At 30.0% G+C, this 72,089-nt stretch overlaps 5 protein-coding genes across 7 annotated transcripts; all 5 read left to right on the top strand.

Moving 5' to 3' along the window:
• The first annotated feature begins 7,031 nt into the window (after positions 1–7,031).
• Positions 7,032–8,036, top strand: LOC120773557. Its single transcript, XM_040102521.1, has one exon. It carries the CDS (start codon positions 7,032–7,034, stop codon positions 8,034–8,036), a length of 1,005 nt encoding a protein of 334 aa, XP_039958455.1.
• Positions 8,037–9,396: 1,360 nt separating this feature from the next.
• On the top strand, positions 9,397–14,386 carry LOC120773554 (kelch-like protein 17). 3 transcript variants are annotated; one of them, XM_040102518.1, is made up of 9 exons: positions 9,397–9,446; positions 11,588–11,758; positions 11,830–12,187; positions 12,264–12,644; positions 12,718–12,775; positions 12,854–13,025; positions 13,377–13,584; positions 13,987–14,082; positions 14,149–14,386. In XM_040102518.1, the coding sequence occupies exons 2-9, from the start codon at positions 11,607–11,609 to the stop codon at positions 14,353–14,355; spliced, it is 1,632 nt and encodes a 543-aa protein (XP_039958452.1). In that variant the 5' UTR covers positions 9,397–9,446; positions 11,588–11,606; the 3' UTR covers positions 14,356–14,386. The 3 variants fall into 3 exon arrangements, with proteins under 3 accessions (XP_039958452.1, XP_039958450.1, XP_039958451.1); XM_040102516.1 differs by having other exon boundaries at positions 12,718–13,025; XM_040102517.1 differs by having other exon boundaries at positions 9,403–9,490; positions 12,718–13,025.
• Positions 14,387–18,219: 3,833 nt separating this feature from the next.
• Positions 18,220–21,660, top strand: LOC120773556 (kelch-like protein 28). Its single transcript, XM_040102520.1, has 8 exons — positions 18,220–18,311; positions 19,302–19,472; positions 19,544–19,901; positions 19,954–20,055; positions 20,129–20,436; positions 20,659–20,869; positions 21,254–21,337; positions 21,404–21,660. Exons 2-8 carry the CDS (start codon positions 19,321–19,323, stop codon positions 21,596–21,598), a joined length of 1,410 nt encoding a protein of 469 aa, XP_039958454.1. The 5' UTR covers positions 18,220–18,311; positions 19,302–19,320; the 3' UTR covers positions 21,599–21,660.
• Positions 21,661–24,934: 3,274 nt separating this feature from the next.
• LOC120773553 (kelch-like protein 3) lies at positions 24,935–28,471 on the top strand. Its single transcript, XM_040102515.1, has 8 exons — positions 24,935–25,178; positions 25,620–25,790; positions 25,862–26,219; positions 26,288–26,740; positions 26,814–27,121; positions 27,568–27,772; positions 28,048–28,131; positions 28,203–28,471. Exons 2-8 carry the CDS (start codon positions 25,639–25,641, stop codon positions 28,395–28,397), a joined length of 1,755 nt encoding a protein of 584 aa, XP_039958449.1. The 5' UTR covers positions 24,935–25,178; positions 25,620–25,638; the 3' UTR covers positions 28,398–28,471.
• A 15,889-nt stretch (positions 28,472–44,360) lies between these two features.
• Positions 44,361–70,596, top strand: LOC120774685 (putative uncharacterized protein DDB_G0271606). The gene is made up of 3 exons (XM_040104415.1): positions 44,361–44,390; positions 68,242–68,708; positions 68,769–70,596. Exons 1-3 carry the CDS (start codon positions 44,361–44,363, stop codon positions 70,408–70,410), a joined length of 2,139 nt encoding a protein of 712 aa, XP_039960349.1. The 3' UTR covers positions 70,411–70,596.
• The last annotated feature ends 1,493 nt before the right edge of the window (positions 70,597–72,089 follow it).

A 72,089-nucleotide genomic window follows, 5' to 3' on the forward strand; every position in this document is an offset into this window, starting at 1 on the left:
GTCTAAAAATTATGCATATACACAAAATATTTAAAATAAATAGATACGCAAGAAATTCAGCTCAATTCAGCGCTTTAATGGTGTTCATTTTATGGGAATTTTACAAAATATTGCGTTTCATTGCATGCTTTTTGTAGAGGCTATATTTTTTCTTGTTCTTCTTTGTATTCAGCGCAATTCAGCTAAGTAGTAGCGAATTCAGCGCTATTCAGCGCGTTTTAAAAACATTTTTTTTTTATTTAACTGTGCGAAAACATGCGCTTAAGCACAAGCTTTTTGAGCAATTGAGAATTTACTCTAATTACATTTTTTTGATACCAGTTTTATATTTCCTGTTTTGCAACTTTTATATTTAGCATATGTACTTAGGTGTTTGTATATAGTATACATATATCTATATACACATAAGTATACTTTTTGAAGTCTTGCCGACTAATCGACCATTACATACACATACGTTTGTATGTATGTGCATCAATTTAATATGTGTTACTAAACATTTCCTTGCGTCTTTCACTGCCATTGGCACCTGCCGCAAAAACATTTGTTCAGCATTTTATTCATGGTTTGTTTAGCGTATATATACCATAATTACAAAAGCAATAATATCTGGCGTACGCGTCAAATGGTACCACAGACTATAAAGGAAGTTTTTTGGCCAAAAAAATATTACGGCAATTTGTTGCAAATATCATTACGATTTGGCGAAAATTGTGATTTTGTGCAAAAGTTACATAATCTGCGAAATTCGTGAATATATCATGCAGCAAAGCGTAAAAAAATTGTGGTGTCTTTCAATTTAAAATAGGTCTGTACATGGAGTATGGGAAGTCTGATTTTCAAAATTCAATTAAAGAGTTAAAAAAACAAAAACGTGGGCGTGGCAAATTTAGACCAAAAGCAGACATGTCTCAAAATTCGGTCGTCTTTGATACGAAGATCTAAATCTAATCCGCATTGACCATCTTTGACACTATGACAATCATTCTCTCTTTTCAAGCCTCATCAGTTCAGACATCGCCTTTCAGCCCATCTTCAAGACAAAGCCTAAAAGTACATCTAAAGATTTCGCAGTAAGATTGAATGAAACCGCGCTGAAAAGTAAAGCGCAAAAATGCTGAGTTGAAAGATAATAGAGATTTTCTGATGATGATGAATAAGCGAAGCATACTTCATTAAGCAAGAAGTCTTTTTCAAGAGGGTCTGAAATAATCTCTAACATAACTATATCCAGATCTTCCACACTTGACGTAACCTTAAAACGCAAAGATATTATAGAAAAGTCAAACACAAACTACAAAAAGGAGTGCTTGAGATGTTGACAGACGAGAACGGAATCCAAAAAGGGATGCCCGCCGGGAAGAAAGTTTAGTTTAATGAAGTGGTGGACGACGAAACTGTGACCTATTTTGAAGTAAAGGTGATGGTATTGAAAAGTTGGACAGTCGCTATAATTACTTAAGGGAACTAACTATGTTGAATAAAAAAAGCGAATTTTGCCAATAAAATGGGTTTTACTATGGTAGGCCGGGGACTTTTCAATTAACTTGTTACATATGAATTGGGATTGTCTTTCCGAACTCGTTACTCGTTACACGATCAGGATCGGCTGGCAAGTGTTTTCTTATTTTCTTAATTGTTCTAATTAATAAAACGATGCACTCGCTAACAAATTAATAGCAAAGAAAGTGTTAAATGAATGACGTCATGCACAGCTGACCACTTCCGCCGTCTGTCATGTACAGTTCCACACACAACTAAACAGTGTAACCCGCTTCCTCAAAACAACGCGCGCAAAAACTGTGAAGACTGTGCAGAGACGACCTTACTGCGCGCTGCTGCCTTGCATCATTTCACTATACCGGCACTCAATTGCTTTCGAAAGTGAATGTCGGCTTTGTGGCATAAAATTTTTAAGGAGAATAACAAAACGAAATACAGAAAAAAATCATAATACGCAAAGCATAGCAAAACAAAACAAGTGGTTAACAAAGACACAAAAAAATTAAATAATACTCAAAACAAAAGAAAAAATAAATTAAAAATATACGCGAGTAAAATTGAAAACATAAAAACAACAACTCAAGTAAGGCATAAGCCAAAGCAGCGATAATAAAGTGACTTAAACGTAACAAAAGCCAACTTTACGTTACAGCTACAAATTACCATTTCAAAAAAGTGAAAAAGAAGAAAAATAAAAACAAAATGAAAACTCAAAAAATTGCTTTTAATGACAGTAGTTAAGCGTTTTTATTAGAGACAGTTTAATCTCATGCATCACCTAGCTGTGATCACTTTTATAGACCATTTGGAGTACCTACAGCAAAATCAGCAATTTGCCGCTTGTACTTATGGTAGATAAGTTGATTAAAAGCTTGTTTGGTGCCGTCAAGCGAGCGCTGTTGCATGACAGCTAGCGCATAACGTTATACGTTAGTCCTTACTGACTTGTTCAGCGGTGCTATTTTAAAAGCTTGAACTTTTGCTGCATATTTAGAAATAGAAGAATACTTTAAAAGCCAATAATCAGGCGCTAAGACAAATTCAGCATATTCAGCGCGAAATTGTAAGTACCCACAACATATTCAGTACACGAGTAGTTAAATTACCAGCAATTGTAGCTTATTCAGCGCCTATATTTTGTTAAAATTCTTCTTCATCATTGAAATTTATTATTTTTCATAGGTGGAAGTAACGGAAAAATCAAGAATTCATTTTTACAGCATACTCTTAACTAAAAAGGTATTATTAAAAGCTCGTAATTAAACTCTAACACAAATTCAGCACATTCAGCGCGAAATTGTAAGTAACCACAACATATTCAGTACACGAGTAGTTACATTACCAGCAATTGTAGTTTATTCAGCACCTATATTATCTTAAAATTCTTCTTCATCATTGAAATTTATTATTTTTCATAGGTGGAAGTAGCGGAAAAATCAAGAATTCATTTTTACAGCATACTTTTAACTAAAAAGGTATTATTAAAAGTTCGTAATTAAACTCTAACACAAATTCAGCACATTCAGCGCGAATTTTTGAGTGCCCAAAATGTGATCAATGGACAAACAGTTACATTACCAGCAATTGAGATTTTCGCTCAATATTTTCAGCTTTTAAGTTAATACAAATACAATAGAGCTATATTCAGCACATTTATTTTATGTTGCTTTGTATAAAACGTACCTTTTTACACAAGTACAGTTGAACTTCCATAACTCGAACTTCTATAACACAAAGTTCTGCCTACGCGAACTCTTGAACTGGCAATAGAAGTCAGATTTCATACAAATTTCTTTACATAACTCGAAGTCTTTCTAACTTTTTGTGGACTATGGCGATTCGCTTCTAAATTAGCTTAGCTTATTCAGCGCTTGCTTTTAGCTCAAATATGTGATTTATTTAATGTTTTTTTTTTAAGATTTACGCTAAATTCAGCGCCTTGGTTTGCTGTAAACGCTAACTCAGCACATTCTTTACATAGGCAGCAACACAAAATCCTTTATAGAAATTCTTCTTCTTTTAGCTATCAAAAAATTAAAAATTTTAAATGTAACGGCATACATTAAAAACTTCTTGCTTGGCTGTGTGCTTTAAGCTTTCTATGAACGTCTACTTTTAGGCGATTTTTTAATTTACCAAAGGGTACTCGCAAATTTTCACTCAGTTGTTTATCAATGTGGAACGGACATAACACACTTTCAAGCTAATGTACACTTGCGTGCAAAATTAAACAGTTGTGCAAACGGTTGCGAAAGCAAAAGTCGTCGCCATTGAACCAGTTAGACGACTTCAAACAAAACAGTTATTAAATAGTAATGCAACAAACAGCACGCTTATGATTAGTAAATACAATGCGGCGATGGATTGACTAAGCGAGTTAACTGTATATGCCGCTCGTCAAACCATTAGCCGGCACAGCCGATTGGCGTAGCATTGCATGACGAGCGTTGAACTCAAGTTATCTACGAAAATTAAACGGTCACCGATCGGGAAGCAGATAACTTTATATTTATATATAATAGCTTGCATAGAGAAATGTTGATTTTGATTTAACAAAATTCGGCTAACAAAAAATTGACTGACGCACCGAACTGCATTAATGAAAAGAGATAGCTTGATCATATACTCTATGTACGAGATCAAAGTTTTTGAACTGAAGCCACTTTAAAGAAAGCCTGTCCTGTGAGCATGTTTTCGTAGACAGAACGTCGAAAACCTCAGAAAACGGACTACCCCTCCTCTGGTCTACTTTTACTCAATTTAAGAGTACGCGTCTTGATAAAAATTGGTGTGCTACGTTTAGACGAAGTGAAATGAGCATCGCAGACCGTGAACCCAGTAGAGGCCCAAAAGAGGTCCACAAAGCAATTTTGGTTTTATATATTTTTTCGTACTACAAAAATGGTATCGAAAAGTTGCAGGATCGCTTCTCGGCTGTTGTCTTGTGAGCATGTGTATTTCTATTACGTCCTCCTTCCATAAGCAATTCGGGCCAAAAATATTCGGTTATCATTGTGTGGTAGCGATTTGCATTCACAGTAACGATCGTTTATCTTTCCATGATGAAATGGCAAACCTTACTGAAGAGAAATCTCAAAAAATGAGAGATAAAAATGACGTCTTTTGCTGTACCTAACGGTCTACATTAGTAGCGTCCGTATTGAAAAATCCGTTACCTAAAGATACTTTCCTGGCTTTATTCCTTGTAAGTTGCAAGTGTATGAAATTTGTGGTTATATTTAAAAAAAAAAAATAATAATTAAAAAAAAATTTAATTAAAATTAATTTAATTAAAAATAATTAAAAATAAAATTAAACTAAATTAAATTTTAAAAATTAAACTAAAATTTTAAAATTTAAATTAATAATTGTACATAATTAAATTATTTTTAATTAAAATTAAATTTTAAATTTTTATTAATTTAAATTAATTTTATTTTTAATTTTAATTTATTAATTATTTTTAATTTTATTATTAATTATTTTTAATTAAATTAAATTAAAATTTTAATTTAATTTTTAAAATTTAATTTTAATTTAATTTTTAAAATTAATTTAATTTTATTTTATTTAATTTTAATTTTATTATTAATTATTTTTAATTATATTAAAATTTTATTAATTTTTTTAATTTTTTTAATTTAAATTTAATTTTATTTTTAAATTGTTTTTAATTAAATTTAATTAAAATTTTAATTAAAACTAATTAATTTAAATAAAATTTTAATTGAAACTAATTTAATTTAATTACAATTTTTAATTAAATTTTTAATTTAAATATTAAAATTTTAATTTAATTTTTAATTTAACTTAATTAAAATTTTAAAAGTTAATTAATTTATTATAATACTAATTAAGGTGTTTTTTTAACTTAAATTAGAGATAAAATTCATTTTTCTGGTTTTTCAATTTTTTGTATTTTTTCTTTTTATTATTTTTTATAAGTCCTTAATATGTTACAAAACTATTTTTTAATATTTTTAATTTTATTGTTAATTTTTTAGTTTGTTGTTTCTATAACACAAATTTCTTTCTGTTTTTTAGACACACCACCAATTTGGAGGCTTCCTGAAATATTTCAGTCCATGCACAGCTGACATTGGCCATGAAATAAACCGGCTTTGCACAAACACACGCACACACAAGCATACAACTTGTTATGCATTTTTGCTGGCTTTTGTGGCAACCGCGCACACTCCAACAGTTCCAGTTGGTTTCAGCCCGAACGGGAAATGCAGAAAAGTGGAAAATTGGTGAAAATATATGAGGAATGGTTGTTGTAAACAAACATGTTACAGCACAAGTTGCAAATAAATACGGCATTTTGATTAAATTTATGGTTGGCTTATAAAAGCCACGCGGCTACAGACTTGCAATGTTAAATAAGCCATGAAGGCCGTCATGAGCGTTATTAAGCGATTGTCAGCGAAGAAAGTGCAGTGATATAAGGACGCTAAGAGCATACATATACCATATATAAACCAGAAAAAAAATATTACAAAAACTACAATTGTTAGTGGATAATCCGAAATGTAAGCCAAGACAACGAAGACCTTTCTATGTGCAATAAACGCAAAATTAATTTGAAAATAATTTACAAAAAAGTAAAAATGTTAATTTCGGTTGCAATAACCACACAATAACTTAATTTTGAGAGGTCTATAGGTAGTGTTTCGATTTGAATTTGTTCGGTACGGTTCGGTTTTTGGTATAAAAGAGTTTTCCATACAAGCACTTGAGCTTGATGGCGCCTATATTGGTCCGATTGCGTCCAAAAGAACAGCTTTTTGGAGTGCCAAGCACGTTAGCAAAGTTTCAGATCGATATCTCATAAACTGAGAGACTAGTGGCATGTTCGAGCAAGCAAATAACTGCACCAATATAACGATGTCTTGCTATACTGACGCAATGATTGAGACTCGAACATCGTCTAGTACGCGTATATACATACATACATACATACACACCGACGAACAGACGAACATGGCTAAATCGACTCAGCTCAAAGTATGGCAAAAAATTTTGGTCCACTGAATAAGCAAACGTTCGGGTCGGGTCAATCAAGAGCTTTAGTTATTCGGCTATGATAAAAGTCACTTGAAGTTTTTCTAGGTGTCTCGTAGTAATACTTCCGGAAGAGCAGACAGGCACTGCACTGTATTTCACGTTGTTGAGTTTTGCGAAAAATTAATTGAAACCAGTTGAAGGTCATCTCTTTCCCGGAAACCGAATGTCGTACGGCTTGAAAACTTACTTGACAAGCACTCAGCAGCTGTAATTGACCATCTCCAGCCCACTTTGGGGTATAACAGACATCAGAAGCATTTCTCACGAAGCAGCACTATAGTTTTGAAGTCCTTTCTCTGCTACTAAAGGTAGTAAACGCAACTATTAAACCCCCAACGATGCTTGGAAAACTTGTTTGCAGCTCTCACATGTATTTATAAGACTGCATTGACTTTTTTTATAATTATTTTAATAAAACCTAAACAAATTGTATAGAAGTAACCACTCACTTTCTCAATTAGATGCTGCTTGGCGTGCTCACCTTGGATAGATCCACATGGATCGCACAAAAAAGCCAGACACTACTATTCACGCTCTTAATATTCTACATGACAGCACGGTCAGATGCGAATCCTGTCTCCATACCGGAAATAAATGGCAAATCTGGTAAAAATATTGCCGTTTCATCTTCAAATCCCGCATTGCTGATCAAGCCGAGCCCACAGGACGCCCAATTGAACTCGTTAAATGCCTATGCCACCAACTACGGACACTTTGCTGCACAATTCTCTAACAATGTCGCGCAAGGTGGCAACACTAACGTGCACGCAGACGGCAGCACGACCAGCAGCACAAATACCAACCACTTTAAGGCATCTTTCAAATTGCCCGAGGTCGAGAATAATTTTACACCAATACAAACATATAATAACGGTAATAGCATGCCACATGCGGCGCCTTTAACCGCAATTGCCGCGTCGCCGAATGTCAACAGCATTGCCAACAATAACGCACCACAAGCCACACCCGTCCTAATGCAGTACCTGCCACACGTAATGCCGGAAACAGGCGTACAATATCTGCAATTGATACCGACGCGTCCGCTTATTGTGCCCGTAAGTCCGTACATAAACGGCAATGCGCCGCCCGCGGCAGCACAAAATGCCGTCAATGCTGCAGCGCATGCGCTACACCCACCATTGGCGGCCGCCATCAATGCTGCGCCAATGGACTATGGCGTCCGTTCACCGCCCATATTGGCAGCCGAGCCCATTAATAGTCAACAGCATGCTGCCGCGACTGCCGCTTTGATAGATATGTCGCAGCATGCAGCGCCGCCGCCGCCGCCGCCGCCATACGGTATACATACATACGCGAATGCCTTACAGCCGTATCGCAGCAGCTATCGCATAAATCGTGAAGTGAAGGGTAAGAATTTTCCCAGCACATTGTCACTCAATATGAACGAATACATACCGGGCCCCAATGAGACACTGCGACCGCTGTATATGCGCGGCAGACCGTGAATTTGTTGGATGTTGAATAACGATTATTTTTGTAAATTAAATAAGGAATATACATACATACATATATGTTTTAGGGTTAGTAATAAAAAAAAATTCTAAATCTATACATATACAACCACGTTTATGAATAAGCGGGATTTGGTTTTTAAGCTCTCTGCGTTATATGATGCTTACTTGTCTGATAGCTCTCAGACCGAACTGTCAGCTTACACATATTATATTTCTTGACAACCGACGGCTCAAAACGTCGAAAGAACATAACTCGAACTCAGACACATCGAGCGCGGTCAATCAAATAATTGAGTGTAAATTTAGCTTTGAAATCGGATAAACTGTTAGTTTTAGTGTTGGGTACGACTGAGATCTCCGAGAAAGTTCTTAAGCAATTCCCACAACAGCCGGTTCTATGCACCGGAATTGACCCGGATATTAACCGGCCAAGGGCTGTTATTTCGGTGAACTAACCCCGTTTAGATCCGTAAGTCTTAAAGGCTAGCCAGTCAAAAACGTAGAACGTACGCCCGACTCAGCTGATATGACCTAGCTTATGGGCGCGCAATGTAAGTGCACAGTGAAAAACGCTACACCCTTCACTCTTTGACGTAGGATGACGTGAGAATCCACGACATTTGTTTAAGAAGGTTCTTTAGATTGGATTCTGAGCAATTAAATGTACCTAACCACTAGCAAAAGTTGGTAATAACTTGAGAAAATGATATCGGACCTAAATTGGTCACTTTCAGAATTTCAGAAAAACTCATCACCACTTCTACCTTCGAGAAATTTGGATTTCCCGTAGAAACCAGTTAGCTGATAGACAGCAAAAGTGTATAAAACTCTTTTCTTACTCTCTCTTACTCTCTCGCTTGTCAGCTTGGCAGCGGACCCTGATCTGTTTTCTGAGCTGGCAACAAAACACAATAAGGGTGTCGTCAATCAGCAGTTAGTGAAAAAGGCGGTATGCTAGAAGAATAACGCTAAAACGAACTGCAAAAATTAGTGCGTTGTTGAAGTTCTGCAAAATTAGATGTCAGTAGTTTGTAAAATTATGAATGTATATGGGCCTACCACACTGGGCAACCAAGCACACAAAAATAATGTGGTTACCCAAAAGTTCTTTATAAAATGCCCAATGTAATATTTTTCAGCAGTGGCAGCTCTCTCTCTTTCTGAAACTAAAGAGTTTCATTTCATTTTATTTTTGCTTAATCTAAGTCATTATAATCTCTTTAAATCTCTCAACACAGAGATTGAGACAGAGAAATATTATTATTACAAGAGCGCAAAGAGATCGCTTCTCTAAGTTATCGCTGTACTTAGTAGCTCGGATGTCGAAAAATATTTTAGCTGCAGTATTGTGCGAATAGCAAAGTGAATCAGTTCAATTATCTTCAATTGCTGCTGTGACGAGTAAGTTTACATTCACACCATATACATACATCTACTAGATATCGGTATGTATTTACAAGAAAATAATAGAGATGTTGATAAGCATAAGTATTATTCATTTCGATTATTGTTTCTATACTTTATTGAAATAACGGGAATTACATCGACGTTTTGAATACGTCTTTGCAGTTTATGAAAGCAAGTAGAACAACAAAGAATATTTATTTTGCACATATATACATACATATGTACATACATACAACAGTTGAGAACGCTTCGTAATTGCAGCGCTCAGTGTGTCTAATTTCCAATATCTAGTATATTGGTAAAACCCCGAACTCCGTTTTGGACTCGAGAAGTCACTCAATAATCGAATCTTAACATTCGATTTTACAGTTATGTGACTAATATCACAGTACAACAGCTAATCTGGGGGGTGAGAAATTCCAAGTCAGGGTGATGGTACTAGGTCAGTATAGTAAAACCCTCAAAGGGTTTGGCGTTCGTATGTGTCAGTTTTTTTTTATAACCTTTTAAATTTTAAAATAATCCCAAAAATGTTCCACAGTGTATTGAAGCTCAATATGCGAGCACAACAAACCTCGCGATTAAATAGTATCCAGCTATAAATTTATTGATTATTTCTATTAAATTTGATTTCTTGGTGAATGCTTATTTAAAAAAAGTAAATAATGCATCTAATGCCCACTGTAACGGATGTGGAGAAAAACTGAAATATTAATACATATATTCAATATTCCACGATCACTGATAAGATTATCAATCTTATCTTATAGATTACTTATACAACGTTATCAGAAAGAGAGTAACACAGTAACTCACATATTGACCGAAATATACTAGGTCTGCCGCAAAAGAAACAGGACTGTTAAAAAAAAAATTAATATTTTTCAAAAGTTATATTTTTTAATCAAAGTAGTTTCCTTGTGCTTCGATACAGTGTTTAGCGCGCTCAATTAGCATTTCAAATGAGTGTTTAAGGTCATTTTTCGGAATGCTCTTGAGAATATCGGTCGTCGCCTTTTGGATAGCTGAAATGTCCTGAAACCAGTGTCCTCTCATAGGCAAATGTTTTCCAAAAGTTTTCCAAAAAAGGTAAAAATCACAGGGTGCCAGATCAGGTGAGTAGGGTGAGTGATTAATGGTTAATATGGACTTTTTTGTCAAAAAATCAGTGACAAGCGTCGACCGATGACACGGCGCATTATCGTGCAACAGGCGCCAGGACCCTGCCTCACGGTATTGTGGTCGAGCACGACGAATGCGTGACAAAAGACGCTTCATAACACCAAAGTAAAACGCAGCATTAATCGTTTGGTCAGGTAGGACGAACTCTCAGTGTACAATACCCTCGGAATCGTAAAAACAAATCAGCATTGTCTTTATTTTTGACTTCTGAAGGCGACTTTTTTTGGCCCGACTTCTGATCGTCACAGAGGCCCTCACGACCTTTTTGGAATCGCTTAAACCACTCATGCACATTACTGCGAGATAGGCATTGAGCACCACAAACTTTTTTCATCATTTGAAATCTTTCTGTAAACGTTTTCCCAAGTTTAAAACAAAATTTAATATTTGCTCTTTGTTCAAAATGCATTTTACGACCGATGACCAAAAGCTGTTGTCACTGTTTGATCGATAACATCGATTGTATTTATCCAATTGTCTTAAAATGTTTACGAAATGTCAACAAGAGATCACACTTTTTATTTCATATACCCACCAATAGGTGGCGCCATCAAAAACAGTAATATTTAAAATGTTCTGTTTCTTTTGCGACAGACCTTGTATGTATACAAACCGAAACGGTAATTCGAAAATGGGAATAGTGTTAGTATTGACTCAATATTATCTATTCTTAACGCAATTGCGCATTATTATAAGGAGGGCTGTTGCCTGAAATTCAACCTTATATCTCACAGATTGACCGTTATTTTCAGTAAACGGTAAAAAATGAGCCGTAAAAACTGGGCACTACGTATTCGGTATTTGAGAGTTTGCAAACTTGTAGTCCGATTTTAAAAAATATATTTCATGGTCTCAAGGTCCAGTCATTTCAAGTTTTTGCTTGAAAGCAAAGATCGACTTGAGTTTACTTATTTAAAGCATTTCATTTAAAATTGCAAATTTTATTACAAAAGGAAAATTCAGTAACTAATAATGGCCACGAGTTGTATTCAAAGACCTGCTCTTCAGAGCGATTCCAGTGCTCTGAACCGCTTCATGGAAAAATTAATGGCGAAAATATTTAGGTTCTACGATGAACAGTCTCTAATCGATGTGACATTTAAAGTTTCAAATCCAACGGCTCTGTAAGTATTACTTTGTCCTCAGCTTTCATAAAATGACTTAGATTAATATTTTTAATTTTTGGATTGCTCAGTGTACCCGCGCATCGTTTGATACTCGCAGCAGCGAGTCCTTACTTCGAGAATATTTTCAATAGCGATCAAGGCAATAATCCTATCATCGAGATAAATGATGTAGACAGCGATATTTTTGAACGTCTAACAACCTTTTGTTACACCGGCCAGGCGCTGATTACCGTTAACAATGTCGGTGCCATGCTGAAAGCGGCAATCCTATTACAATTGGACGATGCCATAACAAGGTGTGTGGAGTACCTTATGGCAAATATAAGTGAATACACATTACACGATGCTTATATGCTTGAGCGAGAAACCCGATGTCAGCTTCTTAAGCAGAAATTCATTGACTACGAAACAAGGAATTTCATGGAGGTGAGTCTAAATATACACGTAATGTTTCACAATAGCGGTACTTGTGTAATTGAAATTTTGTTTCTGATAATACTAGATCAGCCAAAGCGATGAGTTTCTGAATTTTGATGTTGAAAGATTTAAATATATTCTGGAATCTGACAATTTGAATATAACACGTGAGGAAGATGCTTTCGATGCCATAAACCGTTGGTTCAACTACGACGTTCCTGCGCGTGAAGAACAACTGCCGCTTTTAATAGCTTGTCTCCGGCTTACTCAATTCGATGCGGACTTTCTGTTGAGACGCATACGGCCGTTACCAGGCTGTGAGTTGCTGGCCTTCAAGGCGTTTTCGTGGATCAGTAAGCCGGAAGCACGAACAAACATAAACATGCGATTTACAGAACCACGTGGGGTCAGCGCAGCAAATTGTGGTGAGAAAACATTGCTCGCACTTTGTTGTGTGGAAACATGGGTAAACGCACACTGTGGCTTATATTCAAAAATGATATTCTTTAATTAATGTACGTCCAATATTTTTGGAATAGACGAATTCCAAGCTGCTGCAGTATAACAAAACTGAGGATAAGTTGCAGGAATATGCGAGTATAAATTTCAATTACCAATTTCATAGAACTATTTTAAAGGATGATAATATATTATTTACTGGCGGTGAAAACAAAGATGATGAAACAACATCCAACATCGTCCGCAGCTGGAATATACGGAATAAGACATGGCAATATTTGCCCGCCATGAAACAAGCAAGAAACTCGCACAGCGTTGTTGAATTAAATGGTAAAATATACGCAATTGGTGGTTTTGATGGGGAAAAGCTTCTGTCGTCGGTGGAAAGGTAAATACGTTTAAATCAGTAACAAATAACCTAACAATGGCGATTGTGAGCTTTAACAATTAAAGGTTAACTTTATGCTTAATGGTGAAAGCACTTTAGACTAGATGTGTTAGGGTGGTATGGATGGTGCACAAAATAAGGTACTTCTACATTTAAGAAGGCGGGAACTCAATGATATGTTATGATTGATTGACTCTGACTTTAGAAAACTCCAACTCTTTGACATTGTCAACGACTTCTTTAGAATAATTCTAGGTTTTTTAATAGACTACACAACGTTACGAAATGCCACTTTTGACGCTTCAGTTTAGAGATATTCATTCTTTTTTCATTGCTTTTGTTTATTTCCAGATATACGACTTCTGATGGTTGGGAGTTCGTGAGCAGCTTAAATGTTGGACGATATGGCGCCAGTACAGTGGCTTTGAATGGAAAAATCTACGTAATAGGCGGTGTAAAGGACTACTTTAGCTTATTAAAATCCGTCGAATGCTACAACCCGGATTCGAATACTTGGACTTCGTGCGCGAATATGAGAGAATATAAGCATTCACCTGGTGTAAGTTTGATTAATATATAATTATTAATATAAGTACAACGTTCATCAAGTCCTAATTTGGAAGAAAGAGGAAGAGTCGAAGAAATATACCCTTCTTTACCACGTCTTTACTTAAGTGTTTAAATATTAACATTCGATTCCTTGGATCTCTTTTACTACAGGAATTCATATCCTGTCAGAGTATTCCAATTTATTTGTGAATGAGATTACCGTTACAATAAGAGTCCATTTGATTTCACCGTTGCAAGTCTTCCCTAGAGTTTTCAAAACCAAGAAAAGTAGCTCCGCTTCAATAAAAATTACGAAAATTGTCTAATTGAAAACAGTGACTGATTTATTTAGTCGCCCTCTTAGCTCTATTAAAACTAAATACAACGTTAATTGTTACTTTTTATATTCCAGGTAGCTGCACATAAAGGTCACATTTATGTTGTTGGCTGTTTCCCTGCAAACGGTACAGTTGAACGGTACGACCCTCAACGGAACACATGGTCACAGGTATATTAAGTTGATTTTTGCCAATCGCTTGATCTTAAACTAAATATTCTTGACAAAATTTCACAGATTTGCTCTTTAAATGGTGGCCAAAGTATTACATCTTGCGTATCGCTAGAAAATAAACTATGGGCTATTTTCTCCTCCGGTAACAAAATATCTGTATCAGTCTATGACGAGGAAAATGACCGTTGGGAACAAAAGTGCGCATCACCCGGAACTAATGTTATTTCCTGTTTTGTTGTGCCAGTAGCCTTACTGACGTCGATTGAATAACCAATATTAATAAATATTTTTTTATAACAAATTCTCTTCTAAGAAATATCAAAAAATCTGATTTTCTCGCTTTGGAAAATGCGGCACGTATTTTGTATGCTACACAGGTTTTAGTTAATATACTCTTACAACTCGATGTCTACAGAATCAGGACAAGACATACACTTGCGTATACAGTTATTTGTAATTGATTGACGAGAAAATGCAAAGCACAGTCGTTTTAGGTTTTTTGCAATATGCCAACAAATATCAATAATACAAAAAATATTTTCGAAATTGTTGAATAAATTAAAATAATAGCTAATGAAAACAAGAAAAAACGTTAACTTCGATTGCACCGAAGCTAAATACCCTTCACAGGTGCATTTCTGTTAGTAACTATGTGTTCAGTTTGTATGGAAGCTATATGCTATAGTAATCCGTTCTAAACAATTTCTTCGGAGATTACATTGTTGCCTTGAACAATAACATATACCAAATTTCGTGAATATATCTTGTCAAATGTGAAAGTTTTCCATACAAGCATTTGATTCCGATCGTTCAGTTTGTATGGCAGCTATATGTTATAGTGGCCCGATATCGACCGTTCCGACAAATGAGCAGCTTCTTGAAGGGAAAATGACGTTTGCAAAATTTCAAAACGATATCTTAAAAACTGAGAGACTAGTTCGTATATATACAGACAGACGGACAGACAGACGGACATGGCTAAATCGACTCAGCTCGACATACTGATTATTTATATATATACTTTATAGGGTCTCCGACGATTCCTTTTGGGTGTTACAAACTTCGTGACAAACTTAATATACCCTGTTCAGGGTATAAATATTATTGTGTACGGCGTAAATGAAGCGTACAAGTTTTTGAGAATATACATATGAAAGGGTTTAACATAGAGTTGCTCGATTCGAGTTGCCCATGTTAAAGGAAAGGGAAACACCAAAAGCGAAGTTGCCGACAATGAGCAATAAAAGTTGTTAGTCTGAACTCAGACTGAGTAAACTCTTCTCTCTTTCTCTCTCGCTTTCTACTTCGCCTCATTTTATGAGCAATCGATCAGAAAACTTCTAATACAGATAATGAAAAGTTATTGCATTTGCAGTGGTTTTGAAAAAGGTGAGCGCATTTCACCACAATCAGTATCAGCGGACTTGAAAATATCACAATTGAGCGAAATAATATTGTATTACTCTCAATGCAAGTATTTAGTTAAGTTTTTAGATTCGCTTTCAAACAAAGAGCAAGCGCTTGCATATTTTATTTACAGACATCTCATCTTGCAACAACTGTTATACAGCGAATTCAATTTTTTTATAATGCCCCAGTGTATGGTTTGTAATGTTTGAAAGGTATACATATCTTTATGTTACGTATTCATTTATTTACATAGTTATGTAGTTATACCCTCCGTTCAAGTTGTTGCGTATACGACATGGTGGTCTTTGATCGAATTTCAATCTCGCTTCAATATTGAAGCAAAATGTTTTGCGTTTGGTTTAATCTGAAAGATAACTTAAGTAAATATGATAAACACAATGAACATAATTGTAGACGCATATAACTTTTCCAGGAATGTCTTTGGGAAAGAAAACAGACACACTGTTGGCGCTTTTACTGACACTGGGATTCTATCACATCCACCGTGTTTGAAGAAATATTTCCAGTTATAGCTCTAAAATCTTCGAACTAGGACTGGGGTACCAAATATTTACACAAACTTGAGTTCCGTTTTTCAAATTACTTATTTAGTGTTCAGTTGGTAAGGCTGAAATTCACGAGTAAAATTGTGTTGGTGATTTTGCTGAATCCACTGCAGGCGACAATGGAATTTGGAATGGAATTTGTGTGCATTTTATCACCGGAATAGGTTCTGCAGTAAATTAAGTTGGACATGAAGAAGTAATGCCATTTTGAAAAAATGCGTCAACTGATTCGTATCAAACAATGTTAAACTGAGAAAAATTCTGGTACTAAGTGATTTGCAATAAACCCTAATTAAGGAGAAAAGCTTAAAAATTGGGAATTGAAGATTATTTCTGTAAAAATTAATAAGTTTTTGAATTTGAAGCCCTTCATTTAAAGGTCAATTCTTTTAGCTATTTATTTGAAAAGACGGTTCTATTGTAGGTAAATATTGTACATTAAAGATGACATATAGTCCGGCCACTTTGGCATGAAGAAATAAATCTCAAAAACTGCGATTCTATTTAAACCTTTTCAACACAGATAAGTTTAGAAAATTTATTTTTATTTTTATTAATATTTTTTTTGAGAGAAAGGTGCTCTTTTTATACCTTTTTAAATAAATTTTCTTATGAGTAATACCATAAATATGTTTGATTTTCTCTTTTTGCAAGAAGCGGCAAACTCCTAAAGGTTTTATTTAACATTCCTTGCATCCTCGATGTTTACAGAACCACAAAAAAACATGCTATCAGTGGATTGTAGAGATTTGGCAAAAGCGCATCGAGGAAGACCTGAAAGGCATTCCTTCTCATTTTTCAATTCTTTCAACGATCGTTTCAAACGAGTATATAAAATATGTGAGAAAATTTAAAATTTATCACATAATTTTTATATGTGTTGTAATATCCAGAGATTCAAATTGATGTGATGCAGTCATTGAACTCATTTAAATTGTTAGCCAGCGGAATTCAATCTTGTAGTAATGACTGAGTTTATGGTTAATAATGTTTGGAATGGCAGACATATCTATATGTTACATATCCATTTATATAGTGACACGATTTTACCCTAAAAATATACTCTGTTCAAGTTGTTGCGTATACGCCATGGTGACTTTTGATTTAACTTTGCTCCCGCGTCGGTATTGTAGCAGCATGTTCTGCTATTGGTTTTAGAGCGTCGAAAGGCAAGCAAAAGTAACTAATTAATCTAAATGATATATATATATATGTATATTAGGGTGATTCAAAAAAAAAAAATTCGATTGGTACTCTGAAAAATAGGTTCCTAGACACCTCTAAGAAAGCCTCTCCAAATATGAGTTTTTAATTGTAACGGGAAGGTCCTCCTACATATAGTTTTCTACTTTTATTATTATCAGATAGAAAAATTTATATCTCGCTTCCAACTACTTGAAAAAATATCTTGATTCTTAGATTTTGTAGGAAATTGAATGCCCTAAAAAAAGTTTCCTATGATTTTTTCGTAAACCCAACCGTTTAAAAGATATTAACAGTTAAAGTTTGATTATTTTTGGGAAATTTTTTTATTTCTTATTAATTTTATAACTCAAATGACTCACATTATTTCATACTATTTTTCATGGAATTCTATCAGAAACCAAAACACTTGCGGTAATTTTAGTTTTCTCGTGTAAAAAATGATAATCAATATTGAATTCCCTGCCATTATGAGAGTTCTTCCGATATCTACCCCTGATGAAATGCCAGAGGTTGAAGGGGAGTTAGATGGGAGATTATAGGTCCTCTCAGCAAGCCCTTTTCCAATTGGTATTTTTGTTCGAAGATTTGTGTTTTACAGCAGGGTGATGGGTGTGTCAGTGACATTTATACATACATACATATGTATGTTAAATCAGTTTTGGGACATTAGAGAAGTGGGAAGGTTGTCTTTTAGAAATCTGAGTTTCACATAAGCAGACAGCAGACCATTGCCGAATTGGTAATGTCAAATGATCTTAATGAAATACTAGACTTATCATATAGGCTGGCTACTCTCAGAGCAGAACTATGTAACACTGTTCTGTTAACATACTTTAGACCTCATCAACACAGAGACATAAATGTTATATTTGTGAGAGGGTGAAGTGGTCTCTTCTCTGTGTTATCGTTGCACTTAGTTCGGATGTAGAAAAATATTTTAGCTGCAGTATTGCGCGAATAGCAAAGTGAACCAGTTTAGTCTTCTTAAATTTGTGCTGTGACGAGTGAGTTTACATTCACACCAAATACATCTACTAGATATCCGTAAGTATTTACAACAAATTAATTAAGATATTGATAAGCATAAGTGTTAGTCATTTCGGTTATTGTTTTTGCACTTTATTGTAATAACGGGAAATACATCAACGTTTTGAATAACTTCGTAGTTTGTGAAAGCAAGTAGAACAACAAAGAATATTCATTTTTCACATACATACATACTATGCATTCTGTGCCGAGATCTTATCCGGTCCGACGCAAAGTATGAGTCAACAGTTGAGAGCGATTAATAATTGCAGCGCTCAGTGTGTCTAATTTACAATATTTAGTATATTGGTAAACCCCCGGATTCGGTGTTATGTTAACTTATAGTTTCCGGCCGCTTACATAAGAGCGTTTTTAAGACGATTGCATTTGAAGTTCAACATTTTCAAAAATAATAAATGCGATTTATCTAAGTTAAACTCATTTTACATAGATACATACATATTTTAAGTAGTATAACTGCAAGGAAGCAGTGCACACTGAAAGATGTCGAAATGGTATTTTCATTGTTCGGTTCGAGGGAATGGTAGTAAGCAAGGATTCGATTCTACTTGAGTAACAAGTTTACTTGAAAAATAATCGATTTTTGAGACTCGACCTTTATTTTCAGAAGTCGATCACGAATCGAGTCGGAGAAATAACAGTTAGATAATCTTTATTTCAGTTATTTATGGGGATTTGGAGGAGTATTGATTCAATTTTACCCTTATATAACATAAGGGCGCAACATTATAAGATCACAGCTTATTGGCCGATTTTTCAGCAAAAAGTCAAAAAAAGAAACTAGGTATTAAATATTCGGTATCTGAGAGTTTGCAAACTTGTGGTCCGATTTCGATTTCTTGAAATTATTTTCTGATTTGTAAAAATTTATATATTTCATCGTCTCAAGGTCCAGTCTTTTCGAGTTTTTGCTTGAAAGCAAAGATCGACTTCAATTTACTTATTTAAAGCACTTTATATAATATTGTATCTTTTTTATTACAAAAGGAAAGTTCAGTAAGTAATAATGGCCTCAAGTTCTACCCAAACACTTGCTCTCCAGACCGATTCCAGTAAGCAGAACCGCTTCATGGAGAAATTAATGGCGAAAATAGTTAGGTTGTACGGCGAAAAGTCTCTAATCGATGTGACATTTAAAGTTTCAAACCCAACGGCTCAGTAAGTATTACTTTTTCCTCAGCTTACATAAAATGATTTAGATTAATATTTTTAATTTTTGGATTGCTCAGTGTACCCGCGCATCGTTTGATACTCGCAGCAGCGAGTCCCTACTTCGAGAACCGTTTTAAAGGCAATAAAGGCAATAATCCTATCATCGAGATAAATGATGTAGATAGCGATATTTTTAAGCATCTAATAACCTTTTGTTACACCGGACAGGCCCTTATTACCGTTAACAATGTCGGTGCCATGCTGAAGGCAGCAATCCTGTTACAATTGGACGATGCCTTAGGCAGTTGTGTGGACTTCCTTATGGCAAATATAGATGAATACACTATACAGGGGGCTTATACGCTAGAGGATGAAACGAAATGCGAACTTCTAAAACAAAAAATCGTCGAATACGAAATAAAGAATTTCATGAGGGTGAGTCTAAATATACACGTGTAATTGAAATTTTATTAAATGATAACTCTAGAAATACCCAAGCGAAACAATGCAACATTTTCTGAAATATATGCGATTCACAGAACCTCGTGGAAATTATGGTGAGAAAACATTGCTGGCAGTTTGCTCGGAGGTAAACGCACACTGTGGCTTATATTCAAAATTGGTAATCTTAAATTAATGTAAATACAATATTTTTGGAATAGATTAATCCCAAGGTGCTGCAATATAACAAAGCTGAGAATATGTGGCTGAAATATGCGAGAATAAAATTCGATTACCATCAGTTTAGGACAATTTTAAAGGATGATAACTTATTATTTATTGGCGGAAGTAAAGATTATGCAGCAGTCGACATCGTCCGCAGCTGGAATATACGAAATAAGACATGGCAAGATTTGCCCGTCATGAAACAACCAAGACGCTCACACTGCGTTGTCGAATTAGATAGTAAAATCTACGCGATTGGTGGACGATCTCTTCTGCATAATAAGGTTACGTCGACGGTGGAAAGGTAAATACGTATAAATCTGTAACGAATTAATTAACGATGGCGATTGTGAGCTTTAACAAAAGCAAAAGGTGAAAGCACTTTAGGCAAGATGTGTTAGGGTCAACGACTTCTTTGGAATAATTCTAGGTTTTTTAATAGACTACACACCGTAACGAAATGCCACTTTTGACGCTTCAGTTTAGAGATGTACATTCTTTTTGCAAAGTTTTTGTTTATTTCCAGATACACGACTTCCGATGGTTGGGAGTACGTGAGCGACATGAATAATGAACGATATGACGCCAGTGCAGTGACTTTGAATGGTGATATCTACATAATTGGCGGTAGTATTAGTAGCGACCGTAACACCTTAAAATCCGTCGAATGCTACAACCCGGATTCGAATACTTGGACTTCTTGCGCGGATATGATTAAACCGCGCAGTTTACATATTGTAAGTTAGATTAAAAAATAATTATTAATATTAGAAAAAAATTCATCAAGTCATGATTTGGTGGAAAGAGAAAGAGTCAAAGTATATGACAACTTTACTTAAGTGTTTAAATATTAACATTTGACTCCTCGGATTTCTTTAACTATAGGCGGATCTATGTAACCGAAATTCGTATCCCCTCAGAAATTTTCCAATTTATCTGTGTCGCTGCAATAAGAGTCCATTTAATTTCATCCCTAGAGTTTTCAAAACCAGGAAAAGTAGCTCCGCTTCAATAAAATTTACCAAAATTGTCTAATTGAAAAAAGTTACTGATTTATTTAGTCGCCCTCTTAGCTCTATTAAAACTAAATACAACGTTTATTGCTACTTTTTATATTACAGGCAGCTGTTCATAATGGTCACATTTATGTTTTAAGCAATAGCGGTGTTGAACGATACGATCCTCAGCAGGACACATGGTCACAGGTATATTAAGTTGATTTTTGTCAATTGCTTGATGTCAAACTGAGTATTCTTGAAAAAATATCACAGATTTGCTCTTTGAATGTTGGCCATGGTTATAAAGCTTGCGTATCGCTAGATAATAAACTATGGGTTATTGGTGTCGATGGTGTATCAGTCTATGACGAGGAAAGTAACCGTTGGGAACAAAAGTGCGCATCACCCGGAACTGATGTTATTTCCTGTTTTGTTGTGCCAGTAGCCTTACTGACGTCGAATGAATAACCAATATTAATAAATATATTTTTTGTAATAAATTCTTTTATAATAAATACCAACAAATCTGATTTTCTCGTTTTGGAAAATGCGTCATATATTTACATACACTTGCGTATACAGTTATTTGTAATTGATTCACGAGAAAATGCGAAGCGCAGTCATTTTCGTTTTGTAATTCTTTACGGTTTCAAATGAATATTTACAATATGTTTCAATAATTGAATTTTATTAAATAATTTTTGTATGTATTGCAATATGCCAACAAAAATCAATAATACAACAAGCTATTTTTGAAATTGTTGATTAAATTAAAAAATTAGCTAATGAAAAATAGTTGTGTACGGCGTAAATGTTTGAGCAGATATGAAAAGGGTTTAACAGAGAGTTGCTCGAATCGAGTTGCTCGAATCGAGTTGCCCATGTGAAAGGAGTGGGACACACCAAAAGCGAAATTGTCGATAGAGAGCAATAAAAGTTGTTTGTCTGAACTCAAACTGAGTAAACTCTTCTCTCTCTCTCTCTCTCTCTCTCGATTTCCCCTTCGACTCATTTTGTGAACAATCAATCAGAAAACTTGCAATACAGAGAAAGAAATGTTATTGCATTTGCAGTGGTTTTGAGCGCATTTCACCACAGTTAGCATCAGCGGACTTGAAAATATCACAATTGAGCGAAATAATATTACTATCAATGCAAGTATTTACTTAAGCTTACAGATTCACTTTCGAACAAAGAGCAAGCGTTTGCATATATTATTTACAGACAACTTCTTGCAACAACGTTATACAGAGGAATTAAATATTTTAATAATGTTTTGAAAGGCATACATACGTAAGTATGTATGGTGTAAAGTTGTTGCGTATACGACATGGTGGTCTTTGGTCCAATTTTAATCTCGCTTCCTTATTGTAGCAATATGTTCTGCTTTTGGTTTCAGAATTGCATAAAGCAAGCTTAATAACCAATAAATCTAAATAAGCGTTTTTGGTAGCCTCACCAGAGAAACTTTTAGACTCTTGCTGAATATAATCTGAAATATAACTTAAGTAAATATGATAAACACAATGAACATGATTGTAAGCGCGTATAACTATTCAAGAAATTACTTTAGGATAGAAAATAGACACGCGAATGCATATTTATAAACATGCAAGCATCTCGACAATGAAGTTTTGACAATGAGCCAGGAAATTGTTGCTGAAAAATGTTATAAAAAGGACTCAGGTGCTATGTTGCTCCTTTTGCCATTGCTTTCTGCGATGTTGTCACATTTCCATTCAGGAAGCAAAATTAGGAAATCATGCAGTGTATGAGTTTTGAATGTTTGTCACCGTGGCAAATACATATGTTTTGGGAGCATGTCCATGAGCGGTAAATGCATATTTTCAGTTCCAAGTGTTTTTTGTTGGGATCAGAAAGTGGAATTTAAAGTTGAAAGCGTTTAGCATTGGAAAATAAACCAATGATTTTGGACGATTTTTCAGGGATTTATGGAAATCAACAAAGCCTACATTTGTGGAAGTCGAAGTCGATGGTTTGTACCATAATTTGAAATTTAAATTAAAATTGAGGAATGTGAGGTACGTGAGTCACTTAAACAAAGTGAATTTTCTAGAATTGAGCAGATTGCCGAAACCATATCTCCAAGAATACGAATATAAATGAAAATCTCGAAAATTGCGAATTGAAGTATGTGAAAAAAATAATTTTTCGATCTTTATGTTTTTTCATTTAAAATTCAATATATGTATGTACATATGTAGTTGTAAATATATATTGTATAGTATAGTTTGGCCACTTTGGCGTAAAGGAAGAACTCATAAAAACTGCAATATTCTTTAAATCTTGATTTTAGAAAATTTATTTTTATTTTTATTTTTTTTTTTTTTGAGCCAAGAAAACTCTTTTTTCAATATTACTGTGGAACTTGTGCTGGTTATAATTGAGAACTGTGGGCAAAGCAATTTCCCTACGAAGCCATGTGATAAAAACATCAATATAAACCAACAACAACATAGTTCTCGAAATAGCACAATGCTTCGACATACAACTAAACTTCTACTGCATTAACAACAAAGCATTGTTAGCCACGCCTTGAGCTCGCGAACGAAACGAACCTCTCTGCTTTCACATACGAATCACATAACAAGAAATCGTTGAGCAGACTTCATGCGAGCGCAACAATTCACCAATCACAAAGCAGCATGCCTACAGTACGCTGCAGCATGTTCAGCAATAAATGGTTTATGTTTTAAAATTTCAATGAATATTTTTTTTAAGAATTTCATAATTGATAAACGATTTCTAATTGCATTCTACTGCTAGATAGATAGAAAACAATTAAAATGAAATTACATTCTTCCAAAAAACAAGTCAACTTAAGTGAATTTATTCTAGTGACAAAGAACTATTAAAGTATGAGAGCAGACTTTTCAACTTTTATTTAATTGAATTCAAAATAAAAGTTGCTAGCTGAATACTAACGCAAGAACGGGTACGTCTAATATATTGACGGAGAGTATATGTACATATGTATTTGCAAATCGGGCAATAACTTAGGACACCCTTATTTTCGTAAGAGCTGCCCCTAGCCAGACAGTGCCACCACCAAATTAATTCGATTTGTGCATATCTGTCAAATATTAAAATACACAAGTTTTGAAGCACACAGTTATTGAGGCAGCTGCACAACTACTAACTGTGTCTTAAAGAACATGTGTATTTCAATATTTGACAGATGTCGCTTGCAGTCTGTCGCGCTCTATGTGTTACGGGCGTGAGTCAAGTTGGCAGCAGCGTAAGCAGCGATAATGGCAGCGTTAAAGAGATGCCCAACTCATCTCACAATGGATGTCAGAGCGCGATTGCTAAACTTGAAATTACCGTATTAACAATTTCCAATGTAGCCAGATAGGACAAAACAAAATTGTTTGAGCATTTTACTTAAAATACCCAACAATTACGATTAAAAATTCTTACATATCGGACGTTTATGCGGATTTATGCGGAGAATTATTTAATTTTTTTTTATGACTTCATAGTAAATTAAAAAAACCGACTTTTGTACCTTCAATACTTAATAAAGGAATTTGAGCTTGTTAGCTTTCATGTAATGTTTTTTCATAATCATTTTCAATTGAAAATTACAAAAAATATTATCAAATACATTTAAACTGCGATTTCTTTCATTTTCAATGCGGCGGCAACAAATCGCTGCCTTCACATATCTTTTTGTTAGATTTTCAATCTGGCAGTACCAATCGTTCCAATCGTTCCAATTGCCAAACGTCAAAACCTACGCATGCAGTCAACTGTCAAAGTCAAGTAGGTGAGTTGCTCTCTCATGTCCAATGACAGGAGATTGGGCAGCTCTTAATTTCTGTTGTCGTGATTCGTTTAGAAAATTATTTATCTTTGGCGAATAAGTTCAGTTTACTTTAACTATTTATTCCGGTTTAATTAGTTGTATTGTGAGAATACGTGTTTGAAAAATATATATTGATTATTGTTTCTGCATACTGTTTTAATAACAGGTGATGGATGCTTACAGCAAATTTACGCGTTTCTGTTAAAGTTAAATAAAAAGGTTTGTTAGGTGCATACTATGAATTCTATGCCGACCTATTAAGTTGCAGCCTTTGAGATAAGAACAACAAAATTTCAATATTTATATTATTGTTTACAAAACTTTAGCCGGTGAAGTCTCATTTGTTTATAGTTCTTTTCAATTTGTTGTTAGGGCAATTGAACGAATAAAACGTTAATACAAGTGCATTGTGCTGCCACAGAGTGTCAATTGAGTTAAACGATTGTGAAAAAGAAAAAAAAAAAGATTTCTAAAAAACCTAAAATGCAAAACAACGTATCATGCAAAAAATCGAAATTGAGTTTTTTACTGTTAACGACTCACTACATCATATTACATTGAAAGTAACATACAATTTTCAGCTTCCTCTGTCAGATATAACCGATATATAACCATTTTATAACCAAAGCTCAAATAAATATAGTTTTTTTATTACAAAAGGAAAGTTCATTAGCTAGAAATGGCCACAAAACGTACGAAAAGACCTGCTCCTCAGACCAAATACAGTGAGCAGAACCGCTTCATGGAAAAATTAATGGCGAAAATATTTAGTTTCTACGACAAAAAGTCTCTAACCGATGTGACATTTAAAGTTGCAAACCCAACGGCTCTGTAAGTATTACTTTGTCCTCAGCTTACATAAAATGATTTAGATTAATATTTTTAATTTTTGGATTGCTCAGTGTACCCGCGCATCGTTTGATACTCGCAGCAGCGAGTCCCTACTTCGAGAACCTTTTCAAAGGCAATAAAGGCAATAATCCTATCATCGAGATACATGATGTAGATAGCGATATTTTTGAGCGTCTAATAACCTTTTGCTACACCGGTCAAGCGCTGATTACCGCTAACAATGTCAGTGCTATGGTAAAGGCGGCAATCGTTTTGCAATTGGACGATGCCTTGACCAGTTGTGTGGATTATCTTATGACAGAAAGCGATGAATACACATTACACGATGCTTATATGCTGGAGCGAGAAACGCAAAGTGAACTTCTTAAGCAGAAATTCATCGAATACGAAATACAGAATTTCATGGAGGTGAGTCTAAATATACACGTAGTGTCTAACAATGTGTGTAATTGAAATTTTGTTTCCAATAATACTAGATCAGCCAAAGCGATGAGTTTCTGAATTTTGATGTTGAAAGATTGAAATATATTCTGGAATCTGACAATTTGAATATAACTTATGAGGAAGATGCCTACGATGCCATAAATCGCTGGTTCAATTACGATGTTTCTGCACGTCAAGAACAACTACCACTTTTATTAGCTTGTCTCCGGCTTCCGCAATTCAGTATGGATTCTCTGTTGACACACATAGAGCCATTACCTGCTGGTGATCCACTGGCCTTCAAGCCGTTATCCGAGGTCAGAACGCCTGCTGCACGGACAGCGTTCCCACGACGATCGGGTCTACGTAAAGTACTGTCAACTCGGCGGAATTCTGCCGCTACAACTAACACAATAATACGTACAAAGAAATATAAACGATCTCCAAAACCAAGCGAGCTTAGTGCTGGAAATTGTGTGAAAACATTGCTGGCATTTTGCTCAGGGGTAAGCGCATACTCTGGCTTATATTCAAATTTTAAAATCTTCATTTAGTGTACGTCCAATATTTTTGGAATAGACGAATCCAAAGCTGCTGCAATATAATAAAATTGAGGACAAGTGGCAAGAATATGCGAGCATAAAATGCGACTACATTTGTTATAGAACTATTTTAAAGGATGATAATATATTATTTATTGGCGGTAATAAAAGTGGTGTCACATCCAACATCGTCCGCAGCTGGAATATACGGAAAAAGACATGGCAACAATTGAAATTGCCCGCAATGAAACAAGCAAGAACCTCACACTGCGTTGTCGAATTAGATGGTAAGATCTACGCGATTGGTGGTTTTGGGGACAATAAAATTCTGCAGTCGGTAGAAAGGTAAATACGTAGAAATCTATAACGAATTAATTAACGATGATGATTTTGAGCTTTAAGAATTAAAGGTAAACTTTTAACTTAGACTAGGTGCGTCAGGCCAGTGTGGCTGTTTGACAAAACAAAGTGTTGCTACATTTTAGAAAAAAGGAAATTGTGTAATGCGCGTACTTGCCTCTAAGACCGCAAATCCAGAAATTTGTTGAAGTGATATCGACAGTATAGGGAGCATGCGCAGCTGATTATGAAACGTTATAGCATTGTGTTTTTCAAATGATTGCTACTTACTTTAAGTATAGTCCACTGTCTGGCATTGCCAATGACTTCTTTAGAATAATTCCAAGTTTTTGACAGACAATTTCATCATCGATGCTCGTTTAAGCGACAAACGCAATGCTTTACATATCAATTTTGATATTTGCTTTGTTTTTTTTTTTGTTTATTTCCAGATATACGGCATGCGATGGCTGGGAGTACGTGCACAGTCTGATTGTTGGACGAGAAGGTGCCGGAGCAGTGACTTTTGGTGGTAAAATTTATATAATGGGTGGTTATAGTGACGGTGAAGAATTGAAATCCGTCGAGTGCTACAATTCGGATTCAAATACTTGGACTCCTTGCGCGGATACGATACTACATCACTCTTTACCTGGTGTAAGTTGGATAAAAAATATAATGTTGGGCATTAACAACAAATAATATATAAAATATATAAGAATCCAATTTTAAAGCACTTTAGGTCACTTTTTAGGCGTTACTAAAAGTGTTACTTCTCTAGATTTTTTTAAATCTGTGCAAGTAGTTCAGTTTTAATAGAAATGATCAAAAAATTGTCTAAACAAAAGAAAATAGTCACTGATTTATCGAGCCCTCTTAGTTCAACAAAATAATATTAAATAACATCTTTATTGCTACTTTTTATATTACAGGTAGCTGCACATAATGGTCACATTTATGTTTTAAGCAGTATCGGTATTGAACGATACGATCCTCAACAAGACACATGGTCACAGGTACATATATTTAGTTGATTTTTGCTAATCGCTTGAAACCAAAAAAAAATATTCTTGAAAACATTACGCAGATTTGCTCTATGGAAGTTGGCCGTGGTCTTATAGCTTGCGTATCGCTAGAAAATAAACTGTGGGCTATTGGTGGCATCTCCCAAACAGGCGGAAAGGCAGAGTTTAATGACTGTTGGGTGGAAAGATGCTCATTACAGACAAATGACGTTTATAACTGTTTTGTTGTGCCTGAATCCTTGCTGTCGTCGAAATGATTCAATAATAATATAATTATTGTTCCTTTTTCGATTTAAGTCCTCGTTTAAAATAAATACTTTTATAAAAATAATACTATTGTCATTCAAAAATAATTATTTTGAAAGCAGGGTACGATCCTAAACGCAAACTGGAAGTTAGGAATCCGTCTAAATTCCTATGAATCCATAAGTTTGACGACTGCTGGTTTAATAAATATGTATATGCATAGATGTTTAATAGAACTTCTATTAAATGCTTTTCGATTTTTCGAAAAATATGTAAGAGAGCCACAGAGGAACGGCACTCTTAAGAGCGTGGTGACCAACAGTGGTGGACACAAAAATTACGAGTGCTTTTATAAATTTCACAGTTGTAATGAGAATAGAAAGGTTAAAATATAAAATTAAATGAAAATGAAAAGTAATCGAAATAATTTTAAATTTGTATGTCGAATTGAACGCAATAACTTAGAACAGCAAAAAAAAGATAAAACAAATCCCAGAGCTCAGCGAAACACTGAAGATTCACAAGAACAGCAATGATGAAGCTTAAAATATTATTTGGTTACAAATAAATAAAGAGAAAGTAAAGCATATTTCCAATTACAATAATTTCCTTTTTCACTTCACTTCCTACACTTCGGTTTTTGAGATACCGATCTGAAATTTACAACAAGTCCTTTCTACCCAAAAAGCTGCTCATTTCTCAGAGCTAGTGTTATTGGACGGCTATAGCATATGTATATATGTATATAACAAACTAAACGATCAACTCAAGCCGTTTTATGGAAAACTTTTTTTCAGATCGGACTACTGTAGCAAATAGCTGTCATGCAAACTGAGCCAACAAAATCCAGTCCTTTTATGGAAAAGTGTTGTATTTGACTAGATATCTTCAGCGAATTCAGCTTCGTAACTTCGCGGTTTCAATTCAAGACATTTGAGTAATTTTTAGCCCACCACTGTAGTTTGCATGTGTGTTTTGTTCACTTATCTATCGCATGGCGAGAACGGCGAATGATTGCAGACAAAATCTACAAGCAATCACATAGACGGAAATGTTTGTATAAAATGGTAAGTTGCTGTCTTGGAAGCTCAGAGAGTTAAGAAGCGTCTGCGCGGCTTGGCTTAACGTAATAATTGTATTTCATATTCGGCTGACTAAAAAGTAGTGCAAAAGTAATAAAGTAAAACGGTTTTTGACAAGCGAGCAGAATATATGTATGTGTTTATTTGTGTACAGTTATACGTCAAAGTTAGAAGAGTCTTCAAAACTCAAAAACAATAATTGTGAAGGTGAATTGAAATATAAAAAAGGAATAACGGAGAGTTTTGAGAACTTTATAAATTTGATTTTTTTTTAATATGAAAAAAAAAAAAAAATTAAAAAATAAAAATTATGCTAATAAATAGACATTATGCCAATGTGCATAGGGGTGGGTCAAAAAAGGAATGTTTTTTTTCGCTTGGTAGCCCGAAAAAATGGTTGGTAGACAGCTCTCCATTCCATTTTCAAATTTAAAAAAATTTAAAATTTAAAAAATTTAATTTAAAATTTAAATTAAAAAAAATTAAAATCTTAAATTTAAAATTTAAATTAAAAAAATTTAAAATCTTAAATTTGAAATATTCATAAAAAAAATTTTTAAGTTTAAAAAAATTTAAAAGTAAAAAATTTAAAACTTTTTTTAATTTTGAAAATTTTTTTAAACCTTAAACAATTTTAAAAAAATTTCAAATTAAGAAGTTAAAAAAAAAATTAAAATTTAAACTTAAAAAATCAAATTAAAAAATTTAAAGTTAAAAGTTAAATAAAATTGATAGTAAAATTTAAAAAAATTTCAAATTTTAAATTAAAAAAAAATCAAATTAAAAAATTTAATTTTTTAAATATTTTGATATGAAATGGTTTATTTTGTATTTGTTTGAACAAATTAAAATTTTTTAATTTTAAATTTTGGTTTATTTTTATTATTTTATTAGTTTTATTTATTTTTTTATTAGTTCTTTTTTCTTTTTTCATTTTTCATTTTTCATTATTTTATTTATAAAGTATTTTGTTTTATAAAATTGTTACTGAGATTTAAAAAATGTTATTTTACACAAGAAAATTAAGTTTTAATATTTTTATTTTTTTAACTATCCAGTTTCATAAACTCATAGAAACCAAAATAATATATATAATTAAATAATAGTTTTCGAGTGTAAATAAAAAATAATATAAAAATTTAATTTCTGAATTACAAATTTTTAATTTTTTATCTGCTTAAGCTACTTCTTTTATTATATGGTATATACTATTTTTTATTATAATTGCGTCATTATTTTTTATTTTAAATAATTTTTTTTTGTTTAAAATTTTTTTACTTTATAAATATTTAATTTAATTTTTGCTAATTTCATTTTATACCTAAATAGTTTATTTGTATTTAGTTTTTTGTGTTTTATTTTTTTATTTATTAACATTTTCTCATTATTTTTTACATTTTAAAATCTCTTTAAATTACATACATATATATAATTTTTTTAAATTTTATTTTTTGTTTTAAATTTTTTGAAGTTTTAATTTTTTGTTTTTAAAATATTTTCTTTTAATTTATTTAATTTTATAAATTTTATTTAATTTTTGTTAATTATAAATTTCTAATTTTATATACACATGCTTAAACAAATAGTTGTTTTTAAACTTTCTTTTTATTTTTACATTACTATTTAATATTATAATTTTTTCTTATTATTATTACTTTTTTCATTATTACTTTTACAATTTTTTTTATTTTTATTATTATATAATATATTATAATTTTTTAAATTTTTTTTATTTAAAATTTTTGTTTTTATTTAAATTATTAATTTGGCTCCAAATATTTTTTCCAACCCAGCGTTTCTAATAAAAATAAAATGCATTCAAAAATAATAAAATACTAAAGCATTGTTGTGATTAATTAAAAATGCAGCCTTAAATTTGTGTATATTTTCTTTTTATTTCTTGGCTTTGACACTTGTCCACTGAACATGTTTATTTTACCGTATGTCTGTATGTATGGTACACACATAGCTTGCTTTTAAGCTTCTTCTGCCGCAAAAAGTGAATGTACATTGCGAATAGTAATTGTTAGAACAACAAAAACAACAACAATAACTAGTAATTTTCTGCCCAATCGCAAGAGACTGCCATCAATTCCATTTCCACGCCATCAGATGCGCTTTGGCTTGGGCACACACGCACATATACACATACACAACACTTTTTTTCAATTTTTAAAAAATTTTTTTCAACATTTTTTTACTCCAAGTTGACCACGTGATGTTTGCGAGTTTCGTTGGTGACTGGCCAAATGAATTCAGTGCATTAATGGCAGCAGAGCAGCTGTACTAACATAAACAACACATACATCCATACACACAATTAAATATGTGAATACGAGTCATCGCCAGGCTTAATCTGTTAAAGTCACATTTGGGCTTTACTTCGGAAAAAAACAGTAAAATTTTGTAGAAAAATTCACAAAATTTTAGATTTTGGACTTTTCGGCTTACGAAAAATGCAGTTCATCAATGGCAAGCGATTCGTGTCGATTCCATAATTTGCAGACAATTTCGTTACTGGTTTTTGTGAAAAGATTTTTTTTTTGGTTTAAAAGATTTGGAAATAACAAGGCTTAAACTATATTGGTGCGAGTTGGTCATTGGAGCAGGTTTTTGACATCACACGAAATTATTAGGCTTATTGGCAAACATGCTATTAGCGTAAAAATATGTTTTTTCTAACATTTGTATAAAGAAGTATAGAAAACAGAAGTATTAATGAGACGCAAAAAAAATATCATAAGACAAAACGTAGTATGACAAAAAATCATATGACGACGATACGAGATATCACGTGATGTATAATCAGATATGAGATAACAAAAGATTAATAGAAAAAACAAATAAATAAAATAAAATAAAAAAATATCATATGATGGGAAAATCACATGATTAAACATCAAGTGATGTCTTAACAGATATGAAGAAGTATTGCTCAAGAAAGCAAAAAATGTTCAAAAAATATCATATAATAAACAAATCATATGACTAAACATCAGATACTGTATATAAGCAGATATGATATCACAAAATATTCATAAACAACGCAAGGAAACAAACAAATTAAGCGTAGAAAAGATATGTGAAAATAAATAGAAAGAATCTAGCAACGGCTTACATGGTGATAAAAGCCACGAAAAGGGAGCATGCGATAAAAGTACATACATACATATATAAAAAATATGCCAACTGATAAGTTCGAACTACAAACGGTTATTAAAGAGTTAAATTATGTTTAGAACTAATAAAATACATACATAAACAAATATTGATGTAATTTCAAAAACAACAACAATAAGAAATTTAAAAACAATAAAATAAAAAAATATTAAAAATTAAATAAAAAATTAAAAAAATACATCAAAAAAATTTAATAATCTTTTTAAAAACAAAAGTAATAAATTTAAAAAATATGTACCATAATAATTACATAATTAAATTTATATTAATTTAAATCATTATATAAAAAAATAAAAAATATTTTATAAAATTTAGTTAAAAATAAATAAAAATTTAAAAAAATAAACAAATAAATTGAAAACTATTAAAAAAAAATAATAAATTTTTAATTTTATTTTCATTACAATTAATTTATTTTAAAAAATTTTAATCTTTTTTTAATTTATTTGTAAATTTTTTTAAACAAGTATTAAATAATTTTTTTTAATTAAATAATTTATTTTTCTGTTTTTTTTTTCAAGTATGAATGAACACGGATGAATGTTTTTGATTTTAATTTTTATTTTTAATTTTTCTTAAAAAATATAAAATTTTAAATTTAAAAAATTGTAATTTTTTCAAATAATTTTTTTGTAATTTTTGTAAAAAATATTTAATAATTTTTTTCCAATTAAAATTTTTTTTTTATTTTTATTTTTTTAGTTTTTATTTTCTTGTCAAGTAATTTTTATATTTGCACTATTACCATGAACACAGCTGTGTGTTTTTACTTATTAATTTTGAAATTAAAAAATTGTAATTTACTATGAATAAATAAATTTTTTTGGAAAATTAAAAAAAAATACTTAATTTTTTTAAATTAAATTATTTTTTTAATTTTTTAATTTAAATTATTATTTCAAATTAATTTATTAAAAAAATACTTTTTTTTATAAATTAATTATTATTTTGCTTTAATTTTTATTTATTTTTTTAATTTTTTATTGTTTTTAAATTTAGTCTTTTTTTAATTTGAAGAATTAAGTAATTTTGAAATTAAAAAGACATAATTTATTTTATAAAAAAACAATACTTAATTTTTTAAATTAAATTATTTGTTTTAATTTTAAATTAAATTATTACTTTAAATTAATTTATTAAAAAAAAAAAAACTCTTTTGTTAATTAATTATTATTTTGCTTTAATTTTTTATTTATTTTTTTAAATTTTTTATTGGTTTTAAATTTAGTCTTTTTTTTAATTTGAAAAATTAAGTAATTTTGAAATTAATTTATTTTAAATAAATTTTAAAAATATTTTTTTTAATTTTGTCTTAAATAAATTATTATAATTTTTTTTAATTTTATTTTCATTTCAATGATTTCATTTTAAATGAATTTATTAAAAACACTTAATTAATTATTAATAACTCATTAATTTTTTTTAATATTTGATCTAAATATTTATTAAAAAAAATTTCTTTAATAACTTTTGTAATTTTTCAAATTACATTATTAATTTTTATATGCATTTCAAATAATTTGTATATATGTACATATATACACTATTTCCATGAGCAAAGCTGTATGATTTGATTTTACGTATTTTTTTTTTAATTTTCTTTCAAAAATATTTAATTTTAAAATTGAAAAAATTTTGATTTTTTTTTAAGATTTTTTTTTGTAAATATTCTTTGAAAAAATTTTAAATTATTTTTTTGGTACAGATTTTTTAATTTTTTTTTTTAAATTTTTTATTTTTTTTTTTTTTTTTTTAAAATATATTTAATTTTTTATTAAAATTATTATTTTTTAATTTATATTTTCTCTTCATAAAATTTTTATATGTAAGTAAGAGTATATATTTTTTGTTTTTGAATTCCGCTGCTTTAACTTTCATTTGCCCTGAATAAGTATGTAAACAAGTATGACATTGCCAAAAGTTGGATTAAGTGTTTTTATGTAATTGTGTTTTTGTTGTTCACTCTCCACAACCTAATTTACATTTTGTTATGTTTTTGTTGTTACCTTTCACCACACATAATTAAGCACTTGTGCACACTTTGTTGAATGCCGCAAAAACAATTGCTGATGACCCTTAAACATTTGTAGCAAGTGAAGTTACGGCTTTATTAAAATTAAGGTAGCGCCACGTGCGGACGGAACCAATAATTGCCTACTTTCCCCATAAAACGAAAGAGCAGTAGCACTTGGTTGCAAATATGAACGTTAAAGAAGAAAGAAGAAAAATTCAACTCGAAGTAGACGAGGTCCATGGAGAATTCGTGTTAAAAGAAAAATATATTACAAAAAAAATCAGTTTTTACTGTTAAAATATAGATGAGGGAGCAGCAGTTGATAATTGCTTTCTAACCTGAACACTATTCGTGAGCGTTTAATCTCTTTTCTCTCATTGAACTGATGTTAAAAAATTCTCAAAGCTCTTTCTACAACTTTTCTAAGCTTCCTACTAAGTTTAGTATTTAGTATGTCTGCAATTTTCAGAATTTTTGTTTTTTTCAAATTTCAGTTTGGAACCAAGCTAAACTAAGTATGAAAATGAGAATCTTTCGAAACAGACTTGTCTCTTGGAATAAAATTGTTCTCCGAGGTTTTCAAAAAGTAATCGTCATTGATCTTGATAAAATTCTTCTTTAAGATTTTCAAAAACTTTGAACCAAGAAAGTTAGAACTTTCGAAAAAGTCATCTTTCTTGGAATAAAATTGCTCTCCGAGCTTCTTTTTGAAACGAGATCGACATTGATTTTTGTTAACATTCCGAGTCAATGTTGCTTGTAACGTAGCCTCAGATGGGCTATAAAACTTCGTTCATATACACTCTCCTTCCTTTTAGCGATGTGTTATTTTTCTCTTTCATTTTTAACCGTTTTTGTGAACTCATTCTAATTTTATAGGCTCCAGCAAACGCTCACTCTCCCATTATGCTATTCGTGTTACACTTGTCTCTCGTTTTGCTCTGCCAAAATGCTTACAGCGCCACACCAGAGCGACAGCGTTTGAAAACGCTGGAGCACGCTTATCAATACAAGTCACCGCCTGTGTCAAACACACCTTATGCACAGCCAGTCAAATTGCCTAAAGTGCAACAACGACAAAAATATCAATCAACTAATTTCAATGGCATCGGGCCGTTTGCGCAAAATTATAGAAACGCAGACTATGAGCGGCCGTTATATGCCGCCGATGAGCAGCAACATTGTTATTTTAAGCATTTTCAACAAAAACAACAACAACAGCAGCGAGATATTGATAATATTTACCATGCGACAAAGCAGAAATATATGCAGTAAGTATATACACTTACATATGTACATTGACTTTTCTTTGCTTTTTTTTTAATAAAAAAAAATTTTAATTTTTTCAATATATTTACATTATTATTTTGTGCAAAACGTGGTTGATTACTTTGCAAGATTGCCAGTTTAGTAAAAAAATTTAAAAATATATAAAAATTAAAATTTATTTTATTCATATTAATTTATTATTACATATACATACCTTTTTAATTTTAATTTAAATTTTTTAAATTTGCTAAAATAAGTTTTTTACACCAATTATTTCAGTATTTAATTATATTTTAGGTAAAAAAATTAAAAAAAAATTTTAAATGATTTTAATTTATGTTTTAAATTTACTAAAAAAATGTATTTTAATTAAAAAAAAAAAAAAAAAACAAATGGCTAAAAATATTTGATTTAAAATTTTTTATCGATTTTTAGATATTTACAATTTTTAAGTTTTTTCAACCTTCTGAGATTTAAAATAAAATTATATTGGTTTTTTTCGGTTTAAAAATGTAATAATTCTAATTAAATTTCAATAAGATTTAAAAAAATATATTTTTATATTTTATTAATTTTTTTTTAAAGAAAAAAATCAAATTGCTAAAAATATTTCCTTTTAATTTTCTTGTTATTTTATAATTAAATTTTTCTATAATTATATTTAAGATATTTAAATTTTTTTAAGTTTTTTAACTTTTCTGATAATAAAAAAAATATACATATATTGGTTAATTTAGTATTTTTCGGTTCAAAAATGTATCAATTTTAAATAAATTTCAATACAATAAAAAAAAAAAATTTTAAAAATTAAGTAAATTTCTTTTAATTAAAAATAATAAAAACCCAAATTGCTAAAAATATTTGATTTACATTTTTTTTTATTGATTTATGTTATACATAATTAATTTTTTTTGAGATTTTCAAATTTTTCAAAGTTTTTGGATCCTTTTGAAATTAAAAAAAAAATTTTGTTAAAAATTAAATAATTCTAAAAAAATCAATGAAATTAAAAAAAAAAATTATTTAAATTATTACTAATTATTATTAATTACTGCTTATTGACGATAATTTAAATTAAATTTTATTTAAATTAGTTTTATTAGGTAATATAACTTTTTTATTAGATAAGTTCAATTTTTAAATAATATAAATAAATTATTTAAATTATTACTAAATATTATTAATTATTTAAATTAATTTTATTTGGTAACATAATTCTTTTAATACGCAAATTCAATTTTTAAATAAAATAAATTAATTAAATTATATTTATAAATTTTAATCAAAGTAATTAAGGAAATTTAATTTTGTATAACAAAAATTATTTTAAAAATGTATTGTAAATATTTACAACCTTTAAATAATTAATTTTTTTTTTTTAATTTTTCAAAATATAAATATTTACAGCTTCTAATTAATTTGTTTAATAAAATTTTCGAAAATAGAAATATTTACACTTTTTAATTATTTTTTTTCATAAAATTTTCCAAAATTTCTATAAAGTAATTGCTTTTTATAACTAGCCTAAAAGCGATTTTTAATTAAAAACTTAAAATTAATTTTAAAAATAATTTTTAATTAAAAGCGGCGTTAAAACCAATTTTAACTAGTCAAAGTTTTGGTACTTTTTAGCTAAAAAAAAAATAGTTTATAAAAAAATAGTTAGAAACCATTTTTAAATAATTAAATTTTGTTTTTTGTTGCAAAAATATGAACAATAAATTTATTTAAAAAAACATTGCTAGTATTATTTGATTGAGGATCTTTCGTGTGTTAAAATTATGTTTATTTTTGTTCTGTGTTAAGTCCATAAGCATACTTACACCTGCGGCCAAGCGTAACTTACCAAGCGTAACTTACCATTAAGTTATTACAAGAATTAGTAATAATGAAATCAAAGACTTGTGCGCAAATAAAAAAAGTTTTCTCAATTTAATTTTACAAATGGGCCAGATTAAAGTCACAGTTAACCAAATATATTCGAGCCATCTATATATTCCCCGTATTCTATTAAATCCATAAAAAAGTTACCCAAAGAACGAAAAAATTGAAAATAGTGAAGAAAATCAAGTGGTAAGTTACGCTTGGCCGCAGGTGTATATATATTAAAAAAATTAGATTAGAAAAAAATTTTACCAAAATTACTTTAAAAAAATAGTATCATATCATTAACAAAAAAAAAATAACATTCTTTTTTTATTTTATAATATTATTCATAAATTTCAATTTTTAAGCAGCTTTAACTTTATTTATATTTTAATTTTTGAAAAAAACGAACAGCCCTAATAAAAAGCTTTTCAAAAAAATAGTTGCATTCAGCACTTAAGCTTCGCTAAAAACCATAAAATAAGCTTTTTCTGTAACAACACTCACTGACCGTGAATGATTCGCGTCCACGCTTAGTGAACGAAAGACTTAAGCGACAAACCTGCTTTGAGCAAAACAAATGAAAAGCTGTCATTGACCAACATCCAGCTGGTGTAAAAGCAACAACACCGACAGTTTCAATAGCAAAAAATTTTCCTGCAGATTTTGCATCAAGATATACATATGGCTATGCGTGTGTTTGTGTGCGTGCATAAATATTTTATGCAAATAACTGTGTTCATCTGCCGCCGCTTCCTTGTTGGCATTGCAGGTTTTACGGGTAATTTTGAACACATTTGCTTCCTTTTGCGAGGCAAAAGCTATTGACAGCAAAAACGAAATATTGAAATGCATTGTATGGTTCGCGAACAGGCTCTCTTAACTGGGTTTGGCACGGAAACATACTTACTCATACTTAGGCCTTTTTCGATTATATATTTGCACTAGAAGCCATGTGACCTACAGATCTAATTACAGTTGGCTTAGGCGATATTGGCCATTTTTTCAAAGAAAAAATAAAAAATATAATAATAAAATAAAATTAAACTATCCGTTAAAAATTTGGAAGTAAAGAATTCTAATTTCTTTTTCAATGTAAACTTTTTAAGTTTTGATAATGTTAGTGCTTTTTTTTACTTTTAATAATCAAAGAATTCTAAATTTGTTAAAAATTGAATAAGGATAGTCCTTTTAAAAATTAAACTAAAAAATTTTCAAATTAAAAAATTATAAATTAATGAAAAATTAAAATTTTTTAAGTTCAGAAAACTTTTATTAAATGTTTTTTTTTTTAATTTTGAAAATTAAAATTTGTTTGAACCTTTGACAAAACTTTTTTAATTAATTTAAAACTTCTACTTTAATTAAAAATTAATATTTAATTTTTTAACTAATTCTTTTTATTATAAAAATTAAAATTTTGCTGAATCTTTTATACATAACTTTTAATTAATATGTATAAATAATAATTTTAATAGCAAAGTAATTCAATGACTTTCCATTAAAAACCTGAACTAAAATCTTGAAATAAAAAAATTATAAATTAATTAAAAATTAAATTTAGAAAATAATAAAAAAATCATTGACGCCGAAAAATTATTGGCACAGTTAAAAAAAAATAATTATAATTTTAAAAATTAGCTCTTACGATCTAATTAAAAAATATGTACATACATACATACATATAAATATTATACATTTAGAATAAAAATTAAAAGAAAAATAAATATTTACAAATAATAAAAAATCATTAACGCCAAAAAATTATTGGCATATTTAAAATAAAAATATATTTTTATAAATTTAAAAATTATAATTAAAAAATATATACATATGTACATATGTATATATGAACATAATAAATTTAAAAATATATAAATTAAAAACAATTAATTATAAATTTAAAAATTACAAAAAGGAACTAATTATAATTCAAAAAAATATATATGTATATAGCAAATTAAAAAATATATAAATTCAAAAATAATAAAAAAATCATTAAGACCAAAATGTTATTAACATAATTTAAAGCAAATTTAAAAATTACAAAAATTACTTAATTATAATCAAAAATATATATTTAAAATAATTAATTATAAATTTCAAAATAATAAAAAGTCATTAATTACTCGCATAATTAAAAAAACAATAATTACAATTAAAAAAAAATTTATATATAGTACATACATACATATATACATACATATGTATATACATAGTATGTTAAAAAAACATAAATTCAAAAATAAATAATTATAAATTTATATTTGCATAAATATATATGAATATAATAAAAAATATAAATGCCAAAATAAATAATTATAAATTAAGAAAAAATTAATTAAAAAAAACGAAATTAATTATCAATTTAAAAAAATATAAATAAATTTAAAAATAATTAAAAATTGTTAATCGTCAAAATATATTCGCTATCAAAAATAATTAATTATTAAATATTATAAAAATTGTAAACTTAATTATAAATTAAGTGAAAATACCGGAATATTGTTAAAATTTACATTAAAAAAAATGTTCATAATATTCAAAAATTTATTTTAATTTTGGTTTTTTTTCGTTAAAATTGCACTTTACATGCGCATGCGCAAGCATTTCAATATTTCTACTTTTGACAGAGAAGCGTAATAATTGCCGCAATTGGCATTTGTCAATCTAGCTGACAGTAACAACACCAGCTGATGCGTTACAACGCATGCGTGCCACCACAAGAGGCACATTTAGACATAGACACACACACACACACACATTTATTTCTTACATTGCAACAACGCAATGTGCTATTGCCACTTATATTAGATAATTGCATTGTTAGTAACACATATTTGTAATGAGTGTTGTTGTTCTGAAAGTTATAATTGTTTCGAATGCATTCAAATGCGCTGTGTCACTGCAAGTGGTATGCGCCTAACAACAACAACCAACTGACTGACTGGCTGACTGATTGACTGAGCGAGTGAGTGATTGTAAGACATGCGCATGCAGCAGCCGCAAAATGCCAACATACCGTTACAAAATATTGCGGTTAGCCATTTATTAGCAGCACGCGGCGGGCGGCAATTAATAATAAAAGCATTAAAAAAATACACAAAAATAATTAAAGCGCACAAAAAATGTGTAATTAGAAATTGCGATTGTTTTTTTTAGACAGAGAAAATAATTAAACGGTGAAATGCGCTCCGGGTAGGAAAATCGCAATAAACAGATTAAGTGATTTACAATGTTGAACAGCTGGAGAGCGCACAGTGTGTCGCTTGACATGATTTTAGTTACTGAATAATAGTTAAAAATAATAGAAAAAAACGTTAACTTCGGTTGCACCGAAGCTAGAGTACTCTTTACAAACACTAAAGGCCATACACGAACGCAAATTTGATCGTTCAGTTTATATGACAGCTATATCATATAATAAGGTTGAGCTCAGGCTGCTAAGTAACTTAGCTGCGAATATACGCAGCCTTTGACCAAGAGCTTCAGGAGACAATGGCTTGGCTTAAAATTCCTCATGAGGCCAATGAATTTACGGCGAAGAGGCGAACAGATGCCGGCTTTAAATAAGCGTCCACAACCTCCATCAGGATTGCACCGAGGAAGAACCTACCCACGAAGCGATGTGGGATCACACAGCTACCAGCACCAAACGTGCACATATTCTGGTGCATAAGAATCGAGGCCAGTAAGATTCAGTTTATGGTGTACTGGAAACCCGGAATGGATCAGTTATGACAAAGAGCTGGTGAGAGCAGCATTCTGTCACCCCAGTAGATAAGAGTGACATCTCACCGAAATGGCTGGCAGGCTCCTAATGCTGTTCTCAACTCGGTTTCGTTAAAACCCTGGCAGGTTCAATTACGTTCAGTGCACATCGTCATATTTTTGGCCGTACAGGTTCAGTTGAGACGAACTTCTAATTCGTGCCTGAACCTAACTCTGAACATTAGCATCCATAAGGACTTATGTCAACCCTCGTGTGGCCTTCCTGCTTGAATAGGTAGCCACGGAGTTCATATAGACATACATGCAAACAAGTCAACAATCATCGGAATTAAGGTAAAAAACCGAGTCGAAATCAAAAAAAGCACGCCAAACCCGCTCAAAAATCAAGGTGATGCTCATTGTTATTTCGGATATTCGTACTTCGGTGCATTATGGATATGTTTCGGTGGGTCAGGTGGTCAATAAAGAGTTCTATTTGGCCACATTGAGGGTTTTGCGTGAGAACTTCCGTCGAAAACGGCTGGAATTGTGAAAGAAAAATTCACAGATTTTACACGATGATAATGCAACGAGAACTGCAAACCTGAAAATTGTTTCAAAGCCTAGAAAAATCGTTAGCTGTTGTTAGTCGTCATAAAAGCGTTTAAAGCCACAATATTAAATTTTATATCCGCATACTAGATATATTTTAAAAAAGGAGTTAACCTTGTTAAGGCTATCGCTAAGCTTTTTTTCTTCTTTTTACTTTTTTTATTTCACTAAAATATTTTTTTATTTTTTTCTTTACTACTACTTCTAGCCAATATAGTTTATCAGCAAACGCCTATCAACTGCCTCAAAATGCAATCAGCCAAGCGTCACGTCCACCCTTGGCTTCAGAAATTGTATACGCCAGAGAAGCATTGCCCCAGTACCAAACGGGAGTCGCAGCGAGCACCGCACAGGCCGCTAACAAACATAAAAGCCATTCCAATCAGCTATTGCACGCGCCTGAACGACAAGCTGAGAAGGACACACGACTAGTCTACACCAACCAATTACCCTATCCACCGTCTTTTATCAGCATCACCAGTACGACAACAACGCAAACACCACCATACAATATGAGGCAGCGTAGTGCTGATACCGACGATAATAATATCAAACAATTTCCAGATATTTTCGCCAAACGTCAACATATATCATTATTGGACTCGTATATACCCAGTTGGGTGATGTTGCGTATGCAACAACAACATAAGCGCCAACAACAAAAACAATTGCATAAATTTTTCGCTACACATACTTTGGCGTATCCGATTTCAAAAACGTATGCCCAAAAGTAGGCAACAGCGTTTGCTATGCGCGCGTGGCCTACCTTTAGGCGGAATTTATTGCGTATATTTTCAGTGTTTATACTTACATATGTATATCTGAATTCGTAGTCATTTACAGAGTTATTCATGTTATATAATAAATATATTTTAACAAACAAAATTGCAACTGATTTTATTGAGCCAGAGACCTGTAAATTTTTTGTCACGCTTTTCGAAATATAAAAAGGAATAATCAAAAATCGGCTTGAGTAACAGACCGCTTGATTTCGAACAATGGTTTTGCTGTTGCTTTCCAAAGTAAACAGGACTTTAAAAAATTCAATTTATTTTATTCAAAATTGTCCCTGCTCCTTCAAAACAGCTTTTTGCACGTTCTAAAAGCATGTTGAACGAGTGTTTTAGCTCGTTGGCCGGTATAGCCGCCAGTATGCCGGTGCAAGCCTTTTGAACGCCCTCTATGTCTGCATAACGCTTTCCTTTCATGGGCAAATGCATTTTGCCGAAAAGGAAGAAATCGCACGGTGCCATATCAGCTGAATACGGGGAGTGGTTAATGGTTAAAATGTGATTTTTAATCAAATAATCGTCCTTCGAATAAATTAAAAAAGTCCTGTTTACTTTGGAACGTACCTTGTATAAAGGAGCATGGTCAAAAATGGACTAGAAGGTTATTTGTTAATAGACAACCAATCCGAAGTGTCGTTCCAGTTGGTTGATCGAGTGATCGAGAGAGAGAAAGAGATAGAGAGACAAAGAGATAGAGAAAGAGAGAGTGATCGAGATAGAAATAGAGAGTGATCGAGAGTGGAGAGATATAGACAGAGAAATGAGAGAGATATTTATAGAAAGAGGAGAGTTTCTGATTATGGAGAAATCGGCTTCGAACAGCTTAACGAAGGTTAGACAGAGAGATAGAGAATGAGAGAGAGATCGAGATAGAGATAGAGAAAGAAACAGTGAGAGATATATTTATAGATAGTGGAGCGCTTTTCATTGCGAGACTTCCTTCAAGAACTGCAAACCAGTTTGCTGATTTTCTTTGCTACCTCAGATTTTTACTACCAAACACACACATATTTTGACTCCAAAGCTTTCTTCACAAAATTTTTCCTTGACATGTTCCCAGCATCTTTGCCTCGGCTTAAAATTGTACATTCGTGTTCCCATCATTTCAATTGCTTCCTACATGCATAAATTAAATATGACTATCTAGTTTTTTAGTTTGGTTTTCGGATTTTTATTTTTGCAATAATAAATTCAATGCATGCACGACCGAGATGAGCTGCGATGCGACTTTGGCTGATTGCTAAAAATATCATCAACATATTTACTGTCAATTCTTTTATAACCGGCATTGAATTAGTTGTTGGTAAGGTAATCACGCGCTGACAGCTCTGGCGCCATCAATTACCACACCAACAATTTGTGAAAGAGCAGAAATAATAGAAGTGAAATGAAATGTCTCGGCTCTGGCAGTGTGAAAATCGATAGTTATTGAGTTGCCGTCACAGAAAAATGAAGCCGACAGCACCGCAAGCTGCGAAGGTATTGCTTCAATAGTGAGTTAGAAAAATGGCAAGTAAAAGAAAAAAACAAAAATAAACAAAAACACGAACAAAACCGAAAATGTATGAGGAAATCAGAAATATTTGATTTATTTGAGAAAACTTTATTGGTTAGGTTGTCAGGAAGCAAGGCAAACACTCTCCAAGTAGAATAAGTGTGTTGTAAAGAGCACGACGATGAACAGATTTAACGTTGTAAGTGGAAACAAATCTTCAGTTTACCTGTAAACAATTAAACAAAAACAACAAGACCAAGATGAAGAGCAATATTTGGATGAAAAACGATGAGGAAGAAGCGATAAGAACGCTAACGTTATGATAAAAATCAAGAAAAAATCGAAATCAAGAAAAAGATCGAAATCAAGACCTTTAACCATATGATAAAAATGAAGAAAAATGTCAAGATCGTTTAAGAATAAGATCGAAACAAAGTGATCAAAAAACAAAATATCAAAAACGAGATAAGAAATTATCAGTATCAAAGTCATGTTGGCGAACTCAAGATCGAAACTATGATTAAAACTTCATACTAATCTACTTTAAGATATCAATACTAGCGGCAAGATCAAAATCAAAGTAAAGATTGTGTTCTTCGAAGAGCATCATCTAAAAATAAACAAAAACAAGATCGAGTTCGAAATCAAGGTCGTATTTAGGCGAATATTGAAACAAAGTGACCAAATATGAAATAGAAAATTGTCAAAATCAAACTCAACTTTAGCCAAGATCGAAATTATAGTGAAGATCAGAATGAAATTTTTTTTCAGCCAATAATAGAAAGATCAATATCTAAGTAAAGATTGTGTTTATGGAAGAACATCAAGATCAATTTCTTTCTTGAAAAGTAGCAAGAAAAAGATCAAGATCGCATTTAAGAACAAAATAAAAACAACATGATCAAAAACGATGTAAGAAATGATCAAAATCAAACTCAAAATTAGCTATGATCATGATCGCAATAAAACAACGTTTGATAATGGGATTTTAAACTCAAAATCTTACAAAGCAGAAGCTCAAGATCAAGACCTTAAGATAAAACGAGCAGATCATCAATCGAACTAAATAATAAAGCCAAGACAAAGTGAAAGAATTAGTATAAACATATTCGGAAAAGTTCATCAAGGATAGTTGGTGAAAGATCAATATTATATTGTTTAAACTAAAATCTCATGAAAATGAAGAACATCACAATGCCCAAAAAGACAAAGATGAAGATCAGTGTAAAATAAAGTGCGGGGTTTTGATTAGTTCATTAGAGTATTAAAAACCGGAACAAGTTTAAACTAAAGATAAAAACTAACCAACTTACTACTAAGCTTAAAGGGTGGATAGCTGGAGACTACTACAAATTAAAGTTGCTATTAGGTATACGTAGATCAACGAGTCTTTCAACTAAGTTGGCCTGATATCTAACGAATTAGGGGAATATTCTCTATCAAAAGGGTCTTCAGTTAACGGTTGTTGAGTTCTGTATAATACATAAAAGCTACGTTTTGTAAAATTCTTCAGAAATGGGGCAAGTTTCAGCATGATTTTTTTTCTGAAACTAAAAATAAATAGACCCTATAGTGAATGCGAATTTTCGACGATTATAATAAGGCATTACAACAACTATGCATGCAGCAAAGCGAAAGGCACGAAATTTGCAAAACAAAAACAAGAAGTGACAATAAAAGCGAATACATTTTAACAGCGCAACTATATGGCAACCAACTTATATACAGACATATGAAGTTGTAAATCCATAATGCAATTGAAGGAATACAGAGCCGTTGTTGGTGACGCCCAAGGAGGGTAGTATATGCACGAAAAACATAGCTTAGATACCTGTTAACGGTAACAGTATGTATTACAAACACTTTTCAAAAATCCAAAAAAAAAAAAGTGTGAGAATTACTTGTTTGATCGACAAATATCAACGAAAACCAAGCTTAAAGTTTCAACGCCAGGTGGCGCTGAGTTGAAATATTATAATTATTGCTGAAATGATTATTCCAGTAAAAGTTTTAAGTAATGTTATTGGTCTGTTAATCTAAAACTTTTTATTTTTAATTATTTTAAGGAACGCTACACCATTTTGCTGTCAATTTTTTTACTTTATTATAACAATGCGCCTATATGTAGGCAGTGTTGATGAGATTTTATGATTTTGGAGAAATTCTCATTATTCCGCTGTCAAACAAGTCATTTTATTATATCAATGCGCCTGAATGTAGCCAGCAGAGCTGAAATATTTAGCAAAAGTGAGTTCTGACAAAAATTTTCAAGCATAAAATGTTGAAAAATTAACTTACAACCGATTTTCGATTGCATTGGAATATATTTAGAAGAAATCAACACATATATCGATCGTTACAACAATGTTGGTTGCATAGAATTTATTCAGCTCTCAAAGTTTTTATTTTATTATATCAATGCGCCTGAATGTATGCAGCAGAGCTGAAATTTTTATAAAGCAATTTACTGTCTAGAGCTAGCAACAATAACACATCAATTCAAAAAATACTGAAATTTAGTAAAAGTAAGAAGTTCATGGTAAACTTTTAGAGCGTCTTATTTAAATATAAGATATTTTTAACTCAATATAAATATTCTAAATTAAACAAAACCTAGAGTAACAAACTTTGCATGCAATATGTCTTAGGGAAGTGAGTTTCAAGTCAACCTTTTGATAAAAAATTAATTTTTTGAAGAAAAATATCATTATCCGTCTTTAGGTTAGGTTGGGTTAGGTAAATGGGTTGATTACTCTTGAAACCACGAATAAACCCACTTGAATAACTTGAGCTGCTTGTCTGTTGTGATGCCTAAAACATCCAGAATGACTCTCCGGATAAGAACTCCAGATAAAAAATATCGTCACATAACGACAAAAAGCCAGGCACCAGTTTATTGAGGAGGCTAATATCAATTCCAGCCAATTTGCCGGCTTCGTAAAAATATATGGCAACTGAGATGTTTCAAACTAAGTCTGGCGAAAGCTAAATAGTGGAGGAGAAAGTATCTAGATGTTTTTTCTCATCTTCTTCAGTGCAACTTTAATAAGTTTATTGATATTCTAAGGCCACAATTTTGCAAAATTGATTACAAGTAAACTTTTTAATATATATTTTTGATTTATTCCGAGATTCCTTACAAATTAGTTTGAAAAATATTTTGCTTTCACCTTCTAAGACTAGACTTTACTATAGTCTTCAATATTTTTCTTTCACATTTTGAGACTGGACTTCACTATAGTTCTAGAATGTCAAACGAAAATATTTTTCGCTTTTGAAAGCTAATGTTCAAAGCTTGCAAAAAATTTATTAAAAGTAATAATAATGGCAGGTGAAAACAATACAACATCCGCTAAATATTTGCTAAGCTATGCTACGTGTAAAGCCTTGCATAACATCTTCAGCACTACGCCCTCCCCGCTGTTTAGTCAGTGTGCGTGTGTAATGCAAGATCAGCAAAGTATTTTGACTCAACTGCCAATCAATATGAATAGGCTTTATCATGCCGCACAATTGAACTGTAATACACGCACACACTCAACAATATATACCTATATAAAGAGAGTTTGAACTAATTTTGAACAAAAGCCCAAAAATACCTAAGAAGAAGAGATACAAAGGTAACAAAAGGCAATAATGACTAGCTGTGCGCTTAGGTAACCACGGAGAGTTGATAGAAATCTATTTGCTGCTTGCATTAAATGATTTGCTGTTGAGTGGCAGCAGCAGGGGGCTTTCCTGCCGCTATAGGAGCAGGCGTGTTAATGTGATGCAAAATTATTTTTTTGTTGTTTTGCATATCTATATACATATAGACATACATATACAAGGTATGTTATTAATATAACACAACGGAGAATGTAATGCAGTTAAGCACTACGGTGTGATTATTAATTGATCAGCTGATCGGTTTAATTAATGAAATGTGGTGTACGCGCAAAGAGCAAAATTTTTATGTAATTTGGTAAAATTGAATATTAGCCGATAATAAGAAAGTTTTACGGCTGTTAAATGCAATTTAAACTAGTACAAGTATTACATGAACAATGTACTGGCATATACATACATATGTATAGATAAAGGTAGCATATACATACTTCGGCGTTACTTATAATATCTATGTATAAATCTTTTAAATCTTTCGCCGAATAATGCATTTCGATTGCTTTCACAGCATTCCTTCAAATAAACTTTTGCCAATAACCGAATGTAAGTATTCCCGGCTTCGCTGCTTGCGATAAAATGTTCGGTTACACCCGAATTAAGCTTCGTTTCTTGTTTATAAATATTATTTAAAAAGTTAAAAATAAGTTCTTGCATAAATTTTTCATATGCAGTATTATAATTTACTATTTTATTAATTTTTTTCTTTTGTAAAAAATAGTTTTCAAAAATTTAACAAAAATATTTACAAATTTAAAAAAAATATATAATAAAACATATTAAAAAAAAATTGAGAAAAAATATATATTTTAAAAAAATTTAAAAAAAAATTCAAGAAAAATTTATTTAAAAAAATTTATAATTTAAAAAAATATCTAAAAAATTAAAATTATTTTTTTCGAAAATTAAATATTCAATTAAACTGCTAAAATAATATTTAGAAAACCTTTAGAGAAAGTAATAATTAAAAAAATATTAAAAACAAAAACCAAAACAAAAAACTTGAAATTTTTTAATTAAAATATTAAAAAATTAACAATTCTTCTGTTGGAATATTAAATATTTAATTAAACTGTTAAAGTAATAATTAGAAAAACATTAAGGACATTAACAATTAAAAAAATATTAAGAAAAATATTTAAAAAATATATATTTAATAAAAATATTCCAAAAAATAAAAATATTTTTGTGAAGTATTTAAAAAAATATTTGGAAAACATTTAATAATTTAAAAAAATCATTTAGAAAAATATTTAAAAATAATATACATATTCAATGAAACTATTAAAAAAAAATGTTTGTAACTCAGACATTTAATTAATATATTAGAAAAATATATATCGAAAAAGATTAAAAAATTTTATATTATAAAAGAATACAAAAAAAAAATTTTAAATATTGAAAAAAATTTAGTAATTAAAAAAAATATAGAAAAATATTTAATAAAAATAAAATAAAAAATAAAATTAAAAAAAAAAAAAAAATAAATAAAAAAATATAAAGAAAATAAAAAAATCTTTGTTTGAAAAAATTAAATATTTTAATAAAACAAAAAATGTTTGAAAAATATTAAAAAAAAATTAATAATTAAAGAAAAATACTTAAAAAAAAAAACAAGTTTAGAAAAATATTGAAAAAAAAATTATTTAATTAAACAATTCAAAAAAATAAAAATACTTTAGTTTGAAAATTAAATATGGAATTAAAATTATTTTAAAAAATGTTTGAAAAACGTTAATAAAAAACATTTAATAAAAAATTTTAATTATATTTAATTTTTTGAATATTAAAAAATTATAAATTAATTAAAAATAAAAAAATAGTAATAAAAAATTAAAAAAAAAATAAAAATTCTTTTGACTGAAAATTAAATATTTAAATAAAATATATGTATAAAAAAATATTTAGGAAACATTAAAAAATTAATAAACTTTTATAAAAAAAATTTTAAAAATTCAGTTTTTTTTTTAAATTAAATATTTAACATATGTAAAATATTAAAAAAATATAAAATTAAAAATTAAATAAAAAAATACTTAATAAAAAAAAAAAAAAAAATTTGTAATAAATATATTCAAAAAAATTAAAATTCTTTTGTTTGAAATTTAAATTTTATTAATAATACTTTTATGTTTTTAAATCCTAAAGTTACGATTTTCACTCTTTTACAAAACAATATTAAAAAATTCAATGAAGTATAATAAAAACGACTCACCTACTAACCGCAGCGCCTACAGTGGCAAGTTGGTGTCATAAGTCTCGCCAACGGCGCAATCAATCTGAAAGAAGAGCAGTGATGTGGCTTTAGAAAAAACTTTGACAGATTGCTTGCTACCAACAAATATATGTATAACAAAAAATCATTTTCATGCAAATCTCTGCCATTTTGGGCATTTAAAATTCATACAAAACTAACTAAACTTATACTATAACTTGACGCACACACACATATGTACTGCATACAATCATTTCATTAATTTTTTATTGTTTAGTTTTTACACTTTTGGTGCTTTTCGAACAATGGACAGACATTCGCTTAACACTGTAGCAGCACAACAACAATCAAAACAAAAACGCCAGCGTGCAGAGTGCAATTGGCAAATATCTGCTTTGTTTATATGTATCATATGAAAATTGCTTACAAAAACAATTTTAAATAAAAATATTTTGTATGAAAAATTTCAATCAACATTTTTAGTTGTAAAATTTGCTTTAATTTTAACTTTTAGCTAAGGCTAAACTAACTTAAATTGCAAAGGCGGCAATTAATATTTTGTTGCATACATGTAGGTGAGTGCGTATGTGTGTGTGTGTGTGTGTTTGCGTGCTTTATTGTGCATTTATGTATTTTTCGGTTTTTAATTTGCATATTTGCATGCCTTTGTTATGCATATTTTACAGTCTCCTCTTCGTCTTCTTTATTTCTAGCAGGGATTATAATGCCTATTTTGTTCACAATGATACCCACATACATATGTCAGTTAATATCAACTGAACTTAAATTCTTCAATATTTTTACCTCAACGATATTCGATGTAGACGAACAAAATTTTTTTTTTACTTTAGATTTGACTCAGCTAAGAATCTGAAGCAACGAAGTCGGTGGATAGGAGATATGTGCCTAAAGAGAAACTCAACTCTGGGTTTATTCGGCAAAAGCAATTACTAAGCTCCGGCTTCGGTACGTCCAGTGCTTTCAGGCAGTGGATATCAGTTAAGAAGTGGTCCCAGCCATTATACCTCTCCAAAGCGAGTACTAATTTTTGGGGTGCGACCCACTCAATGCTCTCAAATAGCTAACGGAGCTAACCTCAATTATTAAAAAGTTCGTTTGACTATCTCGACCTCAATCTGCAAGCTTCTATATCTCGGATGGTAGTCGCCGATCCGTTAGTTAAGAAATTGAATCATTAATTCGAGCTTCCGACAAAGTTTGATCTTATGCAGATGAAGTGTCAAGTTGTGAAAGCAATCGACGGTGTATCGGCTCTGTTAGTTTTTAAAGGAGTCGGCTGTCTCGACCTCAATCTAGAAGCTTCTATTATTTCGGATGTAGTCCCCGATCCGGAAGTTAAGAAATTGAATGATTCACTTCGATTTCTCGAAAAAGTTTGATCTTATGCAGCTGAAGAGCCGAGTTGTAGAAGCAATTGGCGACGGTCTACACCTCAGTTATTGGGAAGTTAAAGGACTCGGCTGTCTCGACCTCAATCTGCAAGCCTATATATCTTGGATCTGAACCTCCGGTAGACATATGAACAGCTGACTATAAACCGACTAAATTTTTCTCGCGTCTTTGAAGGCTTGAAGCTTGGTTTTAAAACCCTTAAAACTCTGCAATTTTAATGCTTTGGTATTCCGGCTTGCTCTATGTCACAGACAATATGTTAGTCTCCCACGGTGGCTAAGTGCTTGAAGGGTGAAGCTCGGCAACACATTTGTTGAGCCAAAGCTGTCGTAAAACCGAGCATTTTCTTATGAAGAACGAATATTTGTGTACCTTGGCGTTTGTTGTACTCTTTTAGATAACTGTTGGTTATGGAAGGACTATGGATCGTTCACTTTCTATACCTTTCAGTGTCAGGCAGTTATGAAATTTTGATGGATTGCTGCCGGTATTAACTTGCTAGTTGTAGTAAAGATTCAGCTCTAGCTGCCAGTTGTTGTAAACTTTGTTGTATCTATTTATGAAAATAAAAACTTTTAATGCCACTATCTAATGCATTCATTTCCACATTATTGAAAGTCGAAAAAAAATCGAAAGGTACGCTGTCAAGGCAGATCTAATCTGGTGAATCGACAAAACCTTTTGTATCGTTTTTTTTATCGTTTTGAACTTGAACCGACCGTTATTGTTACAATTTCCACAAACACACATAGGCCGGTCTTATGACCGCAACAGCAAGTGATTACAACATTTCAATCGCCACCACGCCGCAACACTTCGAAATCAGAGTTGCGCATCTGCTTCCCCCTCACTTGAGTGCATAAATTCACCACACATGCTGCTTAGCTGCTATGGTGAATATGCAGATCTTAATTACCGGCTGCCGGTCTAACTAAATATTTGCATGCAGACATGCACAAACACACACACACTTATAGAAACACAGCCGACCCACGTTAACACTTTGCCACGAAATTCACCACTTTGCTCAACGTTCAGCTGCACAAGTGAGTTGGCTTCACCGTTGTAGTCTACCACGATCAGCTGCTTATCTGATTAGCCATCTCACTTGTGGTATAAAAACGAATTGCCCGACCAGCGCCAGCCACAGTGAGTGTCGCGTTAATGCAACGTTTGGTGGCACGCAGACACCAACGGCTAAAGGCAATAGTTGGCGAGTGAATGTGACTTATTAAGGCAGTTGGAGTTCAGTGTTGAAGAAAATAATAAAAAATAACAGAAGTCAAAACAAGAAAGTAAACGTTAAGCCACAACAACACTAATGTGTGTTGGATTTAACTGACTAGCTGTTAAAGCAAAAAGTTGTATTTGTAAAAAAAATAGTGCAATTCATGACTAACGAACCATATTTCGAGTGCAACGAAATTTTTGTGAAAAATTTACTTGAAATTTTTGTTGTACACAAAAGCAACAAAAACTAATTTTTTTGTGACAAAAGTTTCCACAGGCAAGGATTTTCCAGCGTCAAAAAATTGTGCAAAAAATTTGCAAAAATGAATTTTCAACTACTTGTGGTAAGAAAACTTATGTAACTGTAAATTTTTAAAATTATTTTGAAAACAGTTTTAGAATGATTTTTTAATTATTTTTGGATATAATATAAATATAAACATATGTGTAAATATAATTATTAATTATTTTGAAAACATTTGTAGAATATTTTAAAATATTTTTGGTAAGAAAACTTATAGATAAAACTGAAAATGTTTCAAAATTATTTTGAAAACATTTTTAGAATGAAGTTTCAACTATTTTTGATAAGAAAATTTATAGTTATAATTTTGAAATTTTCCAAAACTTTTTTAAAAACATTTTAGGATGAATTTTTAGCTGCTTTTGTGTAAGAAAACTTATGGATATAACTTTTAATATTTTTTAAAATATTATTAGAATGAATTTTCAATAATTTTTGGTGAGAAAACTTATTTTTACTTATTTTAACTTATTTTTGAAAATTTTCAAATTACTTTGAAAACATTTTTAGAATGAACTTGCAACTATTTTTGATAAGAAAATTTATAGATATAATTTTGAAAATTTTCAAAACTTTTTTGAAAACATTTTAGAATGAATTTTTAGCTATTTTTATGTAAGAAAACTTTTAAAACATTTTTAGAATCAATTTTTGGTGAGAAAACTTATTTTTGAAAATTTTCAAAATTTTTTTGAAAACATTTGTGGAATGAATTTCCAACTATTTTTGGTAAGGATATTTAAAGATAAAACTGAAAATGTTTCGAAATAATTTTGAAAACATTTTTTGAAAGAGTTTTTATGTGCTTTGATAAGAAAACTTATAGATATGATTTTTAAATTTTCAAAATATTTGTAGAATGAATTTTAACTATTTTGGGTAAGAAAAATTATATAAATAGTTAAGAATATATTTTATTTATTTATTTTTTAATTAGTTTGAAAAATTCGATAACTTTAAAAAATTCAAGTAGGAAAAAAAAGTTAGTTAAAAGGAAAATTAAAAACAAACATAGTTCAAAGAATTTGTATATAAAACATTGGCTTCATCTAGCTAACAATAAAAAGCAGAAATTTCAAAAATTCAAAAATAAATTTATTTTAATTCAGAAATAAATTTATTTTATTCAAAAATAAAATTTTTTTTTTTATTTAAACATTTATTTAAAAAAAAAATAAAATAAAATAACTACCAAAAAAGTAGTAAAAAAATATTTTTTTATAAAAAATTTAAAAATTTGAAAAATGGTTTTAAAAATATTTCAAATCTAATGACATGAAAAAAATATTTTTCACTATTTTTTTGGCAGCTATCTTATTTTTTACAAATAATATATAATTTTTGAAATCATAATATTTGTTTATATAAATTTTATTTGTTATGATTATTTTTAATAATATTTATTAATTTATATATATTTTTAATATAATTTTTTTAATTTATTTAATTTTTTTTTATTTTATATGTACATACATATGTATGTACATTCGCATTTTAAACCCTCCTTAAGACCTAAAAGAAATTAAAAATATACATATATATTATTTTTTTTTGCTTTTCGAAAATTAAATTTAATTTAATTTTTAAAAGTCTCCAAAATTTTAGTTTTTTTATTATTTGTATCTTTTTTTTATTTTGGAATTTTTTTGCACTAATTTTTGAAAAACAAAATTAACTATTTTAAATTTTGCAAGATATGCAAATTTTTATATATATTTTTTTTTTTAATTTTTTGCACCAATTTTTGAAAAAAAAAAATAATAATTTGAAATTTTACAAGATGAACAAATTTTTTATATATATATTTTTTTTAATTTTTTGGACCAATTTTTGAAAAACTATCCACCTCACTCATTGCGTCATTGCGTCAGCACGTGAGTCACATAAAACACGCTCAATGCTTTAATTGTCTTTATGTTCCGCCTGTACTCTGTTAGCTGCATGAGGCTGCGCCATTAAGACATGCAAATTAAGAAGAGAATTAAAAAAGATAAATTAGGAAAATTAAAATTTTAGTTGAAATACATTAGGCGCAAGAGTTATAGGTTTAAAAGTAGAAAATTTGCATTCAAACAATCAGCAGATGCCGTTAATTGGCGCATGCGCCAAAAACTGGCAAGCGGGCGAAGATTTGAGGGGCAGAGCGCAGCGTTGTAACAGTGCCAACCTTAATTGCTCACAAATGTTGCAAGCCATACATCATAATGGATCCGCTGTGGGTGTGCAGGCAGCACCAACAACAACACATGTGAAATGTATGTATGTATGTGTGAAAGTTTGTTTGTTTATGATGTATGTCTGAGCGCACGCCTCCGTTATGCGACGAAAATGCTGCTCTACCGGCTGTGCATCAATAAAAGTAAAAGTCAGCGTGAAAAATTGTGCAAAAGCAAGCAACAGCAACAACAAGCAGGCCGTAGTGGAGCCAAAAAAAAAGCAAAACTAAAAATAAATTTAAGTCAACGCTGAACTCCAGCAGCCAGTTCAGTGCTCCTTGTGTGTAGGCGACACAAACGAACATACAAATATTATAAACACCCAAGTATGTATGCGTGGATGTGTGTGCTTCATAGCAAACATTGCGGACTAATAGCATGTTGCAAGCAGCGGTGAAAAGCAGTCCTAATAAATAAGAAGAAAGTTAGAGCAAAAGAAAGAAATGAACAAATACAAACATATAATTACACCTAAATAAGCCCAAAACAAAAATTAAAGAGAAAAAAGTCTTTGACTAAGCACCATCTACGAAATTAATTGCGCTGCGCTCGGTGTGCACGTACACTTCCGGCATGCGCACAGGCCAACACACATGCGCTTCGCAAGCTGCAAGAAATCTGCTGGCTGTTTTCTCACACAGTCTGCCTCCCTCTCATGCCTTGAAACTTTGCTAGCGGGTGTAACTGTTATAATACTAACTGTGACTAGCCGCTAGCGGCTGTTTGAGTTGCTTTTCTCAAAATAAAAAAAAAATATATATATTTTAAATAAAAAAAACCGTTTTAAATAAAAATCAAATGTAAAAAAATGTGTTTGTAAATAAAAAAACTGTTGTAAATATACGAAATTTTTTTTAATAAAAAAATTATAAAAAATGTTTTAGATAAAAAAAATTATAAAAAATCATAAAAAATGTAAAAACCCAAATTAAAATAAACAAAAAATAAAAACGTAATTCGTTAACTTTTTTAAATAAATTTTTAAAATTTCGTTTTTATTAAAAAAATAATAATAATAAAAAATTCTTAATAAAGAAAGTTTTTTGAAAGGTTTAATCCACTGTGAATGAATTGGAAAAAAAATGCTGCAAGCATATTTACAGAAATTTTATAAATCCAATGTCTGTTTTTTTAATATTAAAAAAATTTAACATTTAGTGAATATAGGAATAGTGCAAAAGTTAAAATATTAAGTTTTTTTAAATCAAATATAAAATAAATTTAAAATTTTTTTTCAAATATAATAGATTATAAATTTTTTTAACATGAAAAGAAAAAATAAAATAATTTATTGGTTAAGAAATTAAAAAAAAAAAATTTAGAAAGCACATATAGAAAATATAGGAATATTTCAAAAGTTCAAATATTAAATTTTTTTAAACAAAATAAAATGAAAAAATTTCAAATTGTATATCAAATGTACAAAAAATATTTTTTTTATTATGAAAAAAAAAATTTAAAAAATTGACTGATAAAAAAATTAAAAATTTTAATAAATTCAAGATAAGTTAAAATTTGAAAAATATTCGAAATTTATTATCCTTACAAATCTAAAATTTTAGAAATTTATAAAAAAAAAATTTATCGAAATTTATTATTTTTACAAAATTTAAAATTTAAAAATTTATTAAATAAAAATATAAATAAATTTTCTAATAATAAAAATAAATATTTATTAAATTTTTATATTTATATTAAAAATTAATAAATTTTTACATTAAAAATTTGTATAATAAAAATTAATAAATTTTAGAAATTTATAAAAAAAAATATAAAAAAATCAAATTTATCGAAATTTATTATTTTCGCAAGCTCAAAATTTGTTTTTTTGAAATAAAAATTAAAAAAAAAAACAATAAATAAATTTTCTAATGATAAAATGTATATGTTATGATTTTTTTATTAGAAATTAATTTCGAAACTTATTATCCATACAAAATCAAAATTTTTATTTTTTTTAAATAAAATTAAAAAAAAACATATATAAATAAATTTTCTAATAGTAAAAAATAAATATTTAGTAAATTAAAAAAATTAAAAAGAAAATATAAATAAATTAAAAGAAGAAAATAAAAAAATTAAAAAAAAATAAAAAAAATATTTAAAAAATAAAAATAAAAATATAAAAAAAAATTATTAAAAAAAAAAAAAATAAAAAATTATTTAAAAAAATTAAAAATGTATGATATTTAAAAAATTATTGATTTCAATATTACAAAAAAAATAGAAATAAAAAATATTATAAAAACAATACAAACATACAAAACCAACAATACAATTTTTTTTCGCAAAAAAACAATATTTTACAAAAAATTTCTTAAGATGAAACATAAATATTTAAGAAAATCACACTTACAACGGCAAAGCGTTTTTTTTTTGTTCAATGTAAAAACCAGAACCAGAAGTATTGAACTTAAGTATAAATTATAATAGAAACCGCTAAATTATTTAATTGGTTTCTAAATTCTTAAATAAACAATACTGTACATGAAAAAAGGCAATTGTTTTTAGAAAAATAAATAACTGATTATGTTTTTTTTTTTTTTGAAAATTCAATACTTATGAACTTTATATGTGAAAATGAATATATGCTTAGTGTGAGGATATAAAATCTGGACTCATTAGATTTCATTATCAGTTATTATTATTATTTTTGTCATTATTTGGTGATATCACAGAGTTACATTTTTTATTTTTTCGAAAAAGTTTTGAAATTTTTATATAAGAAATAAATCTCATATTAAAGCATTTACCAAATTTTTTTTTTGTAAATTTAACCAGAAATTTAATAAATTTCATGCCATGACTTGCTACTGATAATAGTATTTCATTTTTATAAAACTATAAAAGGCATGTGTCTTGGCTATACTCGATTTGGCTAGTAGCATACATTTAGGGTCAAGTTGCAAAACGAAAGTCGAAAAACGAAAACCAATGAAAGCAAAGCCTTATTAATTTATATAAAAAATAAAAAAAATTATAATTTATATATAAAAATTATTTGGTATAAAAATTGTTTCAAATAAGATCCAATTAACACTTTAATCGCTTTTTCATTTAATTTTATTATTTTCATTATTTTTTATGACTTTTTGGCACAAGTTCAGTTAGTCCGAAAAATTACAAAACGCTTTGCATTTCACACTTGCAATGCCCTCGACCAAGTACATTAATTACACGAAAAACCAAGCGAGCAAATAAACAGCCGCCTAACGCACAATTGACCGAGTCGGCTTTCTTGGCTGGGTCGGTGTGCTCATTTACACACACGCACACGCACGCAGAGAGCACACATTAGCGCAGTTTACACTTGACATTGAGCTCATCGCTGTTGGCCTGATTGCTCAATGCAAGCGACAATAAAATTTTAAATGCTATAAATAGTACAACAATGATAAAAAAAACAACAACAACAAAGGCGAAGCAATTATAATAACTATTGTTTGCTATTTTAGTGTAAAAAGTAGCACAACAGCAAAGGTTAAAAAAAAACAATAATATAAAAAAAATACAAAAAAAAAAAATAGTATTCAAAAATATTAAAACAAATTTTAAAATAATAATAATATATTACAAAAAAATTTTAAATAATAATAGTTCATCATAAATTACCTGCACAAAAAAGTGGTTATTTGTCTAGTATTTCTTCTGAAGCGCATTGTCCAAAAAGTCCATACAAACACAAGACAAGTTCAAAGCACAATACGCACAGACCACTGAGATCAGCAACAAAAGCGCGCAAAGTAACAACAAAAAGTTGATGAAAAGTGGCATAAGGCAACAATTACCTTAAACATAAATTTATGCATAAATACATACAAACACGCAGCGATTGCATGCCGCATAGTGCTAATGGGGCGCTACTAATGAGGGCGTTTGACTTTCATTACTTTATTAAGCGACCGCAATGAATGATTTTAAAGAAGCGATAACGTGCTAATAATTAGCTGTTTTTCGAATAAGTATTGAACTATTCGTTTTTAACAATATTGTGAAAAAAAAAATTTAAATTATAAATATTGTTTTTGTTTTTTTTATTATACAATTAATTTTACAATTTACAAATTTTTTTTTGCTATTTTAAACCAGACTATTTTATTTTTTTTTTAATATTTTTACATTTTTTTATTTAATATTTTCGATTTTTTTAACTTTATTTTCAAAAAATTTAAAAAATTTCATTCATTTTATTACCTCATTTTTATTTAAATATTTTTAGCTTTTTCATTACGATATTTATAATTTAACAAAATTTTTTTCTTTTTAATTCAAACCTAAATATGCCATTTTTAATTTTTTTTTGAGAATATGAAACTTTCTCAATTTTTGTTATATGATAATAAATAAGTTTTAATTTTTTTTAACATTTTTAAATTTTTTTTAATATTTTTAAATTTGAATTTTTTTATTTAATATTTTTGATTTTTTTTCAACTTTATTTTTTTAATTTTAAATTTTTATTAATTTTTCTTACCTTATTTAAATATTTTTAAGTTTTTTTTAGAATATAAACTTTCTTAATTTTTGTAATATGATAATAAATAAATCTTAATTTTTTTAACATTTTTAATGTTTTTAAATATTTAAAATTTTTTTTTAATTTTTTGAGAATATAAAAATATATGTTTAAACAAACATATTTTGAAACTTTTACAAATTATTATATAAAAAAAAATTTGAAAAATTTAAAAAACTCTTGAAAATTTAATTGCAATTAGTTTTTCAAGTTTTCGTTTTGTGATTTTTTATTTGTATGTTTAAATTTTTTTAAATATTATTTCTGGTTTTTAAAAATTTTTAAATTAGATTTTATTAAGCTTTTTATTTTCAATTTTTTTAAATAATTTTTTTTAGTTTTTATAACTTTTAATTTTTAAAAAATTAGTAAAAGCAATTTAATAAAAAAAATTTTATATAATTAATAAAAATTAGGCTACGAAATTTTCGAGATAATTTTTTTTAAATCTTTAAAAAATAATAATTTGTAAAAAAATATTTATCACAATTTAAAAATTCTTTTTTTAGATTTAAATAAATGCATTTATTGATTTCAAAGTAAAATTTTTTTAAGCACAGTTTTAGATTTTTTAAATTTTAAATTTTTGTTATTGGAAATTTTTAAATTCAGATTTTGTCAAAGATTAATTTTAATTTCGTTTAACTGTTTTTTTCTTCGTATAATATAAAAAAAATTAAATACTAATACTAATATTAATAAAATTAAAAAAGAATAAAAAGATCGGACAGTTTTATAATTTTTTTAAATATAATTTTTGTTATTAGAAATTTTTAAATTGAGCTTTTATCGATTACTTAATTTAAAATTTTTAAACTATTTTTTTATGTTATATTTTTTTAAATAAGCAACAATTTTTAAATTTAAAAAATTATAAAAATCTATTTTATTTTATTTCAAAATATTTAGTTATATTTTTAGAAATTTTTCAATTTAGATGATATCCCTTTTTTAATTTTTAATTTTTAAATTTTTTGATAAACTCTAAAATTAAACTGAAGTACAAATTCATTAGCTGTAATTAAAAAAAAATATTTAACGCAATTTTTTCTAGATTTAAATTTGAAAAAACTTTTTAAATTACGGTAATTTTTAATAATCTTTCATATATTTTCATAATGGACATCTATCATGCAAAGATTTTAGGAATTTAGATTTTTAAAATTTTATGTTTAAGGTAAACAACGTTTCATAGTTTGAGAAAAATTAAAAAAATATTTATCGCAAGACTCATAATATTTTTCTTGCTTATTCAACATTTTCGCAAGTAATATTTGTTTTCGTTGTTTTTGCAAATTTAATTTATTGCCACAAGCAGCTCGCAATGCGTTTCAACAACATTTACACTTCAGCAAAATCCCGTATCGCTTCAAGTTTGTTGCTTAAGTCTTTTGTTTTACTTCTTTTTCCGTCACTCAGTTTTCATTTTATTTTTTTTATATTTTTTTTTCAAATACACATTTGGCGAAAGCGTGCGATGCGTCTTTCATTAGACAAGTGCAAGTTGTTCAACATGAAATTTACGGAAAAATGCGAAATTGTGGTGTGATGCAATGCTGCGCAAACAAGTACGCACCAACACATTGCCACAACAATAAACGTAAAGCCGTTATTATTGCTGGACTATAATTAGTGGCAAATTTAAATGAGAAAATTATGATGTTTCTTCCTAAAAATTTGGAGTTTTTAATTAGTAATGAAATTTTAATAAGTAAAAAGCTAATTTAGACAAAATTAATTTTATTATACAAAAAATGTATAAGAAATATATAATATAAATTATAAAAAAAAAAAAAAATTGAAAAATTCAAACAGTTACTAGAAAAAATAGCTTAAGGTAAATATATTAGAATTTTTAATTTTTAAAAATTAGTTTTCAAATATTAAAAATCAAATTCCAAAATAGCAGATTTTTCAAGTGAATATTTTAAGTTTTTGACATGGTTTTTACTATTTTTATTTTATATTTATTGAAAGTTTTAAAAACGAAAAGAAGCTAAATTTCACAAATGTACAGCTAAAGGTCAATCCGTTTGCTTATTATATGTTACTTGCTTATTATTATTTTAATGATATAAAATTGTACTATATATTTTTGAAAAAAATTTTAAGAATTAAGAAAAAATATATTTTTGAAATTTTTTTAAGAATTAAAAAAATATATATTTTCAAAAATAAATAGCTAAAGGTCACTCAAATTGAATGCTATATGCTTTGTTGCGATTTTTTTTATATTATTTTTTCAACATACAATTTCATGAAATTTAAAAAAAAAATCAAAAATAGTTTAAAGCCATTTCCATTGCATAATAATGTGCTTTGTTATATTTAGTTTATATTTCTGAAAAAAAAAAAATTTATAACATATACATACATATAGTATTTTTTGGCAATTTTTAAATTTTTTTTAACTAAAAAAAAAACATTAATTATTAATTCAAAAATTGTTGAAAGCTATTCCAATTGCATATTGAATGTTTCTGTTGTTTGTTGCTATCATACATATATCTGTAATAAAATTGTGTTGCATTTCTTTTGTAGTTTTTACAATTTTTTTTTCAAAACTAAAAAAAAAAATAAAAAATTCAAAAATAGTTGAAGGTAATTTCAAATGCATATTTAATATTTCTTCTGTGTGTTTCTATTATATTTCTGAAATAAAACTAATTTTTAAAAACTTTTTCCTCAAAATTCAAAAAAAAAAATCCAAAATAGTTGAAGTACAGTCCAATTGCATATTTAATGTTTTTGAAAAAGAAGTTTTAGAAATTATCAAAAAAAAAATTATGTGTCTTATATTTCTGAAATAAAATTTTATTATATATTTTGTAATTTTTAAAATAATTTTTTTTAATTTTTTTTTTAAAACTAATTCAAAAATTGTTCCAGGTCATTCCAATTGCATATTGAATGTTTCTGTTTCTGTTTTTTACTATTATATTACTGAAATAATTTTTTTGTAATTTTTAAAATATTTTTTTTTTAATTTTTTTTTTCAAAATTAATTCAAAAATTTTTGAAAGTCATTCCAATTGCATATTGAATGTTTCTGTTGTTGTTTTTTACTATTATATTACTGAAATAAAATTTTATTATATTTTTTAAATTTTTTTTCAAAACTAAAAAAAAAATGTATCCAAAAATACGTGAAGGTCATGCCAATTGCATATTTAATATTTTATATGATAATAATGATAATGATTTGCCGCTGTACTACTTTGTACACAATATAAACTACTTTCAGTGACATCTTTCAAGTTCGTTGCTTAAGTCTTTTGTTAGCTGAACTAGAGCAGCAAAAGCGAATGAACTGGCGGCTGCTGCGCGACAATGCTGACAATGCTGGCACACATACATACATATTTGTTTCTGGATATGTGTATTAATATTTAGTTGGATTATCAACAAAAACCAAATACATTGCCCTGTTGCGCTCGTTGACTTTGTTTGGCATATTTTAATATAATTTTTTGTATTTTCTGCTGTTGTTATCTACCACCTTTGTCGCTTTGTTGCTGATGCATTGTCTCTGCAGCGCATTAGCGTCTATTTGTTACAGACGCTTTCAACACTGCAGCTAGTTTACATATGAATATCAAGAAATACAAATGTACATATGTACATACATGCATATATATTTCTTAATATATTGCTCCATTTGTTGTTGTTTATGCGACTTGTTTTTCCACACTTCTACAAAACGTTAAGCTTATTATTTTTAATTTGTTGGCATTTTTTTTTGCAATCACGCTTGCAATTGCAAATCTCATATTCATCTTTCACACGCTCCAACAATTGCTTACTCACCGGCGCTGCGTACGTTTCGCTTGCGGCAAGCGTGGCATAGAAAAATACTTTAGCGCACATGCAGACAGACCTATCGAGGTGTACGGCAAACTGCAATCTGAAAGAATGCGCTTGGCGTTCGCACATGTGCCGTTAAATAAATGCGCGCATGTGTGTGTGTGTGTGTCTGCAAGCATTGACGAGTGGGAAGCCATTTATTGCAACAATTTATTTATGCTAGTATGCATTTATTGCTTTTATTGTTTAAACAATTTGTTGCGGTTTCTATGATTGACATATTTCTCTGCTTATTGTTGCATCTAATTTGAGTGAATGTCCGTTTGCGTCACATTTCTTGACAACAAAAGTAAAAGTTGCAAGGCGGAATTGTGGGAAAAGAAGCAGAAAAGTATTTAAAAGCGGCATTGTTGCATAAGAACCAATTAATTGCAGTAATAGTGGCGTATTTATTGATGCAAGAAGGGGAGTGGCTGATAAATGTGAGAACTAAGGTAGCATTCATCTCGTTGTACCTTAGTTCTCATACTTATTAATGTCAGATCAAGCAGTCGACAAACTGGTTTAGAAAAATTTGAATAAAATTTACGATAAATAGTAGAAAAAGTACCGTTAGCGCACAACAGTGGACGCTGTTATAGATGACTTTTGTGACTACGATTAATTACTAAGAAAAAATTAATATTTTTAAATTAAAATTTTAATTAAAAAAATATATAAAACAAAAATTATGAAAAAATATACATATGTATATATTAAAAAAACTAAAAAAAAAAAAATAAAAAAAAACAATTATAAAAAAATATACAATTTTAAAATTAAATTGAAAAAATTGCAAAATTATACAATTTTATCAAAAAACATTTTTTCAAAAATATTAAAATTTTTAAAATTTAGTTTTATAATAAAAATTTGTTTTTTCAAAAATTCTTTACTAAATAAATTTTATTATAATTTTTTTTTATCGAAAACATTTAAACTTTTTAAGTAAATATTTAAAAATCGACTTATGTTTAAATACTTGTCGACTTCTTAAAACTTATTCCTAATCACACTAGAGGCTATGCTTTCAATTGACAAGTGGTTCATTTGATCTTCGCCAAAATTAAACATCTCGTTCTAAGCAAAACAAAGCAGACTTGGGCCTTGGCCGCAATTCTAAGCCGACAGTTACTAATGTCAACAGACTAAACATAGCAAAAATGTGGAGAAGTACATATGTACATAAATATACTCAAATGCGTGGTAGTAAGTGCAGGGGCCGTAAAAGATTTTTTGGAAGTTAATTTTTTAATAATTTTATAAAATTTAAAATTTTGCAGCCAAAAATGGAAGAAAATTAAGAAAAAAAATAGTTTAGGGTTAATAAAAAAAGCTGGATAACTAAATAATATTAGTAAAAATTTAAATAACAAAAAACAAAATTTTTTACAAATCCCGAAAATATCGGGACCCCAAAAGCTCAATGCTGAAATTTCGGGATCTAAAATAAATTGTAAAAGAAGCGACATTATTATGATACTACGAAAAATCAATGCCTCAGCTTCGAAAAGTGAATTTCGGAGCAATAAACCATAATAAATTACATAATGTAGTATACAAAAGAAAGTTTTACAGGAATCCCGAAATTACGGGTTCCTGAAATTTTGTGAAATTTTATACTGTACTTTTAATAAATCTTATTTAATCACATAATCTAGAAGATAACAACGAATTTTACGTGCATCCCGAAATTACTGGATCCCGAAACTCCTATCCATAAGTTTTTTTATAGATTTTGTGCATAATAATACATACTAATACATTGAAATACATACCTATATGTATGTATGTATGTTAATCAAATTGAAATAAACGGAATGAACTCAATCCCGAAATATAGGGTCTCAAATATTTTATAGTCATTTGAGAGCATTTAACTTTAATTAATCGCATAATGTAAACAACAGGAAATTTTACACGAGTCCCGAAATTACGGGATCCTGAAACTTAGATCCCGAAATTTCAGGATGTGTAAAGAATAATAAATAACGCAATTTAAAAGATTTTGGTTAATATATACGAGATAGATAGAAATATATAACAGTAAAATTGAAAGCCCATATGAAAATACTTGATACCGTGCTTTCGGGGTTAGAAGGGTTTTTGGTGCAATGAGCTGCATTATAACAGATATGAGAATTGTTCCTTATAATAATTATTGCTCTTAAGCCTTTTAAAGCTACACAACTGTTAATTAAAAGTTAGAGTTACTATCTCTAGAAAAAGCTAAGGCCATGGACATAATGGATTGGAGGTTTGCTGCGATTGCTTTTATTTTAAATACTTCAAAAATATGGCAAAGTGTGTCATCATAAAAAATGTATTTAAATTGCTTTAAAAATTTCACTTGCAACACTATGCCAACTTAAGTAAACATATGCGCGTTCGCATCTTCAGCGCAGAGCAGGAAGTCAGTTGGCTGACAAAACAAACAAAGCCGCACGTATGGTACATGCCGACTATTATCTATTTAGATGTGTGTATACTGTATGTGTTTGTATGCGGATATATGCAGAAATGTTTGCTCTTAGCCAGTTAGCCAAAATTGTTACAACATTATTGGTTGTGGCATCTTTGGGGTGGCAGGTAGTTTGCCAGCTAGACAGCTGGCGGCAGCAACAGCAAAAGCAACATTTTGTTGGTTTTTTGTTGTTGGATTGGCGGCGTGTTCAACAAGTGATCTTTGGCTTTTATGGCGCTTTTCCTGTTTGCCATCCAAATCTCATAGTGTCACGTATGTATGTTTTGCACGTACATATGTATGTGTGTGAGTGTGTTATGGTCTTTTAAACTACCGCCACTCGTTATGACAATGATTGCCGATAATATGTTTCTGATTGCATTATTATTATGCCATTTTTTTCTTACGCTTTTAACCTGTGGTGCCCTGCCGCTTATGTAAAAGAGATTGTCAATTGTGAACGAAAATATTCCAAGTAGTGCAAAAATTTAATTTCTGGCCAAATTTGAGGTTAGTAGTTCATATGGTAATGGAAAAAAATTGTTCCTAAAAAGCAACACGAAAAACAAAGTTTTGTTTGATGTATTTTTTTCTAAAAAATTTTGAAAATGTTTTTTTATTTTTTTTTTTTTAACTTTTAAATACTTTTATAAATTAGTTTAAATATTATTTAAATAGCAAAATTTTTGAAAATTTATCTTATGTTTTTTTTCGAAAAATGGTTTGCTACAGTAAAAATTTTTATTATGATAAATTTTTCGAAAAATAGTAAAAAAATTTGAAAATTTGTTTTATGAAAAAAAATGTTCAAAACGAAGAGCAAGTATTTGTTATTTTTTTTTCAAAATTTTGTTTTACGATTTTTTTTTTATAATTTTTGGTTTTTGTTTGAAAAGTTTTGTAAATTTTTTTTATTTTTTTTGATAAATTTTTAAAATTTTTTCAATGACCTTTTTCCAAAACTTTTTGTTATGCAGTCTTTTATTATTTTATGAATTTCTTTCGAAAAATTTTTCCCTAACAAAACTTTTGAAAAATAGTTTGCCACAGTAAAAATTTTGAAAATTTATTTTATTATTATTTTTTTCGAAAAATAGTAAAAAATTTGAAAATTTGTTTTATGAAAAAATATTGTTCAAAATGAAAAGCAAGTATTTGTACCTACTTTTTTCCAAAATTTTGTTTTTTGAATTTTTTTTATTATTTCATGAATTTCTTGTAATTTTTGTTTTATTCTTTTTTTCGAAAAATTTTTGAAATTTTTGTCAATGATCTTTTTCCAAAATTTTTTGTTATGCAGTTTTTTATTATTTTATGAATTTCTTTCGAAAAATGTTTCCCTAACAAAATTTTTGAAAATTTATTTTATGAATTTTTTTCAAAAAATATTTTTTCATAGTAAAAATTTTAAAACTTTTTTGATGTTTTTATTTTGAAAAAGTTTTGAAATTTTTTTTTGCATTTAACGAAATTTTTTTACGATTTTGTTTCAGAACATGTTTGCCAAAGTAAAATTTTTAAAAATTTCTTTTATAATTTTTTTTTTTTTTAAATTTTGGAATTTATTTATGAAACTTTTTTTTATAGCTTAAAAAAATATATGTATGTATATATTTTATAAAACAAACTTAGGGTTTAACTTTTTTTTTCAAAAAAATTTTGCCATAGCATAGTTTGTGAAAATATTTTTCATAATTTTTTTTTTTTGATAAATTTTTATCGGTGAAATTTTTGAAAGTTTTTTCCGTCCATATTCAGAAATAAAAGTTGAAATTCTGATATCACTTGTATTAAAGCTTTTTGCTTAGAGTATATATTGAGAAGATGGGTTAGCATTAGTGCGCAGAAATTTTATTCCTTGAGTCAGCAGATTTCATGTTTGAAACTTTAACTCGCCTAAGCAAGTTTTACACGATTCATAAAATTTTTGTTGTCTATGTGTTATAACAAATTTCCCTACTTCCATTTCAGATAACGCTATTCGTAGCATTGCTATTTGCAAGTACGCCTATAGATGGCGCTAAGAATGGAAAATCGAAGGCTACAAATACAACACTAACAACCACTATAGCGAACGATGAAAGCAAAGCAGTCTTGACGGACAATCTCAGCAGTGACAGCACGATCAACAACGCCACAAAATTCAACGAAAAGGCAAGCTATCCGAAGAAAGTGCACTCGCTGAAAAAGCGCCCCACGAAAACACCGACAAGCTATGTCACCGCCTCGGCAATGCAGAATTCGAAAAACAAACGCAAGAAAGTGACCGATGTAACGGCCGCTTTCAAGGATTTGCCAGCAGACGACCTCGAATTCATTAAGGAGCTGGACAAGCAGTTCCAATTGCATGGTGAAAAGATCAAAATTAAAGTGGAACACGATAACAGCACTGAGTCGGGGAAACAGAACAGCAAGCGCACCATCGACGGCGAGTTGGGGTAAGTGAACGTGTTATAAAATTATACATTGATATTATTAAAATTTTTACACACTTGCAGCTATGGCGCATACCCAGCACACAATGGCTACCAGTACGAACGCCCCAAATTCACGTTCTATCCCTACTCTCAGCAGAATATACCAGCTGACGCGCCTGGCTACTATCCACCTAAGACAGATGTCAGCATCGAACCCTCCTACTCCTACGAGTTACAACCGCAAAGCTATGTGCAAGAGCAGAAACATGGCGCACAGCAGCCATCAGAAGTGCTTGATGTGCCAAAGCATGGCGCGCATGGTGCGCATGGCGGCTATGAGGAGCCGGTAATTGTTCTGCGTATACCCGGACCAACGAAGTATGCCTCACACTTGCAAACGCTGCTGCAGCAGTATTTGGAGATACGCGCCGCGCAATATCTACGCATCTTAGAAGAGAATGAGCTGCACAAGCAGCAGCAGCAACATGCGCAGCAACATTCGGCACAGCAGCACCAGCAAGAACATTTATTGCAACAAGAACATATACTGCAGCAACAACAACAGCAGCAACAGCACGAGCAACAGGCGCACTTTTATGAACAACAAGCGCAACTACAGCATGGCGGCGCACCAGCGCACGCCTACGCCGAACCCACACTCGAACTGCAACCACCGGCGCATGAACAGCATGCCGCACAGCATGCACCAGCTGTCAATGAGGAACACGGTTATTCGCCGGAAGTGACGTACGCGCATCAGCTAGCGCCCACGCCACAAGCGGTCGCCTACCCGGAAATCGACGAAATCTATCAAGGCTACAAGGGTAAACTACACGCACCGCAGGCAACGCTGCAGCAACAACAACAACACCATGAGCAACAACAGCAACAGCAAGTGGAGTACGCACCGCAGCAGCACGAAGAAGCGCCAGAGCCACAACAACAGCTGCAACATGGCCAACAATATTACGTGCAAACCGCGCCGCCATCCGCCATTCAGCAATTTTATTACACGCCGAGCACGCATGGCACTCATCACTACCAGAATGTGTACTTCATGGCAATCGCACCACAAAGCGGCTATGCGACGACGCATGCCGCGCACGCTGCTGCGCTACAACACCAGCCCATCTATGTGCAGGAGGAAGAGCAAGAATTGCAACAGCAACACCACCAACACGAAGAAGCGCCACATGAGCTAGCTGCCGCAGCGCATGTTGAGAATAATCCACGTCAAACGCACACAAAAGTGATTTACACGCAAAACAGCGAGAAAGGCGCCGCCGACTACACCGGCAGTTATGCGTTGCCGTCATTGCGTCCATACGAGCGTCACGCAGCCGCTTACCACCACCAGCAGCAATTGCAAGAACAACTGTTGCATGAACACCAACAACAGCAGCAGCATGAGCAATTGGAGCAGCCGCAACAATTCGACTATGACGCACCACTGACGCATGCGGCCTCAGAGCATGAGCATGAGCAACAGCGTTCGGCCGCAATCAAACCGCAGCCGTTCAACTATCATGCGCATGGCGCCAAGGCGTTGCGGCGCGTCAATCGTAAGCGTGGCGCGCCTGCGCTGAAAACGACCACCGCTGCCACAACCGATGTGCAGGAGGATGAGCATTTGCAGAAAATACGCAAATACGTGCGCGAAAATTTGGGCGCTCAGATGAGTACGGCGGTGGAGTTTAAGACAACGGCGTTGGTGAAGAGTTAAGTGGCGCTTTCTAAGACGCATGCGCCTTGAACTATGCTTAGCAAACACAAGTGAACAAGTGAAACACCTGCAATGATAAACTGACCCTTGCGCCTTGAACTATGCTTAGCAAACGCAAGTGAACAAGTGAAACACTTGCAATAATAAACTGTTTGTTAAACATTTTCGTTTTATTTTTCAAGCGTATCTAACAATTTCGGTATTTTTCTAACTCCAAAATGCTATATTTCTTTAATTCGAAAAGAAAAAACAAGTTTTTGCGAGTATCTTAATATTCTCTAAATCTATCTCCATCTATATCTTTGTGTGCTTTCTACAATTTTTTTAATAGTTTAAGTTTTTGTGAAAATGATCGACTTTAAAAATTCAAATCATGTCTTCATTAAAATCATAAGTGTAAATTTTAAGTTAATTGTATTTGCGTTTGTAAATCATTTAATTTCATTTATGCACAAGAATTATAAATCAAAAATCAATCAATTTTGCCAAAATTAAAAAAAAATTAAATTCAAAAACAAATGTTAATGAAAATTTAATATTTTTTTTTTGAATTTTTTAAAAGAAAAAAAATTATTTTTTCAAAATTTCAAAAAATTATTTTTTTAATTTTTTAAATTTCCAAACTTTTTTTTTTAATTTTTTCAAATTAATCTTTTTTTTTGAAACTTGAAAAAATTAAAAAAAAATTTTTGAAATTTAAAAAATCGAGTAATGTGACTGGAGTTTTAAAAAAATGTGCTCTTCCGATCTTTTAACTAAAAAGTTAAAAATTTTTTGCTTTAACATTTTTTTTATTCTTGTTTTTTTTTATTTCTCTAATATTTTCTTTTATTTTATTTTATTTAGATTTTATGTTTTTTCGTTTTTTTTTTTGTTTACTTTTATTGTTACTTTACTTTTCGTTTTTTTTACTTTATTATCTACATGCACTTCATAAAGACTTAAAATAATAATTTTTTTAACAAATTGTATTAAATTTGTGCAATATTTAGCATTTAAGTTGTATAAAAACTATTTTTCATACTGTGCTCAATAAAATTACTTACATACATATTAATGACAAACAGTTATTATTTTTTCATAACAATGAAGTAACAATGAAACCTTGTTACTGTTTTTAATAATAAATTTAATTGAAGGTAAGTAAAAGTAACGCCAAAATGTAAGGTGTTCCACTTGTTCACTTTTTCCTCAGCCTCAGACACTGCTAAAAATTGTAGCATACATTTAGGTGGATTCTACTTAAAAATTATTATTTTATTTTTTCGGTAGCGTATGCCGGAACATCTCAATCAGTTTTTGTTATTTTAATGGCAGCTTGCTAAGCCCTTTTTTTCAGGGAAACTGCAGTTTAAAAAAATATCAAAAAATCTACAATTGTAGACTAGGTTTGTAAATACATAAGTGAAATAATTGTCTCAAATGATTATCTAATGAATAACCATAGAATTTTCTATGAAAGTTTATCAATAATTTAAAGAAAATCAGTTGTGACTTACTTTTCATAGCGGTTGAAAGCGATTTCAAGCATTGCTGAGTTGAACTGCCGGCGCAAAGGCGGATTTTCTCAATATTGAACTAATATTTTATTTGAAACACTTTTCATTTAGCACTTTTTGGAACTTTTCACTTTTTTCTTCACTTAGCACTTATTTTTTTACACTTTTTCTTAACACTTT

The sequence above is a fragment of the Bactrocera tryoni genome, chromosome 4 (genome assembly GCF_016617805.1).
Source record: "Bactrocera tryoni isolate S06 chromosome 4, CSIRO_BtryS06_freeze2, whole genome shotgun sequence".
Classification (NCBI taxonomy): Eukaryota; Metazoa; Arthropoda; class Insecta; order Diptera; family Tephritidae; genus Bactrocera; species Bactrocera tryoni.

Bases quoted from the DNA above. Each gene is read 5' to 3' on its own strand.
- LOC120773554 (XM_040102516.1), top strand. From the start codon at position 11,607: ATGGCCACGAGTTGTATTCAAAGACCTGCTCTTCAGAGCGATTCCAGT. The intron at 12,188-12,263 runs GTGAGTCTAAAT...TGATAATACTAG, and splicing joins AAACAAGGAATTTCATGGAG to ATCAGCCAAAGCGATGAGTT. The intron at 13,585-13,986 runs GTAAGTTTGATT...TTTATATTCCAG, and splicing joins AATATAAGCATTCACCTGGT to GTAGCTGCACATAAAGGTCA.
- LOC120773553 (XM_040102515.1), top strand. From the start codon at position 25,639: ATGGCCACAAAACGTACGAAAAGACCTGCTCCTCAGACCAAATACAGT. The intron at 27,122-27,567 runs GTAAATACGTAG...GTTTATTTCCAG, and splicing joins ATTCTGCAGTCGGTAGAAAG to ATATACGGCATGCGATGGCT. The intron at 28,132-28,202 runs GTACATATATTT...AACATTACGCAG, and splicing joins AACAAGACACATGGTCACAG to ATTTGCTCTATGGAAGTTGG.
- LOC120774685 (XM_040104415.1), top strand. From the start codon at position 44,361: ATGAAGCCGACAGCACCGCAAGCTGCGAAG. The intron at 44,391-68,241 runs GTATTGCTTCAA...CTTCCATTTCAG, and splicing joins CAGCACCGCAAGCTGCGAAG to ATAACGCTATTCGTAGCATT. The intron at 68,709-68,768 runs GTAAGTGAACGT...ACACACTTGCAG, and splicing joins ACCATCGACGGCGAGTTGGG to CTATGGCGCATACCCAGCAC.
- LOC120773556 (XM_040102520.1), top strand. From the start codon at position 19,321: ATGGCCTCAAGTTCTACCCAAACACTTGCTCTCCAGACCGATTCCAGT. The intron at 20,437-20,658 runs GTAAATACGTAT...GTTTATTTCCAG, and splicing joins GTTACGTCGACGGTGGAAAG to ATACACGACTTCCGATGGTT. The intron at 21,338-21,403 runs GTATATTAAGTT...AAAATATCACAG, and splicing joins AGCAGGACACATGGTCACAG to ATTTGCTCTTTGAATGTTGG.
- LOC120773557 (XM_040102521.1), top strand. From the start codon at position 7,032: ATGCTGCTTGGCGTGCTCACCTTGGATAGATCCACATGGATCGCACAA.